Source organism: Nuphar pumila, chromosome 1 (genome assembly GCF_984573655.1).
Source record: "Nuphar pumila chromosome 1, dmNupPumi1.hap1.1, whole genome shotgun sequence".
In the NCBI taxonomy this organism is placed as follows: Eukaryota; Viridiplantae; Streptophyta; class Magnoliopsida; order Nymphaeales; family Nymphaeaceae; genus Nuphar; species Nuphar pumila.
In genome coordinates, this window is record NC_143249.1 from 170,920,488 (window position 1) to 170,988,714 (window position 68,227).

Sequence of the window (68,227 nt, forward strand, 5' to 3'; positions counted from 1 at the left end):
GTTGGCAAGGAGACCGTGCACAGCCCCACGCCATGTAGTTTGCTCCTTTGAGCCAACTCTTCTTGTTGGGTTAACTGCGGCTGGTCTGGGCTAGTTGATCGAGCCTAGGTGAAGTGTGCCATCAGATGTCACCATTTTCTTTTTGCTATTTCTGTTAGGCGTTGGGCCTTTGTCCTTGTTTTCTTGGCTGGACGGTCCAGACATGCTGGATGTGTCCAACAAGGTTTTTAACCAGACCTACCACAGTGTGGACGCCCCTTATTTTCTCCCTTTTTGGGTTCAACTTGAGCCATAGCCGAACCCACCAACTCGGGTTGGTGTGGGTTCAGATTCCCAGCTCTGGCCTGACATGGTCTGGACCGAATTCGGTCCAGACCTATCAAAGGCCTGCTCCAACTTGTTCAGTTGGGCGTCATGCCCTGCACGCCACCCATTTTCTGTTCGGTTTGGGCGTAAGCCCTTCTCGCCCTCCAGCTGGATTTCAGACTGCTGTGTCGGTTGCAGCGTATGGGCTGCAACCGGGTGCAGGCTGCAGGGCCTGCACCCTTTTCCTTGGCTGTTGGTTGGAGCCAACTTAGGTCTGGACCAGTCGGTCCAAACCTGGACCATGTTAATGAGCCTCCTGCAACCAAGTTGCAGCAGATGGGTCGCCTCCGGGTGCGGGCTGAAAGGCATGCGCACCTTTTGTTTGTTGATGGTCGAACCACATGGGGTCTGGACACGTGGTCCATACCTTGTCGATACTGAGCACAATCCTTTGGTGGGTCTGGACCAGTTGGTCCAGACCTGGGTCTTTTTGATGCCTGCAGCCGTGTGGGTAGTCTTCCATTGACCCATTCTGTTGGTTTTGGTGGTGCAGCACCAGCATCAAGCGTGTTGTTGTCATATCGCAGCCGTTGCCGCCTTTCTTCGTTTCAGCAGGACCGCTTTTTTGGGTCTGCTATGTACAGGTGTGTGCCCCATGGCACCGGTGTAAACACCCCAAAATTTCACTCACCTCCCTGACATTTTCACCAAGCATCAACATCCAGCCTCTGAAATCGCTGGAGGGCAAAATGGTCATTTTCTGAGCTAGACCTTGCAAAAGTCTAAATTTCATCTGCAACTCTCAAAATTTCTCTATTTTGTCTCAGATAGTCAAAATCTTACTCCTGACAGAAGACAGGAATCCTCAAGTCTTGGTTCAAGATTCCATTTCATAAGACATGACATTGCATATCATTGCATGAGCATTTCAAATCACTGCACTGCACAGCATGTCATTTCGAGGTCCAGAACTCTTGATTTCAAAATTTTCAATCCAGATTCGAATTTTAACTATTTTCAAAATTGATTTCAAAACCCTGGGTCTTCAAAATTATCAATTTTTCCCATTTTACCCCCAGGACTCTGAATTTCAAAATATTTCCTCAGGAAAACCATCTGGATAGTTTTCAATGTGGATTTCAGTCACTTCATCTTAGATTTTGCCCTTTTTGACAATTTCAAATATCTTTCTTTTACAAAATCGCCCTACAAGGGCCAACTCTTTCCAAAATTCCTGTTTTGCCCATTAGTCCAGATTTTATGAAAATTCCAAAAAGAAGTTGTTGTTTTATCCTTATTTCAATAAAGAAGCAATGTGGGACCCACATTGAGGTGGTGTCACACAAGCTTTTCTTTTGAAAATTTGAATTTTGAAAAACCCAAAAATATAGGAGCCTTGTCCCCTGGATTGGTGCCACTTGTCTTTTCTCTCTCCTCCCATTTACATGCCATGTGTCAGCATAGGGTTCACTTAGAGTTGGTGCCACATGTCACCTTCCCTCTTCTGCCAAGTGTCAGTGTGGGGCTACCCTAAGAAGCCGCCACATGTCATCCCATTTTATCCGCCATGTGCCACCCTATCCATCCTGCGCCATGTGTCATTTCAAAGACTACCAGGAGATGCCAAGTGTCATAGGTTGTCTTGTCTAGAAAAAGTGGAGCTTGTCTCCTCTGAGGTGGCGCCACTTGAAGTGTATCTCCTGCAGAGGACACGTGTCAACCCCTCCTTCCTTCTAGAAAAGTAGCCTGACACATGTCCTCTCCCTATTTTTCTCAAAAAAGTAGGAGACATGTGTCACTCCTAAATTTCTACAGAAAAAGTAGGCTTGTCTCCTCTGAGGTGGCGCCCTCTGGAGTGTCTCCTGCAGAGGACACATGGCAAACTCTCATTTCCTCAGAAAAAGCAAGTGCCATGTGTCATTTTCTGCTTTCTTCAGAAAAACTAGAATTCAAAAGTTCAAATCTCCTCATAGGTGGCGAAAATCAAGAACTCCTACCTTTTTCATCCTGTCTGAGATGGCGCCACATGGCTTGGCCCACCTTCTCTCTCCTCTGCCACGTGTCACCCTCTCCTTCTTTCAGAAAAAGTAGAGGACACATGTCTTATCCCTACCTCTTTCAGAAAAGTAGGAGACACATGTCACTCCTGGCCTTCTTCAGAAAAAGCAAACCATTTAAAATTCAAACAGGGCACTAGGTGGCGAAAATCCAGAACTCTGATTTCCCAGATGGCCTATGAGAGCGCCACATGTCCCTTTCCTCTTTTTCCTCCATCTTGCCACATGGCATTGTAGGAGCCACCCTGAGGTGGCGCCACATGTCCATCCTCCATTCCTCCAGGGCCAACCTCCATTTGAAATTCGAATTCTCCTCTGAGGTGGCGCCATCTGAAGAACCTCCTCCAGCAGGCTGACACTTGGAACCATCCTGGACTGCCACATGTCCAGATCTCCTTTCACCAGAAAAAGCAAAATTCAAATTCCTCTGAGGTGGCGCCTTCTGAGCCCACTGCTCTGTCCTTCTGACATGTGTCAAACACCTTTTGAGGTGGCACCATTCCAGGACTCCACTTGGCTCCATTTTTATTTATTTTTTTATTTTTAATAAAGGTAGCCCACCATGAGGTGGCGCCACCTGAGGACTCCCTACAAAAGGTGAGTTTGAATTTCAAACTCCAAGAGAACACCCTCTGAGGTGGCGCCTTCTGGGAGTTCCCTGTAGAGAGAATCAAGCTAACTTTTGAAAAATTCCAAATTCCCCCCGCTGAGGTGTCTCACCCACAAAATTTCCATTTTTTTATTTTTCTCAAAAATTAAAACACCTTTTGAGGTGGCGCCACCTGAGGGCTCCCTGCAGAAGACAAATTCGAATTTCAAACCCCTCAGATGACACCCCCTGAGATGGCGCCACATGGAGGGCTCAGATCCAGCCTGTTTGAAATTCAAAATTTTTTCAGAAAATCTATAAAAACAAGGCTCCATGTCCAGCATAGGGGATCATTTTTTTTTAGCTTTGGTGAACTTGGAAAATCCGACCTAGCCTTCCTAGAAGCAGATTTTGAACTGTGGAATTCGTGCCCCCTTTGGCCCATTGAAGAAAGGTGGAGTAGAGCTCGTGCTGTGGTGAATTCGATTCCAACAGAGGTCAATTTTTGTGAACCATCCGAAGCTTGGAGCGAAGGACGAAGGAAGCTCGTGATAGCTGCCCATTTCAAGAGCTCCTACGCTGCGTAACGAAACAAGGTGCACTTCTCTTCCCCTTGATGTGATTCTATAATCCGAATCGGGAGTCGTTTGAAGAAAAAGCTCATCCGAGGGATGGATTGAGCTATTCTCGTAAAACGACGTATATAAAAATGTTTCATTATGCTTCCTTGATGATTTTAACATTCATATAGCTAGCTAGGTTTAATTTGCATTTTATTTCATTCATTTAGTACATTTCATGAATTAATTAGGATTAATTTAGCCTTTATTTCAATTCTGCTTATTTTCAGTAGGTCTCTGTTTTTGTCAGTCAGTCCACACGTCATTTCATGCATTTGTTTTTTATTAAAAATCCCAAAAAAATCACGGAATGCGCCCTTATGTGTCCCTGAAATTTTGCCAAAAATTCGGAGGCATTTGAATTTGTTTACTGCGGTAAACATTCAAAATGGCAAGTCGGGTTTTTTTACCCGGGATACGTTTTGAAAATCATTTTCCGACTTGTAAAATCGAGATATCCCTCATGGGAGATCCGATTTCCGATCCGAAAGATGTTTTGAACTCGGGAAAATGTCTAGTTTTTAATGTGATTTTATCAGATTTTTATGATTTTTTTTTATGTCTGACAAAAATCCGAGATGTCGGTACACGTGTCAGAGCCTAATTTGGGCCTCTGAGATCTTGGATCGACTTAGGGCTATGGTTTCTCTTTGTGTGTTGCTCCAAATCCGAAACTGTAAAAAGTGAAAGTGGTGTCCGAGATGTCCTCTGTTTGAATCGGAAAGCCTGTAATTTTTAGAACAGTGTTGACCCCTGCTTCGGATTTTTTTTGTCAGCCCCTTGTTTTGCTACATTTGTCTGTTTTGTTAGTTTAGGCAGAAATAGTTATATTTTTATTTGTGTTTCCGTTGATCAAATGCCGAAGTCATAAACATGAAAGTTGTTCATGTAGGTGTCGTGCATAACTCTGATTAATTTCATAAATTTTCATGGCCGTTTTGTATTTGTTTAGCATTTTACATCAGATTAGTGTGATTTTTACCTCTGTCAGAACTAAATCCCTGTTATTGAACTCACCATGGCTCAAATTCCGAGGCTGTAAAAACCAAAAATGTTCCATTTCGGGTCTTTTAGCAGTCTGCAAAATATCAGAAGTTTCCATGGTGTAAATCTTGCATTATCATATTAGGCATTGCATTTGGTTCGGATCCATAGGCAAAATCCATCATTTTAGGACTTTCCTTGAATTTTAGCATTTAAATCATATCATTTCGTGATTTTTAGCATTCTAGGTTGTTTATCAGAGTGTTTAGATACTTCATACCGAATTTGGTGCAATTTGGAATCCATTTGAGGTTCGGATCATCCATAATACCAAAACAGGGTCCCGCAGGACCCAGATCCAAGCGAAAAACAAGCAAAAATCGCTAATTTTGATAAATTGCAAAATACCAAATTCTAATTTTACAGTCTTAATGTGTCTAGCAGCATGTCATCATATCTCTTACTGCATTTCATCATCATTTGATTCAATTTGAACTTCAAAATCTCAATTTTACCAAGTTTTCCTTCAAAAAACCCTGATTTTAAAGGTATAACTTTATAATTAGGGGTATTTTGGTCATTTTGACCCCAATTCCGAATTTCAAACTGTTTTCCACTGAATTCCCTGCATTTACATCATTTCAAAACATCAAGGAAGCATGAGAATAGGGTTTATATCCAATTAAGTCCAATAATTTCATAATATTATTGGAAAATCTTGGAAAAACCCACATATTTGAGCTAACTTTATTTCAAGCTTGGCAGGGACATTCCAAAGAAGGAGCTGAAGTCTGCAAATTTCTTTTATTTCCTTTATTTAATGATGTAATAATGTAAATTTTGGAATAAGAGATTTAATTTCCTGTTTAGACTAGGATGCATATCATATAGTTTGATTTTATGCAATATCCTGTTTCTATGATTCATGCATTTTATTTCAAAAGCACTATGGATGTTCACGAATGGCACGTGCACCAACTCTTAGGGAGTTGATGGACTCGGTGGGATCCATATTTACGGCCCTAGTCGGAATATGGACGAGACCCAGATCCATCATCTTTCTACTAGTCACATTGAGCCTACACTCTTAGGCTATCTTAAAATGCACATCATATTTCCAAAGTTTTCAAAATCATGTGCATCAAATCAACTAAATTCTGAACATATTCATGGCCACAGTCAGGATATGTGAAGGATTTATCTTGACTTACTGCACATTTTTCCAACAAATCTCTTAGAAAATCTTTTCAAAGTGCATTCATTCACTCATGACATTTACATCATAAAATCATTGATTTTCTCAAGATTTTCTCAAGAAAACTTCATTCTCAAGAAAACTTCATTCTCAAGAAATCGATTTCTCAAGAAATTCTAAGGATTTTTCAAAATCGGTTTTCCAAAGACAAGTTTTTTCCACAGTTTTCCCAGGAAAATGATATTTTCTTAAGATATTCAAAAGAGTTTTCCAATCTTTCTTCAAGATCCAAAATCGATTTCCAAGTATTTCAAAAGGTAAAATTCCCAGGATTTCGATTCCCCAAGTTTTGAATTTCCTTCTCCAATGAGTTTTCCTATAAATCTTCTATCATTTTCCCAAGAAAACTCTCAAAGTCCAAGTTTTCCTAAGAAGTGTTTCCCTTTTCAAAAGGTTCATCTTCTCTCAAGAATCACTTCCATTTTTCCAAGATTTTCAACTATTTCTGAATTTTCCACATCTTTATAAGCTTTCTCATGTTTTCAAAAACCCCTTTTTATCTGAGTTTCCTGAGAAATTGACCTCTTTCCTGAGAGATTCTTTCCAACTCCAAATGTTTTCTAAGCATACATCATGTTTTCCAACTGGCATTTTCCAAAATCTCATAGCACATGCCTGAATTCTCTGTGCATTTAGGGTAGAACATAACTTCCATAATTTAACCAAGTCAAGCATAGTTTTGGTCCTTGGTTCGATTACCCCTGTTAAAGGCGGCAGGAACGGTCGAACCTCGTACCGACAGGTCGAGCCCCATCCCATGGATTTTCCCGCAATTTTCAAAAACGGAGGCGAGTATTTCAAAACAATTTCCAAAATCCGGTCAAAGTTTGAGGCGCGAAAGCATTTCTCTCTTTTTCTCTTCCGCAAGGAAGGGAAGGCGGGGGAAAAATTTCGCGACGAGAACAACCGGGTGTCTAGATGCATGTTGTAGGGTCGTTTTGGACAGACACCAGTCGCAACTGGATTTCCTTCTTTTTGCCACACCTTTAGCGTTGTGAGTGAGGCTTCGGGCTGCAGCATAGGCGGTTGCATGTGTGTTTGCAACACAGTGTCCAATACCCCAATGATTTCCACCTTTTGGCTCGTTACGACTTAGACAAGAGTGCATGGTTGCCAAAGCTAATAATATATATATAGTTATATGTGCGCAAATAAATAATAATTTCATCGATATGATGTTGTATGGACTTAGCCCTTTCGCACTTGTGTCTGCTTTCGATATATAACGCGAAATGCTTACAAGTAATACCTTCTTCATGGCCCTTAAATAAACTACGGTTTTTACGAAATTGAAAGGGGTATGGCAGGCCCCTCGCCATACAATGCACGACACCAATTTGTGTAACTACACGAGTGGTGATTTGCAAGACTTCTTGACAAAGTGCGAAACGAAAGAATGGAAACCCATCGATATGGGTAATGTGTGTGCCTACCCTTGTGCATATTGTTGCTTTGTATAGAACGCGAAAGGTCGCAATGATACCTTGTTAATGCCTTTTTGTAAAATGAGATTTTACGAAGTTAAGAGGCTGATGGCACCACTCTCTTCATATGTATTTGACACCTTGGCACTTCATAACTTATTATTTAAACGTATCATGAGGGTGTTACGTAACGTAGTTGTGCACATTTTAGCACGAAGCTAGCACGCATAATGAATGCAAACACCTACTCGTATTTGTACGAAATGAATATAATCGCAAACTCATATTAGTGAATTTTGAGTGAATGTCATCGAATGAATGTAGTCATAGTCGTGCTTGTTGTAATTGTGGGTTGCACGAATCACTTTGGTAATTTCAATGTGTTTTTCCTAAGTATGAAGGGAGTTTGAGGCACACTTATGGATATCGCAGTCTTGTGAGACTTATGCAACCATTTGGAACTCCTTGGCGAGTGTTTGTGGGCAATGGCCCTACTTACCGAGGTGAGCTCGCTCATGGTTGTAATACGTGGTTTATGAACCTTGGCACAACTTGTGAGTCACGCTTTACCGTGACAAATGCTTCTAACTGTCTCATCATAACGTGCAATCTTTTGTACCGTCACTTAGCTAGTTCTCGCACTTATGGCACGTTGCACATACTTGCCACTTATATCTGTGCACAGTTCACATTTACACATCTATTTGCATGTTACAACTTTTATGTTGTTACATCAGTAATTTTATGTTCCTTGATGCATACTTTACAAATTGATATGAATTGTGAAATAGTTAGTCGTAGTTAATTTCTCATGCTTTGCCTAATTACACTGATTCATGCTAGTTATACTCTCTTATAGATCCATGTGTAGTTTAGTACACTTGCTTATAATGTAATTGTTCTATTACTGCAATTAAGCATGCTATGTATGTCTTGGATAGCTTACTTTCGATTTCCACATTTGGTATATCGTGATTGGTTTGTCTCATCAGTTCGAAAGAGTACTGACCCCATTTTATGGGGATACAGGTGCTTTACTTAGACGTGTGATGGAGCTCGGTGTGCTGCAGCGGACTCTGAACACACACTTCTGAACCTCGCTCGTTGGATCCTGGCAGTTGTCGTTTTGTATAAGGGAAAGATTTGTACATTTTGTTTAAATTGTAAAAGTATTTTAATAAAAAAGTTGTTTCATTTAAATTGTTGTTTCACCCCTGCGGCCCCGCCCAGAGTTTCGCCGCTTGTTGTCCTCCTTTTTGGTTTCTTCCGCACTTTCGTACTCATTTAAAAAAAAAAGTTTATTAAAAAATCCAAAGGATTTTACAAGTCGGGAAATCTGGGGGCGTCGCATGGGCTGCTTTTCAAACCCAAGCCCATTAAGAACCAGGCTAAAACCTGGCCCGTTAGTAAACAGACTGGACCATCTTCAGGCCAGACCGCACTTAAAGCTGCACAAGCTGAGCTCTAAATGGGCCTAGGCCTGGGCCGGTCTGATTTCAAGTCCTACTTGTGGTCTAACCAACTATATAAAACTTTTTTTTATTGTAAATGTTGCACCTAAATTCTATATCTTATATTGTTAGGAGCTCACATGACCGAGCCAATAACCTTTTGTTTGAGCTAGACTCATTTTTTGTTAACGAGCTGCTCGTAGCATGGCTTTCCAGTTACATGAACCAACACAAACGACCTGTTTTCCAGCCCTAGCTGCTGCATAAAAAATGACCTCTAAATAAATTACTAAAGTGCGACTATTGGTACAATAAAATAGGCAACACACTTTTTCAAACCAAAGGTAAAAAAATGATATTTTATATGGATGTTAACCATGAAAATAACTTCAAGCTTTTTATTTAACAACTTTATATAAAATTGAGCTAAAAAAGCAATATGCAGAACCCATCAAATAACGATGATTATTTTATAGGAAAAAACATGAAATTCATGAAAATATACCTATAAATTCTCGAGTGTATATCAATAAGCACCCTTCTTTGTTTTGGTTTGCAACCAACTGAACAATGACATGTACTTCAGTGAAATTGCCCTACCTGTCTTTTTTTTTAAAGGCAAGCTGGGGTTAGACAGACCCCTACCATTTATACAACTATACCATTGGGTTTTGAACCTGCATTGTCCCAACACAAGGTGATGTGCAGCTCATACCAGACAACTGGAGCCCCCCACCCATCTTTTGCTACTACATTCATTCCAAAGTGAGCACCTTCATTCAACTCTAACAATCCACTCCTACCTTCAACCTTCAATTCTTCCCAGGTAGTACCAGATTCTTCAGTGTTGATTCAGTGGGTACCTAAAATCATCACCCATAATGTATCAACCAAGAAGATTTTCTTGTGCCTTTTTTTCTTGAGCCCTCGTCTACACTTTTTTTTTTTAATGGGGTTGGGCAGACCCCCACAGGTTTTTATTCAACGTACCACTGGGTTTTGAACCTACAATGTGATGCCTCAAAATTTTTGACCCAAAAAAAAAATAAAAAATTTTCTTTTTAACCATTATGCTGCAAAAGTTGATTATTTTAACCTTGGGATTAAGCAAACATTGGGGAGGTCATAGATGTGAATCATTCATGAAAATAAGATAAGTCAAAAAGTCCAAACTATTAAATTTACATCAGAGTTCGTTTTAAAAAATGTAGGATCAAAATAATATATGAACAAAAGGCACCCTAAACTTACTCGTGATCTTGTGGAAGTCTAGTTCAGAATGTTGCCGCTACCTCGCATCATCCACTGTCTATGAGTTAATTACCTAAAAATTCTCTTTAAAAGGTCAGACTCGTGAAAGTCTGGTAGGTCATTATACCAATCCTAGATAAAATGCATGTAATCTAAGATAAAACACGATTTTAGAGAAAGTATGAGTAGAGCTAAAGCATAAGTTCAGTAAAGCATGAGTATAGTTAAAGCATGCAAGTCAGGAATCACATTTCACCAAGCAGTTATTACAATAATAATCACTATGAGCATGAAAGTATTTGTTTCGATATTTAACCCCTTGTGGTAAGTTCGTACGAAGGTTTATTATTCTATATATTTTAGTAACTCATACGACTAGCCTACCACAAAAGTCACAAGAGACGGTATTGACCAAGAGAGATTTCTCCAAGACGTGTTTTAATAAGGATACACCCTAACCTTATGCAAAAGTGTGAAAACTACCAACCTAGGATTATACTTATAGTAGATCTTATCCCCTACCTCCAATGACCAGGGATGTCGAGTTATTGCCACTCAAAAAGCATGTTCTTATTGACAATAATGTTGATCAGAGTTGTACCACTTACCCTCTCCAAGGTAAGTATAAAGTTGAATGGGTAACAAGGCTTTCTCTTCAATATAGAACTTTTCATTACATATGCCTCTTGTAAGCATTACAAGGCTTAATAGCTTGCATACCCCCTTCTAAGTAGCCAGATGTTTAGGATATGTATCCACCCATTCAGTAATTGTTTTGGTAATTATGAGCACTTCGGCTATAAAGGCGGATCACTTTAAGTGTGTGTGTATATGCATGTCTTATTTATCATTTAGAATTGTTCTGGTGTCATTAGCCTCTTTTCGAGCATTTTGCCTATGAAGGTGGATACATATGTCATGCATATGAGTGAACAAAATACAGATCATATGTCATACACACAATATGGTATTCAATTGACATTGTTGTGGTTCCTTTGAACCTTGTCTTTGCCTTAAGCTGAACACATATTTGCATATCAGAATTCTCAGGCTTTACATATATACGTATTCATATGGCTCTTAGGGTTTCGCAAACACTAGCTTGATGGTTAATTTCATCGTTTATGCAAGCATGGAATGATAAGTGTGAAAACCGGTAATGCAAGCACAAAATATGATATGGGAATCCATGATTTTTTGTAAACTATTGCAGATGAAGTAAGACATACGAGTCATTACACTTAATTTTTCAAAAGAGGACATGTTATATGAACATTTTATGGAGCAGAGGTCAATTCATCTTTTAGGAGTTGACCCTCCACCAGAAGGTTAAAATTTCAGAGGTTGACTCCTGCGAAGCAGGGTCGAACCTTTCCAAAAGGTGAAGATTTGCAGGGGTCAACTCCTACAGAGCACGGGTCAACATTGTCAGTAGGTCAATGCCTATAGGTGTCGACTCCTACAGAGCAAGGGTCGACACTGCCAAAAGATCCAAACCTGCAGGTGTCAACCCTATGATAAGGTCAGAGAGACTGCAGGTGTCGATTCCTACAGAGCAAGGGTCAACAGTGCCAAAAAGTCTGCAAGTGTTGACTTCTAGAGAGCAGGGGTCAACATTGTCCAAAGTTTAGAAAATTTATAGGTGTTGACTCCTGTAGAGCAGGGGTTGACACTGCCAGAAGGTCAGACAAACTACAGGTGTCGACTCCTGCAGAGTAGGCAATTGCCAGTGAGTCAGAAAAACTACAGGTGTCGACTCCTGCAGAGCAGGGGTCAACAATGCCAGAAGATCAGAACTTTCAGGTGTCGACTCCTGCATAGCAGGGGTTAACCCCTACAGAGCAGGTGCCAACTCTTGCAGTGAGTCTGAGTTGCAAGAAGGAGGGGTCTGAACTGCAAGGGTTGACTCTTGTAGAGCAAAGATCGACCCTACTAGCTTCAAAAGGGACAGAAACATGGGTTGACTCCCTATTACAGGTGTCAACCCTTGCTGTAAACAAGGAATCGACCCATTGTGAGGTACAAGTCGATTTTTGAGAGATGCAATTCCAACTAATTTTGCAGAAACAAGAATTTTAATCTAGTTTATGAAATAACATGCATAATTACAAGCCTTTGGTACAAAAATCTGCCTTATTTGTGTGTGTTTGCATATAAAAAGGTTGTGTGTGTGCAGATGCTTCAACGTTTGTGCAAAAACTTGGATTTTGTGCATAAATGTGGCTGCAATGGTGAAAATAGTAAGGTGGCTAGGGCTTGGTAATGGTGCAACTAAATAGAGGTGTGCTGCTCGTAGTGAGGGGGGTGAGAAAGGGATAGATAATTAGAGAGGGAGAGGGAGATTTAGAGAGAAAGTGAGAAAGAGAATTAGAGAGGGGGAGTGGGAGAGCTCGTATGAGCCGATGAGGGTTAAAAAGAAGGGACTTAATGCTATTTATAGAGGGAGAGTAGGAGAGTGACGTGGGAAGGGGTACCATGTGTTGATTTTTATTCAACACATGGTGACTTGCTTTGTTAATTAAGTCAACACTTGGTGAAAGGGGTAATATGTATATAAGGCTTATGTATTGTGAGCTTGGGTCTGGGTTGGGTCCTATGTGACCCAATTCAAATCATCTTTAAGTTTAGTTAGTTTACTTGATTAGAATTTATTCTAGTTAATGTAACTAAGTCTTAACTAGTTACAATTAGTTTAGTTATTTTCTAACAAAAAAGAAGATTTACCAATATTTTCTTAGGTCAAATGTAATGACCTGTATGCCCCTAAGCCAGTCAATATTGAACTGGACAAATATGACCCTTAGGTATGACCTTAAAACTTTTTTGAAATTACCATTTTACCCCTAAAACTTGTTAGGCAAAATTTTAATTTGTTTCAAGTCCGCTTTTATCGAAATAAAGACCATCTTTCTCAATTTTTTGATATGAATGCAACCACGGTTTCAAAACTTATAAAATAAGCTTTTAAATTGTGATTTTTCCCTTAACCCTCTTGTATTCCTTGGAATTGAACATAGTTTTCAAAAAATTTATCGTAAACCTATTTTATAAAATTTTAACTAAGAAACATTTCTTTATTTAATATATCACAAAAAGAGTATAGAAATTGTGATTGTTATAGCCTACTCCTCTTAAAAGAATTTTATCCACAAAATTCTGATCTTAGGTCTTATAAAAACAACTCGAGGTATTTCTCTCTCATGCTTGACTCAGGTTTTCAAGTATGGTCCTCAATCTCATGATGTTGCCATCTCATTTTAACAAGAGAAATGGTCTTTGTTTTAAGTACCTAATATCTTCTATCCATGATTTCTACAAGTTTCTCTTTCATTGACAAGTCTTCTCGAATATCAATATCCCCATATTTGATAATATGTGATGGGCCATAGACATATTTTCTCAATATGAATACGTAAAATACATTATGTATGTATGCATACTAAGGAGGTAGCACCACACGATGAGTTGTTTCCTCCACCCGATCTAGTATCTCAAAGGGCCCGACAAATCTAAGACTCAATTTTCTTTTCTTTTCAAAATGAAAAACACTCTTTGTCCGAGAAACTTTGACAAAAACTTTATCATCTATTGCAAAAACAAGCTCCTTGCATCCCTAATCTGCATAACTCTTTTGTCTACTTTGTGTTGTACGTAGTTTTTCATGAATCATCTTTACTTGTTGAGTATAGTATTGAAGAACCATGGGTGACTTAACTACACGTTCTCCAATCTCATCCCAATATAGTGGGGATCGACAAGGCTTTTCGTATAGAGCTTCATATAGGGCCATCCCTATGCTGGTGTGAAAACTATTATTATATGTGAATTCAGTGAGCGCTATTTGAGTATCTCAAACTCATTTCTAGTCTAACATACAGGCTCGCAACATGTCTTCTAGAGTCGGTATGGTACGCTCAAATTGTCTATCTATTTGGGGGTAAAAAGTCATATTTAATTTTAACTCCGTCCCCAAAGCTCGCTATAGTTGATTTCAAAATTGAGATGTGAATATGGGGTCATGATCAGAAATGAGCGATATCGAAATCCTATGCAATCTGACAATTTCTCAGATATGCAAATCTGCTAAACTTTTCAGTGATTGGTTGGTACGAATGGGTAGAAAATGCATTGATTTGGTCTAGTGATCATTAATTACCCAAATTATATCATGTTGCTTTCTCATCCTAGGTAGACCTATGACAAAATTCATAGTAATCTCTTACCACTTTCATTGTGAAATCTCTATATATTGCATCATACCACCAAGCTTCTGGTGTTTTAGCTTAATTTGATGGCAGGTTAAACATTTTGAGACCAAAATTGCTATATCATTTTTTATACCGTTCCACCAATATCTTCTTTGCAAATCCTTAAACATTTTCATGCCTCCCGGGTGGATGGTATATCGGCTCTTATAGGCTTGTTCTAGTATTTTCTTTCTCAAATCGAGATCATTAGGTAACCAAATTTTGTCTTTCATCTAAATACTTTCATTTTCTTTCATACATAAGAAAGCATCTTTCTATTGAGTTCTCATCTTCAACTTTTCATATTGGGAAACCTTTCTTTATACAACAATAATTTGTGGAAGGATCTTAGGTTGTACCACCAAGGTGGATAATGAAACTTTCCCAGGTTCTAATACAAATGGCTGCCAGTTGATGAACTCTTCTATGAGCTTCCATCTTTTTACTAAAAGGCTAGCTAGTGTACAATCGACCTTGTGGCTAAGGGCATAGACTATAATATTTGCCTTTTTTGGGTGATAGAAAAGGGAAAAATCATAGTCTTTAATGAATTTCAATCAGCGACGTTGTCTTATATTCAACTCTTTTTTATGAGAATAGATATTTGAGGCTCTTATGATCAGTTAATACCTCACACTTTTCTTTATACAAATGGTGTCACCAGATTTTTAGTGTGAATACCATTGTAGTTAACTCAAAATCATAGGTCAAATGACTTTTCTCATGAATCTTTAGTCGTCTTGATGCATATGCAATAACCTTCCCATTCTACATCAGTAGATAACCTATATCAGTTTATGAGACATCAGTATACACTACAAATCCTCCTTGTTCTGAGGGCAAGGTTAGCACAGATGCACTGGTCAACTTTTTCTTCAAGGTTCAAAAACTTTTCTTGAATTTGATATCTCACTCGAACTTGACTTCTTTTTATTAAAAGCTTGGTCATGGGTAACACTATACAAGAGAAGTCTTGTATAAATCTTCGATAATATCCTGCGAGTCCTAGGATGTTGCGAATGTCCAAAATATTCTTTGGTTGCTTCAACTCTATAACTGCTTCTACCTAGTATGATATCTAAAATCTATTTATAATGATGTACAGCAAATTTAAATTGCAAATTTCAAATCTCAACTATTCGTAGATTAATAAAGAAATAATTACCTTAGCGAGATCCACGACTATGACATCCTTTTAAATTACATGTCCTAAAAACATAACTTTCCTGAGCTAGAATTCACACTTGGATAATTTAGCATATAATCATTATTCTCTTAGAATTCTCATAACGATTCTCAGGTGTTCCCAATGTTTTTTCATGCATTTAGAGTATACTAAAATATCATTAATGAATATGATTATGAACATGTCCAAATAGGGTTTGAATATTCTATTCATCAGATCCATGAAAATTTTTGTCACATTAGTGAGTCCAAACGGCATTACTACGAACTCATAATACCCGTACCTTGTCTTGAAGGTTGTCTTCTAGATGTCTTTCTCCTTGATCCTTAGTTAGTGATATTTGGATTTAAGATCAATATTTGAAAATACTTTTTCCCTTTGTAATTTATCAAACAAATCTTCAATTCGTGGCAATGGATATTTGTTCTTATTTGTGGCCTGGTTAAGCATTCTATAATCAATGCATAATCTCAATGATCTGTCATTCTTCTTTACAGACAATGCAGGTGCTCCCCAGGGTGACACACTTGGCTTGATGAATCCCTTGTCTAATAATTCTTGTAAATACTTTTCAATTCTTCAAGTTCTGCTGGAGTCGTCCTATAGTGTGCTTTGGAGTTTAGCGTCATACTAGGTAGTAGTTCAATGTCGAATTCTATATATCTATGTTGAGGAAGTCTTGGCAAATCTTCTGAGAAAAACATCTAGAAATTCTTGAACTATCTCCAAATTTTCTATAGCCTCAGTCTTTGGTTCTGTCAGGGTGAGATTAACCAAGAAGGTTGCATGCCCTTTTCTTATATACTTCTGAGCCTTTAACAAAGATATTATCCGATTCTCCACAATGGGTCTAGTCAGCTTAAACTCTACCTTGGGTGTTCTAGGTTAAGATAAAATCATCTTTACTTCATGACATAGTATCTGAGCATGGTATTGATGTAACCAATCTATACTCAAAATAATATCGTACTCTACCATATCAAGTACGATTCTATCTGATGGTAGGCTATGTTCTTTAATTTTTACTTTTAAGTTTGGTATGTATGTTACACAAAATGAATTATATCCTATTGGATTATCTACCTCTAAAGTATGATTTAGTGGTTTGATGGGTGCATGCAAAAGTTTAGTAAAGTTGACTGAAATAAACGAATAAGTCACACCACAATTAAACAAAACTAATGCAGTGTGTTCAACGACTAGTATGGTACCTTGCACCAAGTCACCCTTGGTGATTTGTTCGGTAGTGGTAGTGTAGACACGTCTTGTCGTTGTCTGCTGTCATGTCTGCCTTTGAGGCCACAACTACTAGGATTGTTGTGGTTGCAAGGGTTGTCCTCCTCCTAAGGTCCTCTTTTGTTCATCGATTGCCCTCTTGGGCAACCACGAATGTAGTTGCCCATTTTACCACAATACATATAACCTCTAGTCTCTTAGGGGCAAGGTTGTCCGAGATGAGGGTGACTGCATCTTGAGCAAGCCATATTAGACTGTGGGCGGGGTTGTGCTTGCACTTGCTGACGTGTCCTTTAGGATGGAGGAGTAGAGTTCTTTCTTTTGAAATTCTTCTTAGGGTATGGTAGTCATGATGTTTGACCACTAGGGAATGACATCCTGTTGTTCTCCCTATTTTATGTGGTTCTCTTGTTTGATTTTGCTTTTGAACGCTCCCATTCTTCAATCAGCATGGTGGTCGTGGTTATGACAACAAAAAAAGTTTGTAGCATATTCGTCATCACTCAGTATCATATCCTTCTTTGAGCCCTTGAATAAATTTGTTCGTTCTCTCACAATTTTTGATTAACAGATTCAGACAGCAACGTTCCAAATTCTAGAATTTGGTGGTGTAATCCACCAAACTCAGACATTCCTGGCTCAATTTCAGGAACTCAAACTTCTTCTTATCTCACGTATAAAGCAGAAAATAATTCTCTAAAAATGCCTCTCAATTTTTTTTTCAGGGAATCACTGCATTCTTATGAAAATGTACTCTCTTGGTGGTATCCCACCATTTGCGAGCATTATCTTTCAATCTGTAGGTGCCAAAATATGTCTTCTTGTCTTCTAGTACTGATAACACCTAAAAGGCTCTTTCAATCTCTTCGACCCAACTATCTGCTATTTTTAGGTTAGCTTTTTCAATGAATGTTGAGGGATCTACCTTAAGAAATTTCTCATAGGTAATCCTTTCTGGGTTACCATTTGGATTTTCAGGTGCTGTTGGGCTTGGTCTATCTCTGGCCTGTTCTCTAATAACCATGGCTAGAGTGTTGAGAGTTTCTATAATGAATCCTCGTTGCTTCATCCATTCATTGTGAGGCTCTTACCTTGTTTGGTGAGACATCTTGGGTTAGAAGATTTATAATTAAAAATATACCCATGTCATAACTCATTTTGTAAGAAAAGTAAGCATATATTAACAAAAGTGGCATATGTACAATTCACATATGCACAAAACTTCAATATAGAAGTTAATTAAAATAGAAAAACACATAAGTATTTTTAGAGAATTGTCTCACATATCCTCTCATGTTTCATATGTGACTTGGCTTGCGTGGAGGGTAGGAGGATGAAGTTGGATCAGAAACTGAAGATGCTAGTGTGTAGATTGGTGTGTTTGAAGGGTATTCAAATGAAAATGGATCATAGATCAACAAAGTGATGTTGAAAGGAGGTGATGTTGGTGTACATACAAGCAATTTTGGTGTATATACGGGCGATGCCAGAGTGTATTCAGGCAATGCCGGAGGGTTGGTGAGTTCTCTTGAGTTTGTCATACCCATTGATACTTTTAAATAAAAGTTTTTTTATTGGTGTTGCTTTCAGACCATTAACATGTGATTGTATGTCAATCAAATATTGAACTACTTCTTGTCTTCGCTTATACTCTTTTAGGTGGCACTCATGGAGAGTATGTCCTTCCTCTCAACAATATCGGCAGTCCAATTGCTCTAGTGGGCAAATATGCTCTTAATGCATGATTTTGCATCGCTGGCACCCACCCAACCGCTCGTGGTTGGTGTCCCTACAAAATAATTCTTGGACATGGTGTTTCATGTTGTTTATAGCTATTTGTTATTATTCTACAGTTGTTTGTTGCTGCTCTATAGCACCATTTCAGACATTGATAGCCTCAATCATGTCATTATAAGACATCTACTTATCATAAATTCTTAGTATGTCTAGCTTATAATAAGTTAAATAATATTAATATAAACAATACTAATTAAAGAAATACTTAAAATGTGATGTCAGAGACAAAGCAAATCTTGAACAAAAACTTCCAAAATTATGCATTGATATAAACTCTGCGACACCCCAAAATTTTTAACCCAAAAAAAATTACCCAAAAAAATGAAAATTTTCTTTTTAACCTTTATGCAACAGAAAAATGATTATTTTAACCTTGGGGTTAAGCAAACTCTAGGTAGGTCACATATGAGAATCATTCACGAAAACCAGATAAGTCAAAAAGTTTAAACTATTATCTTTATATAAGAGTTCATTTTACAAAAATGTGGGTCAAAACAATATAAAAACAAAAGACACCCTTAGCTGACATGTGATCCTCTAGAAGTCTGGTTCAAGATGTTGCCCCTGTCTCGTATCATCCACTGTCCATAAGCTAATCACCTAAAAATTTCCTTTAAAGGGTCAGACTGGTGAAAGCCTGGTAGGTCATTATACTAATTCCAGATAAAATGCATGTAATATAAGATAAAACATGATTTTATAGAACGTATAAGTAAAACTAAGGCATAAGTTTAGTAAAGCATTAGTAAAGTTAAAACATGCAAGTCAGGAATCATATTTCATCAAGCAGCTATTCACAATAATAATAAGTGTGAGTATTAAAGTATTTGTTTTGGTATTTAATCTCTTGTGAGTACTCACAAGGGTGGCTCCGAGTCAGAACCGAGACCATACAAGGATTTTATTCTATGTATTTTAGTAACCTATATGACTAGCATGCCACAAAAGTCATAGGGGATAGTATAATGATCGAGAGTGATTTCTATGGGGCATGTTTTAATAAGCATGCACCCTAACCTTCTGCAGAAGTGTGAAAACTATCAACCTAGGATTATACTTGGGATATATCATGTCTCTTACTTCCGATGACTAGGGATAACAAGTTATTGTCACTCAAAAAGCATGTTTTCATTGACAATAATGTCGATCGGAGTTGTACCACTTACCCTCTTCAAGGTAAGTATAAGGTTGAATGGGTAACAAGGCTTTGTCTTTAATATACATTTTTTTATTACATATGCCTCTCGTAGGCATTCGAGGGCTTAATAGCCCTTATACTCCTTCTAAATAGTCGGATGTTTAGGATATGTACCCACTCATTCAATAATTGCTTTGGTAATTACAAGCACTTCGCCTATGAAGGCGGATCACTTTAACTGTGTGTATGCATGTTTTATTTATCATTCAAAATTGCTCTAGTGTCATTAGCCCCCTTTTTTAGCATTTTCCTATGAAGGCGGATACATATATCATGTATACGAGTGAACAAAACAAAGATCATATGTCATACACACAATATGATATTCAATTAACATTATTGCGGTTCCTTTGAACCTTGTCCTTGTCTTAAGTTGAACACATATTTAAATATCAGAATTCTCGGGCTTCACACGCACACACACACACGTATGTATATATATATATATATATATATATATATATATATATATATATATATATATATATATATATATATATATATATATAACCTCTTCGTTGAAAATAGTCCTAAACCTATCAAATGAAAAAAAATTTGTGTTTTTAAAAAATTTTTTTATCCATGATTGATTTACTCTCATGGACACTTGGATCATGAATTTTGGATAGAAAAAATGGTATTTGAAACCTCAAAATTTTATAAAAATTGTATGTCGTTGATTTTTGTAACTTATAATAACCTATCTATGCATCAGAATCAAATGATCAAAGAACTGATTCTTATAAAAACAAGGATATATATTACATATGTACCGTCAAAATTTTGAAAAAAACGACAAAAATCTAATAAAATGTCCATTTGAATGGTTGTTTTGAGGGAGGTTTTAAAAATCACACACACACACACACACACACATATATATATATATATATATATATATATATATATATATATATATATATATATATATATATATATATATACTCGAACTGAACATATTAGGCCCCATTCTAGTTATGCCCCATGGTTTTGAAGTGTCTTATGATAGATCTAAACCGTTATGTTTTTTCAACAAAAAAATGTGTTTTTATGAGTAAATAAAAACTGACAGCCATTGATTTTGGATCACCAGAAAAACCTTTCGATGATCCAACAACCGGTTCTTACTAAACAAAACCTATAGATCACATCTATGGTGTTAGATGTGAGAAAAATACCAAAAAAACCATGATTTTGAGGGGGCAAAATGAAAAACTGCAGAACCAGGCATTACTATATATATATATATATGTATATATGTGTGTGTAAAATATATTTATTATTAATAAACAGGCCTACACTAGCCGAGCCAAAACGAATATTCATGCTCGAGCTTGTCGAGCCTATTTCACAAGACCGAGTGAGCTCTTTATGAGCTGAACACGAGCCAGCTCATCTCGTTTCTTAGACCCAACTAAACAGAATCCAATTCGGTTGGATATCGGATAAACTCCGATTCATTGACATCCCTAACTTTGTGACAAATATTGTGATATTTATAAAAATATTGTTGATCTATCACGAGAACGACAATTTCTTGTGAGATTTTCAAACTGTGACAAATATTTCGATATTTATATTTTTAAAAGATATTTATCATGAAAACTCCCTAGATTTTTATTTTTAAACATATTTTATTTATATTTTTTTATAAATTTTTTTGTATATTTTTAATTTATTTTTTATTCCCAAGATTTTGTCAAAAAAATGCAAGATTTATAAAAAATTTCAAAATCTCCGAAGCTTTTAGCCTTCCGAGATTTTACAGTTTTTTACTTTTGTCACTAAGATCCCTAATAGCATTAGAAGTTGGATCCGGGTTGGTATCAGTTGGATCAGGCTCAGGTCGACACACGCTCCGGGTCCAAGGTCAGCATTCCTTAAAACTTCTGCCCCTGCTGGGGTACTTACGAGACTCTCCGGGTTGGTATCAGTTGGATCAGGCTCAGGTGTCACACGCTCCGGGTCCAAGGTCAGCATTCCTTAAAACTTCTGCCCCTGGACTCTCAGATCTCTCTCTCTCTCTCTCTCTCTCTCTCTCTCTCTCTCTCTCTCTCCTCTCTTCCCTCCGTGACAGAACAGAGATTTCGACTATTGACGCGTAGATCTCTGCAGATCGTGAGTCCGAGGGTCTCCCAATGGCGCAGCCTCTCGTGAAGAAGGACGATGACAGGGACGATGAAGGTGCGGATCTCAAAACCCTAATTCTCTATTCCCCTCCCGGTCTTTTGCGTTCTTCTGCGGTTTTTTCCCTTCCGATCCGCAGTAATTTTTACCAGAATTGCTTAGATCTGCTTTTCTAGACGTCGTCCCATGGATTTCGGGGGTCGATCCGGTGTGGTTTTATCCGTTTTATCGTTGTGTTGATAGATTTGGTGAAAACAATGCGTTGCCGTTTGTTTCTTGTCGTCAACGCGGCTTGCAATTTTGGTTGATTTGGATCTGTATTATCTTATAATTTATCATTTTTTCCCGTTCTGCTTGTGTAATTACGCTTTCTTTGATGCTAAGTCGAACGGTGATGCTTTATGTTGTTGTCTAGCGGAATACTCTCCCTTTCTCGGGATCGAGAAGGGGGCGGTCCTTCAAGAGGCTAGGGTTTTCAATGATCCGCAACTTGATTCCCGGAGATGCTCTCAGGTTCTGTTTGATTACATTTCTATAAGATATGATTTGCAATTTGCGGGTATGCAATTGAGTATTCAACAGTCTCTGCTTCTCTTCCATTTGTTGTCCTCAGGTGATCACAAAGCTCCTCTACCTACTCAATCAAGGAGAGACCTTCACAAAGGCGAGTTTGTTATCTATTATTTCTTTTCATTTGTTTTGGCCTTTCTTTGATGAAGTTTTACTGATAATTTGAAATTTTCTCTCGATTCAGGTTGAAGCCACCGAAGTTTTTTTCGCTGTTACTAAGCTTTTTCAGTCCAAGGATACTGGGCTGCGGAGAATGGTCTATCTGATGATCAAAGAGATTTCTCCATCTGCAGACGAGGTGACGAAGATCTACTTATAGCAGTGACTTTTATAGTATTTCTAAATTTGTCTTCCTCATCCCTAGGTATTGATTTCTGTTGTTTTTCGTGCCAGGTTATCATAGTTACCAGTTCATTGATGAAGGATATGAATAGCAAAACGGATATGTACAGGGCAAATGCCATAAGGGTTTTGTGTAGAATTACCGACGGAACTCTTCTCGGCCAAATTGAGAGGTACTTGAAGCAGGCAATTGTTGACAAAAATCCTGTTGTTGCCAGTGCAGCTCTTGTTAGTGGCGTTCACCTTCTCCAGGTATTATAGATAGCTTCTACTTTCATCATCATCTTCTTCTTTTCTCAATTGATCACATTCCGGTGAGCAAAATCTAAGGCTTACTGCTTTTGATCAGACAAATCCAGACATTGTCAAGAGGTGGAGCAATGAGGTACAAGAAGCAGTTCAATCAAGGGCTGCCCTTGTACAATTCCATGCATTAGCTTTACTTCATCAGGTATGATGTTTCTCATCTTTGGCAATATCTGTTGTAAATTTCAGTTTCCTTCCTTGCCCTGAATACTTACTGCATGACATGCTGCTTCATAGTGAAGTGAAAATAATCACCAGCATATGAAGGGGTGGGCACGGGGAAGAAAAAGAAACACAATGTATAAAGGGGGTGATGTAGAAATTTTGATGAACTACGAATTCTCACAAGGAAATAGTAAGAAGCTGGAAGTCTTTCCTGCATTCTCATAGAATAGGCTATGTGTAGCTGCTCTTGACTGACTGCCAAAAGAAAGGAAAACTGTCAACGTGAAATACAGTGGGCAAGATAGGCTTCTGTTAGAATGTGTGGTATCCATTTAGTCAACCTTGTAATTGTTGTGACCTTGTATTGGCTGGCTGGATTCAACTGTTAGATAAGTGGCTAATGATCTAAACTGTTAGATAAGTGGCTAATGATCTAATGATGATTACTAAATTCACCATCATGATTTATTTGACTTGAAAAGAATCATAGAAATGTTGCACAGAGCCACAGACTGCAATCCCTTATGTGATGCATATACACATTGAAAATGACAGATGCATCTCATGGCCCCACATTGGAAGATTGCACTTGGATATTACCATACTACATGAAATTGGTAGTCGTTTGCCTTTGTGAATCCTTACATCTATTCACGTGTTCTTTCTAGATTAAAACTTGTCGCCTGCCTTCTTTTTTTCTTTTTTCCTCCTTTTTTTCTATTGCAATGGGTTTTCCCTTTCTTTTATTTATAAACAAAAAACATTTCATAGTATGGTAGTCACACTGTGTCAGGTTCAGGGGAGAAAGAAACCATACAACATGCTTTCCTCTTGAAAATCAAGGCATCTTTTGTTGGCTAGCCCTGCTTCCATGATATTTTGGTGTTCACATCCCTTCCTATTATTATATGATACTTTTAGGAATGGAAACTAATAAAATGCTAAATCACATTCCAGAAACTTATTCACAGCTTTGTTTGGAATGGGGACTTCTTGTTCTCATCATTGGTGAGGTCAGATGAATTCATTTTCATGTAAGGCTGGCATAATGAAAAATAAAAATACTGGGAGTTTTCTCTCAAGCATCATTTGTAAATGTTGTTGGAGACCAGCTAATGTAGGGAATACTCGGAGTGATAGGAAGACAGGAAAACAGTGTAGAGTAGGGGCTTGGGCTTGGTCTTGGCAGAAAATATAGAATTGAAAAACTTTTGAGGGCTATGAAAATCTTGGACTGCCGAGCAAAATTGTTTTTCTGGTAGGTGATTTTAGCTAAAGTGGGATTCAGCTATGAAAATCTACGATCCACTTTTTTGGTTGAACAAGTGACTAGGAGAAGATGTCCTTCTGAACGCTTTCAAATGCTGATTCATCAAAAATAAAGCATCATGAGTTCTTAACTTCCTGTGTCTAGTGCTTAGGAGGATCTGGATCAGCTTAAGAAGAGCACCTATTGATATAGGGTTTTTAGGTTCTTACTGAAATCTTGTTATAGGACCTCACTTGAAACTTGTGAGGATGACAACCTTTGTAAAGATTCTGGGCATGGGGCAAAACCCAATAGAGGATCTTTGCATAGATATGATCAAGGGAAAACTTTTTACTGGAAAATTTGCAAAGACAAGGTGTTTCTTTGGCACTCATTTGCAGAAAAGATATTGAATTGTGGTTGAATCCCTTTTGCTGTGTGTTGGGACCGACTTAAACTTTATAGAATTCTGAAAAGGGAGGTGGCTCCAGTGAAGCAAACATGTAGAGGAGCAAGAGTTTCATGTTGTTTCCTCTTCATTTTAGTAATGCTTCATAAAGGGCCCTGATGGAAGGTGGTCTGAAATGTCGAAGGTTAGCATGGTCTTAGCAAGGTCATGGCTTGTATAATGAAAGTCCTGTTTGATATAAATAATCTTGGGGAGCCACATAGGACAAGATGAAAACAAAGCAACTGGTCTAGATGGATTTTTTTATTTATTTTTTAAATGATTTTGAGGCGCTTGTAAAGATATTATGTTCTGGGAACCTACTAACAGCCTATGTTGCTTAAGGAATTGAAAAGCTCCTAGCTTTGTGTTGATGCCAAAGAGCTGCTATGTGGATATCTAGGTTTTTGTTTTGATGCTCAAAGAGGCTTTTAGTGAGGATATCTTTATATTCAAGCTTAAAATATATAAGATCACTAAAATGCCTGTTGAAGGAACTCAAGGTGTGTGTGTGTGTGTGTGTGTGTGTGTGTGTGTGTGTGTAAAGAATGCTACTAGCTATTCTCCATTAATGTTCTGGCATAGGTACTAGCTTCTCTACCATGAGTTACTACTTGCTACCCATGACCCAAGGTCCCAAGCACACTAAGGGCACGTTTGGAAGCATGAAATTTTTTTACAGGGAATGAAAATTTTGCCAATGAGAAGTTTTGATATGATAACTTTTCTAAATGATTTTTTTTTGCTTGTTTGTTTAGCATGAGAATAACGGAGTGAAAATGAGAGAGAGAGAGAGAGAGAGAGAGAGAGAGAGAGAGAGAGAGAGAGAGAGAGAGAGAGAGAGAGAGAGAGTTGAAAATGGTGGTGGTTGGGAGGAAGATGAAGGTGGAGGAAGCTCTTCTTGTGGCTATAATGAAGTGGATTGAATCCGATACACATGCAAGAACATGTAAGAACACACTTTCAATCAAGTGGAATGCTTGATTGAATCACCCAACCACCCTCATAAGAGTCTAGCAAAATTAATATTGCATATAATCTCTCAAGAGAGTGATACAAAAATACAAGGCCTTCAAGGCCAATTTATAGAACAAGAGGGGCCTGTTGGGGCAGCCCAATGTGACGGTTGGGCTGCTCCCAACAGTCAGAATTCTGAATGTTGGGAGCAGCTCCAACAGTCATATTGGAGCTGCTCCCAATGACGCAAAAAGTAACTTTAAAAAATACAAAAAAGATTGAAAGAAAATAAAAAGGGGATAAAAAAGGGTTGTCAGACCCTATTGGGATGACGCCTATTACAGTGAAAGTACCAAAATACCCTTAATGGGTATTTCGGTTTACAATATATATATATATATATATATATATATATATATATATATATATATATATATATATATATATATATATATATATCAAAACAACATAATTTAACACCCCCCCTTAAACTCATGGTACAACCACCGAGAGTTTGCCAAGTAGGAAGTGGAATCTGGAAGATGGTAGCGCTTTGGTGAAGAAGTCTGCGAGTTGGAATTCTGATGGAACATAAGGTAGTGTGATAGTCTTTCGCAGGAACTCTTCACGAACGTAGTGACAATCCATCTCAATGTGTTTCGTTCTTTCATGAAATGTATGATTGCTTGCAATGTAAACAACGCTCTTGTTGTCACAACATAATTTTGAAGGTTTTGCAGTATGAACCCCCAAAGCTTTGAGAAGTTGTCTCAGCCAAACTAACTCCGATGTAGTGGTTGCCATGGCCCTATACTCAGCTTCAGTCGAGGAGAGCGACACCTTCTGTTGTTTTTTGCATCGCCATGAGATTAAAGAATCACCTAAAAAAATACATAGACCAGTTGTTGAGCATCTATCATTGACATCCCCTCCCCAATCAGAGTCAGAATATACAATGACTTCTAGTGAAGAAGCAGATGATAAAAACAAGCCAAGGTTAATAAATTTTTTAATATATCTAGCAATTCTCATTACAACACTCATATGTACTGTAGTGGAAGCATGCTGAAATTGACTAGCAGAATGAATAACATGAAATATATCAGGACGAGTAATGAAAAGATAAGACAAAGCCCCAATCATTTGTCTGTAAGGCGTTGGATCTTGCAAGGGCTCTTCATCATCTATCTTCATTTTGACATTTATGACTTTCGGAGTATCAACCAATTTTTCATCCGAGAGTCCTGATCTTTCAATGATCTCCGCTGCATATTTGGTCTGTGACAAAAAGTAACCACGATTTGAGTAAGCAACTTCTATTCCAAGAAAATATCATAAAAACCCAAGATCTGTCATATCAAAGTTGGCTTTAAGCACATCTTTGATATAGTTAACTCCCTGCTTATCATCTCCAGTGATTATCATATCGTCTACGTATAGTTGTAGAATCACCTTTTCTATGTTAGAAGACTTACCAAACAATGTAGTATCAGTAAAACAAGATTTAAAATGAAGTTGTGTCATCACATCACTGAACCTATCATACCAAGCCTTTGGAGCTTGCTTTAGACCATACAAGGCCTGACGTAATTGGAGAGTTTTTTCATGTGCTAAAGACAAACCAGGAGGAGGATCTATGTATACTTCTTCATCTAGGTTGTCATTTAAAAAAAGCATTCTTAACGTCCATTTGAAATATGGGTCATTTCCTAATATGCTATAGCAATGAGAGTTCTAACAGTAGTCATGCGAGTAACTGTGGCAAATGTCTCATTATAGTCAATCCCATATTCTTGACTGTATCCCTTGGCTACTAACCTAGTCTTATATCTTTCTAATGTTCTGTCGTATTTGGTTTTTACCTTGTAAACCCATCGGCATCCTATAGTTTTTCTTTCTTTGGGTAATGTTTGGATCTCCCAAGTTTTTGCCTTTTCTAATGCTTCCAACTCGTCATTCATGGCCTTAATCCATTCATGCAGGTGTTTAGCCTCACTATATGATTGAGGTTCAGAATACGAGTGAATGGCCATTAGGCAGAATCTAAACTTAGGTTCAAAGGAATCATATGATACAAATCTACTAGGAGCTTTCAAAATTCTTATGGATTTTCTAAGGTTGGAAGAATCTTCTTCTTGGCATTGAGAGTATCTTTCTAAAGCACTTTGTTGGTGATCTTCAGTACGACGAGCATAGGTTTGTAAATTATCGTGAGGTGGGTCCACATTATCAAGACTCCTCATATTCTCATTTACCTCATAAATGTTTTGACTCTCATGAATACATTCACTCTTGTCATTAACTAGGTCAAATAGGAACGAATAATCACAACTCTCTTGGATATTATCTTTGGTAAACCCGCTTTCATTTTCAAGAAACGTAACATTTCTAGAAACATATAACTTGTTTCTTTCAATGTCATAACACCTATATCCTTTTTGGTTTTCGACATAGCCCCAAAACACACAAGGAATGACTTTTGAGAAAAGTTTATCATTTTTGTTGGTAAGAACAAAGCATTTACTCCCGAAAACCCTCAATCTTTTATAATATGGAGACATTTTACAAAGTTTTTCAATAGGAGAAATGTTTTCAATATTTTTTGAAGGCATTCTATTTATCAAATAGACTGCTGTAAGGGCAGCTTCAGCCCAAAATTTTTTTGGAACATTTCTAGATACTAGAAGAGTTCTAGTGGTTTCAATAATGTGTCTATGCTTTCTTTCGGCAAGACCATTTTGTTGAGGGGTATAGGGACATGATTTTTGATGAACAATCCCATTTGTGTCAAGATAATTTTTAAATTCTCTTGACACAAATTCTCCCCCAGATTCAGTTCTAAAAATTTGGATATTGGTTTTAAATTGATTTTGTATATAACTATGATTTTTTTTAAAACAATCAAATACTTCTGATTTGTGTTTTAAAAATAATATCCAAGAGTGTCTGCTAAAATCGTCCACAAACACAACATAGTAAGAAACACCTCATTTGGATATGACTGGTGCAGGTCCCTATACATCCGAATGCACAAGTTCAAATGGATTCTTAGTTATAAGATGTCTTGTTTCAAAAGGTAAAGACTTCATTTTTTCAAGAATGCAATCTTCACATACAAAATTTTCCCTTTTACAATTTGAAAGAAATGAAAATAATTGTAATTTGGTCACACTAGGATGTCCTAGTCTTTTGTGCCAAATTCCTACATCTTTCTTTTTTACAAAATTACAAAAAGATTGTTTTGACAATTCAAGATTGTCCATAACATAAAGATCTCCTCTTCTATGGCCTTGCTCAATCGGCTTTCCGGACTGGGCAATCATTCGATGATAAGACAATTTTGCAACCATAGTCCGTAATTTGAGAAACCGATTTGAGGTTTAAATTTAATTTTGTTACTACTCTAATATTTGGTATGTGAAATATAGGTGTTTTTCGATAAATGCCAAAACTTTTGATTTTTAAATATGTGTCATCGGTAGTAGAAACACAAGAATCATTTGAGTTAAACTTGCATTCGGACAATATAGACTCGTTAGGAGTCATATAAAATGAATCACCAGAATCTAAGATGTAAGAGGTCTTACCATGGTTGTCACTTATCGATACAGCTGCTCCCGAATAAGAGGGAGATTGAGCTTTAAACATAGGTTGCAATGCTTCCATCAATTGTGCCAAGGATAGCGAACCAATGCATTTGGAGTCGTCTACTTCACTCATTTTCACCGAAGCCACTCTTTTGTCTTCTTTATAATCCTCCTCCTTTCTTTTGGGACAAAAATGTTTGATGTGCCCCGATTCATAGCAATGATAGCAAATAATTTTTTCACCTTTCTTTGACTCATGATCACCCCTCTTTTCATAGTTGTTGGGGTTCCTTCCATTCTCATTTCTTACAAAATGAGGTGGTTTATAACTCTTCGTATGGTTTCCGGGCTTTGACATAGCAAGCACGGATTCTTCATCCTCAAAAGTGGATGGTCTTTTTAACCTATTCTCTTCCATAGTTAATTCTTCAAGTGTCTCAACTATGGAATGGACCCCTCCTCTATGAAGAAGAGCGGACTTAGTTCCTTCAAATTCGGGCCTAAGCCTATTTATGAATTGATAAAAATACCCCGCTTTGATTTGATTTTCATGGAGCTCAATATCTTGTGGGCAATGCCACTTTGGCTCAAGAAGAGCCAATTCATCCTAAAGGAGAGAGATAACATTGTAGTACTCTCTTATGCTCATCTCTCCTTGAATCATGGTTCTTACTTTATTTTGAACATTACATATATGCGCAATATCCTTAAGACTATACATGTCTTTAAGGTATTTTCAAGCATCACTAGCAATGCCACTTCGCCAAACTAGAACATTTGTGAATATCCCCACTATTGATGAGCCATCCAATAATTTTGGAGTGACCCATCCTCCATTCATTCCATTTTTTCTCATATTTGAAAACGACTTTAGCCATTTCCTCTCCTTGAAGCACAATTTCTTTTCCATTCTCCAACTTTGTAAGGATGAGTTTAGGCTCCTTGTCGGTGCCGTCAACTAACCCCCAAAGCGTTTTATCCCATATCTTATGTTTAACTATGGATGCCCACATGATATAGTTGGTGTCATTTAGGCGTATGAGAATGAAGACAATCACTTCCCTTTCATTCTCCATATACAACAAGCGAGAATAAAAAACAAAAGAATATGGGGAAGAGTGGAAGAGAGAAGAAGAAAGTGATACAAGGCCTTTTTAGAGATGGTCCGTTTCCCGATGCGACTCTCAAAATTTTCCCAAGTCCAAGATCCTCCTTTTGATCACGACCTTCTTTCTAACAAGCATCTTTTGGAACACCAAAGCTTTGATACCATGTAATGAAATAGATTGAATCCGATACACATGCAAGAACACACTTTCAATCAAGTGAAATGCTTGATTGAATCACCGAACCACTCACACAAGGGTCTAGCAAAATTAATATTGCATATAATCTCTCAAGCGAGTGATACAAAAATACAAGGCCTTCATGGCCAATATATAGAACAAGAGGGGGCTGTTGGGGCAACCCAATGTGACTGTTGGGCTGCTCCCAACAGTCATATTGGAGCTGCTCCCAATGACCCAAAAAGTAACTTAAAAAATACAAAAAAGAATGAAAGAAAATAAAAAGGGGATAAAAAAGGGTTGTCAGCCCCTATCGGGCTGACACCTATTACAATGAAAGTACCGAAATACCCTTGATGAGTATTTCGGTATATATATATATATATATATATATATCAAAACAACATAATTTAACAGTGGCAACCCATGGACTGAAATGAGTTGTCGGTGAATGGCTGCCCTAATGCAAAAAGAAATTTTCCTATAAAAAATCACACTTTTTCGAAAAAATTTTCTTCCAAAATTTTTCTTTCATTTGGAACGGTTAGAAAAGTTGTCATTTTTTCTTTCCTACTTGCATTTTCTTGTTCTATTCTTAGTTGTCATAGGCACTAGGCGGAGCCTAGGCGGTGAGTCCCTAAAAAGGCCTAGGCGGGGCCTAGGCAGTACCCAAAATAAAAAAAAAATATTTAAAACATAATAAGAAATATGTATACAACATAAAATCAATCAATAATAAGCAATAGACAAATAATATATCGTTGAACACTATAAAACAATTATATTACATAACCTTAACCTTCTCAAACAAATTAAGAATAAATTAACAATTGAATAAACAAACCATACAACTAACAATGCGAATGAACAATACACAAAAAATAAAATCATGTATACAAAAAGTTAACAACAACAATAGACATAATACAAACAATAGACAAATAATGTATTCTTCTTATTCTTCTCAATAATAGACATAATACAAGCAATAAACAAATAACATGTCTTCTCTTTTTTTCTTCTTCTTCTCCTCCTCGAAGAAGAAAACAAATGATGTCTTCGAAAAAAAAATCTTCAAAAAAAAAAAAGCCTAGGCGGCAAAATAGGCCCCCACCACCCAGACCTGGTTGCCCAGGCGGTGGGGCTGCACCTAGGTTGTCTAGGCGCCGCCTTTGCCAACTAAGGTTCTATTTAATTCAGATTATTTTTTCCCAACATATGTGGGTCATTGGGTGGTTGAAACTTGAAAACCTACAAGCTGCAACTGGCAACCCAAGACATAAGCATGTGCGTAAGACTAAAGTGGATACAACAATTACTTAATTGCACAATGACCTATCATGGATCAATTTTTGTTGTATTGGACAAACTCTTCTTGTATGGTGCCACTATGATATGCTGTGCTGCTTTCTTTGTTTGCTGATCACCTACTACGAGGATCCTGTATCTCGTACATCGTCTTTCTCCTGGGTCCCGTGGTTCGTATGCCACCACGTTTCCCTGTCCTTTTCTTTTAGTGCTTCATCATGTTTACTTTGCACCATATCTGCTTTTATTAATGCGGTTTTCTCTACCAACTTTAGAAGTTCTCCTGCCCTGGGAAAAAATAGTTGTTCTGTTAGTAGCGTTATTTCATTCATGACTGTAATATTACTATATTCGAGTTCATTTTGGATTACTTTATCTATTAGATAGGATTATGAAGAAATGCTTCTATTTGGCAATCAGAAGAAATGAGGAAAAGATGCTTGTAGAAGTACATTTCTTTCTGCAAGCATATTTTACTTGATCGCCTTAGATATCAAACGCTGAGGCCTTGTAGTGAGATTATTGATCATTGGAAAGAATTTAAAGTTTTTTATGTGCACAAATAAACTGTTCATGGTTCCAAAAAATTAGCAGCTTTTTGAGAAGTCCAAATAAACTCTGCATGCCTTTCAGTAGTTCTGTGACATTTTTTAGAATAGTGCAGTAGCCATGTGGCACAATGTTGAACTGGTAAACATTAGTTTAGTGGAGGTGATCATGTTGGACATTAATGACAAATATTGGTTTTAGAACTTTTTTTTTGTCATTACAGGTTCAAATAAATATTGGACTATTAACTCTGTACTAAACTTGCAGATTCGTCAAAATGACCGGTTAGCTGTTAGTAAACTTGTCACCAGTCTGACAAGAGGAACAGTCCGCTCACCTTTGGCACAGTGCCTTTTGATCCGTTATACTGCTCAGGTTCTTACTGCTTCTCTTTCATTGTTCAAAAAAGTTTTTATGCATTTTATGTGGATAGCTTTGAGTAGGCTTCAAATATGTGTGGTTGTTCACAGGTGATACGTGAATCAAGTTTAAATACACAAACAGGAGATCGCCCATTCTATGATTACCTTGAAGGCTGTCTACGTCACAAAGCAGAAATGGTTATATTTGAAGCTGCCCGAGCAATAACTGAGCTCACTGGTGTTACAAGCCGAGAATTGACTCCAGCTATTACAGTGCTGCAGCTATTTTTGAGTTCTTCAAAGCCAGTTCTTAGATTTGCTGCTGTTCGTACTCTAAATAAGGCAGGTTTTCTCTTGTAAACATGTTTTGTGCCCTTTATTTACTTATTTATCCTGCATTGATTTTGCTTGATATACATGTTTTTAGAGGATGTTTTTTATCACATAGATAAGTGAAGCAAATTTCATCCCCTTTAGAGGGTTTAAAGATCAAGCCTATTCTGTATTTGTTTGTTTGGAAACTTGACTCTCACTTTTTCCCCCCTTTTTGGCTACCGTGACTGAAGAACATGAGTAATCTAACTGGATCTTTGTATCACTTCATTTAATGGCGATTTAAAGTTGGCCAGAGTTTGTATGTTGCACATTATATCTGGGAATGTCATTGAGGCAACTTCCTTTGCTCCTTAATTGTAGTCTTATGTTTTGCTGTTAAATAATGATTATATTTTTGAGGATGCCTCCCTTTGTTAATCTTTTGTCTCATAAACTTCCTGCAGGTTGCCATGACACACCCTCTGGCAGTTACAAATTGCAATATAGACATGGAAAGTTTAATATCAGATCAAAACAGGAGCATTGCTACTCTTGCTATTACTACCCTCTTGAAAACAGGCAATGAATCGAGTGTAGATCGACTGATGAAGCAAATTACCAATTTTATGTCTGATATTGCAGACGAGTTCAAGATTGTTGTGGTCGAAGCTATTCGATCTTTGTGTCTTAAGTTTCCACTCAAATACCGAACACTGTGAGTCATGCCAATTTCATGATCATTTTCTTATTCATTCTGGGTATGCTTCTTGCTTGTATTGAAGGTGACATGTTAGGCTGCTTCTGCTTATTTTCCAGAATGAACTTCTTAAGCAACATTCTCAGAGAAGAAGGAGGTTTTGAGTACAAGAAGGCTATTGTTGACTCAATTCTTATTCTTATTAGAGAAATTCCAGACACTAAAGAAAGCGGGTTGTCTCACCTTTGTGAATTCATTGAGGACTGTGAATTTACTTATCTTTCAACCCAGGTAAATTTTACTGTTAGCAGTCAACCCTGTTGTCTTGATATATAACTGATGATTTGGAATTGCTAGCATTCTCTTAGTTTCTTTCCTGCTTATTTGGTTTTATATGTCATCTTGATTAGAGGCATGTTCATGAGAATAGAAAGATCCAGATTGAAGTACTCTTTTAAGGCCCAGGGATATACTTCCTTATTTTGCATTTTCTGACATGTGAATGTCAATGCAGAGGCTTGCTTTGGTTAATGAAATATCCTTATTCTTTGGTAGATAATGGAGTTTGGATTTGATCAATCACAAGAATCCAAATTCTTGGGATTTTTCTTTCCACTTATTATTATGATTATGACCTCATTGATTTTGTTTCTTTGTTTCCTTTTAGTTATGGATCATCTTTGGATCCCTTAATTTGCCCTACGTCAATTCACTGAAACATATGTTTCAAGCTATGTCACATGGGTGCGGGTGCGGGGGTGCGGCACTTTCAAAAACCTTGGGTGCGGGGGTGCAGCAAAAAAAAACAATAATTTATATATATATATATATATATATATATATATATATATATATATATATATATATATATATATATATATATATATATATATATATATATAAGGGGGGTCGGGGGTTCCCCCGGCGCGGGTTCCGGGTGCGTTGACCACACCCAGGGTCGGGTTGACCGCACCGGGTGCTGCACCCGCACCTGCGTCGCGTCGACGCAGGTGCGGCACCTGTCTGGCCAAATCCCTGTGACATAGGTTTCAAGTCATTAGGTCTAAAAACCTGGGGACCATTTACAAGGGTAATACCTAAATGTTTGCATATTTGTTAGCTTAATAGCAAATAGAGTCTGCTTAGGCTGTGTATAATTTTTTTGGCGCTGTTATAGATTCTTCATTTCTTGGGGAATGAAGGGCCAAAGACTTCGGATCCTAGTAAATATATTCGCTACATATATAATCGGGTTATCCTTGAAAATGCGACTGTAAGGGCAAGTGCTGTAAGTACCTTGGCAAAGTTTGGTGCAATGGTTGAATCATTGAAGGTACGCATTGTCTGATTGAATTTCTCATGTAGTTGTTACTTAATGGTTGGTTATTAACATAGATTGTAATGTATTTGTAACTTGATGCAGCCTCGAATTTTTGTTCTGTTGAGGCGTTGCCTGTATGATAATGATGATGAGGTGAGTTTGTTTGAATATGCATTTCATATCATAAAAATATATCCTTGTGATTTCTCTTTGAAGGTTAATCATATAACAAGGAAAGATCAACTTTTTTCTTTTTCTTTTGTTTATTTGGTTATTATTTATTGTGCCTCCATAGGGTGCATCTACATGGCTTAGATCTATTCTTTCTCCTCTATTCTTTATATTTTAATTTGAAGTTCTTTGGGCATGCTTCTAGGTGTTCTTCCTTTTAGATTGATGGTTTAAATGTTTCAGTTTTTCTAACTAATGCCTTTATATTATTGTAGTGTTGATACAAGTAAACTTCTGTAATTAGGTCATCTTTTTGAAGTCCTTGCTTCCCTCACTACATATCCATCTCCATTCCTCCCTCGAAAGTCTGTGGATGACTTTTGACTTTCCTTTCTAAATGGATGAGATTCCTAAATAGGTCTGGTAAATGACAAGCTCCTTGTAACTCGTCTCATTTTGTCTCAATAATCAGCTTGTTCAGGCTTGTTGTGAATACCCTCATATTCAGCTTCCCAAGTCTATTTTGCAACCTTGTCATGCTTAAGTAGCTGAGCCTGAGCAAAGGCTCTCAGATGGCAGGCTCATATTCCATATGCTAAATAAAGTGATTACCACTGAATGAGTTCCGTTATGTATGGCTTATGTTCAAGAGGTTGGGAGTAATTCTTCTCTTTGTTTCTTTGAATATATTCAAAGAAGCATGGGAGTTCAATTCTCCTCCTTGTATTTCTTTTTAAAATATTCTTTTATTCAGATAAGCTGGCTTGAACCCATGATGAGGCATGTTTCATGTCATATTGAACCAAAACAAGCCAAGTTTGATCAATGTAATCTTGACTTTTCAGCTTGTTTACTAGCCCTACTCCTAAATAATGCTTTGCTCTTTATAAACATCTGGGTTTCTCTGATGAAGATTTTGTGGCATTTTAAAAAATATTGGATAACATAAAAACATTTTGATACTCAATGTTGCAAAAAGTATATCATAAGGTTTAGCAGAAGGGTCTAAGTTGTTGTATTGTGTTGCTTGGTAAGATACATGGAAAAAAGATTTACAACTTGAACAAAAAAAAGAAATTTATTTGACAAGTGTTTGATTTCAAAGAAAAAGAAATGCTTGTTTGAGCAAAGAAGAGTAAATAGAACACGAATGAATATGCAAAATTGCCAAATAATGGAATACATGACCAATAAAGGAAACCATAATTCTCAAATATCGTGCAATAGGCTGATAGCACTTGTTTAAGCCATGGTTGCCAGAAAGGGAAACAGAAACGGGAAACGTGTTGGGAAACGGAAACGGTAAACGAGACTTTCTAAAGTTCATGTGAAACGGGAAACGTGATATATACATTGTGTAGCAAAACTGCAAATGTCAACAATATGGAAGAAGTTTACATAAACTTTACTTTTTTACTAATATTATGATAAATATTAAGGTTTAATATTTTTTATAAAATATATGATTGCATTGATTACAACCTATGTCACACGGACTCTTCTAACAGGGCACCTCACCCGCACCCAGGCGGGTGCGACACTTGGACACATCTTCTTTTGTATTAGGTGAAGTCAACCACAATGAGGTCCATTTCTATCCAACAGTAGATTCAGTTAACCCTAATCAAGTCCATTTTTATCTATATTATATATATAAATACATAAATGCACACACATACACATAGTGTTAACTTAAAACTGTTAAACATTATATATATACCCTCCCCGCACCCAAGTTTTTTTAAAGTGCAGCATCTGCACCCATACCCGCACCTATGTGACATCGATTACAACTAAATTAAGTAATTAAAATTTTGAATAACACATATTTCTCAACTTTTCATTGAAAAAATTTTCTTATTTAAGAAAAACTTGTAGAAAAAATGCGGAAACATGTTTCCCAAGGAAACAAGTTTCCCATATTATGTAAGTAGGATTCTATGTCACATGGGTGCGGGTGCGGCACTTTCAAAAAACTTGGGTGCGGGGGTGCGGCAAACATATATATAAAGTCCAAAAGTTGGACATAAATGACCCTGGGTGTGGTCAACGCACCCAGGGTCAGGTTGACTGCACCAGGTGCCGCACGTGCACCCGCGTCGCGTCGACGCGGGTGCGGCACCCAGTTTGCCGAGTCCCTGTGACATAGGTAGGATTCTTATGTGATGTCAAATGGGTTTTGCATGCTTTTTTAGAAGTTTTCCACAAGTTTCAGAAATGCACGGTTTCCGGTTTCGGAAACAGTTTCACAGGAAATGAGTTTCCCACATGTAAGTGGAGTTTCCATTAATATTGATATAGATTGAAAGGTTTAAAGAAATTGACAAATCATATCATAATTACACCACATCTGTTATTAGAATCTAGAATCACATGCAACCATCAGATGACAGGCAAAATTAGCTCTCTCTCTCTCTCTCTCTATATATATATATATGTATATATATAACCATTTTTTAGTTTTCATGGCCAGATGCTATGATATATGTATTTGAATTTATGATGTAATGAAATATTTACAACTAGGGCTGGTAAATGAGCTGAGCAAACTGAACACAGGCTGTTTGGGCTTGGCTTGTTTACAACCAGGATTTGTTCGTGCTTGCCGTCTAGCTCGTGCATGCCGAACTGAGCTCAAGCTCATACATGCTCGAGCCAGACAAACTGAACATGAGCTGGCTTGTTTTAGAAAAGAACCTCTCTTTTAACTAGCACATAGTGAAAATCAAACTCATGACTTTATGTTTGGGTGCATGGGCTGCATGCCCATTCAACCAGCTGAGCTTCCTTATTTTTTGGCAAGTCTGAATGAGCTTTAGGCGATCCAAACAGAACCGAGCTACGAGCAGCTTGGTTCATTTACCAGCCCTATATATTTTTAATTAGGTAAACCACTTCTTATTCCAATTAGGTTACTTACAAATTTTTATCCTTCTATTTGTTCTTCTTTCATCTGTTTGTTTGGATGAACTTGGATTTCCGACTTGTACTTGCTATCCTCAATGTTTCCAGAGATTGTTAAGCCAACGTATCATTGTCATCTAGTGATTGTTGCTGCATCAATAATGTTGTGTTCTGTCAATGCTACCATGTTCTGTATAATACTTTTCTTATCTGGTAACAGGTTCGAGATCGAGCAACTCTTTATTTGAACTGCCTTGTGGGTGATGGCTCATTTGGCGAAACTGACAAAGATGTGAAAGAATTCCTTTTTGGTTCACTAGACTTGCCTCTTTCTAACTTGGAGACAAGTCTGCAGAATTATGTATGTTCTTGGGAATGCCTAACTTGCATGCCTGGAAACATATTCCATCCCTCACTTTTATTCATTTTTGTTACAGGAGCCTTCTGAAGAACCTTTTGATATCAATTCGGTTCCAAAAGAGGTCAAATCTCAACCTCTTGCTGAAAAGAAAGCTCCAGGCAAAAAGCCAACTGGCATTAGTGCTCCTCCAGCTCCAACATCTGCTGTCGACACCTATGAGAGATTGCTTTCCTCCATTCCCGAGTTTTCCAACTTTGGAAAACTTTTCAAGGTTTTCTACTTTTTGCTATTTTTGTTTAGCTTAGATTCAAGGTTTGAATGATTATTCATACTGTTTTTTTTTTCAGTCTTCAGCTCCTGTAGAGCTGACAGAGGCAGAAACGGAGTATGCAATCAATGTTGTCAAACATGTCTATGATAGTCATGTTGTATTTCAATACAATTGTACAAACACAGTACCTGAATTACTGTTGGAGAATGTAAGTTTAGATGTTAATGAGCAATTTTGATATGCTACTACATTGTTTTTGACAGAGGAAGACTTAAAGTGATGTTGCCTCACCTATATTTGTCTTTTCTTGTTTTCAGGTTACTGTTTTTGTAGATGCTTCTGAGGCTGAAGAGTTTGAAGAAGTTGCATCCAAATCTTTGAATTCCCTGCCTTATGACTCACCAGGGCAGACATTTGTTGCCTTTGAAAAGCCTGAAGGCCAACCTACGGTTGGGAAGTTCTCAAACATGTTAAAGTTCATCCAAAGAGAGGTACAGTCTTTGAAGTTACAATTGGTTTACTCAACGTTTCCCTCTATGGTCCCTTTACCTCGTCAGCATTCTCTCTCTCTCTCTCTCTCTTTTTAACCTTTCTTTGCCTGACCAAAATTGAATTCAAAGATGAATCCACTTGGAACTTCACCTTGTTCGAATGAGGACACTTACAGGCTTCTATCAAGTTACTGTTATGAAGTTTGAGCGTACTCATAACTTGGATTAATTTCCAAACTTATCAAGTTGAGCTGAACTGTTGATGTGATGCCTCATGAATTCTGAGAGAGAGTTTTCCGGTGGGGGGGGGGGGGTTGGAGATCTGTATAGGGGTAAGTATATCCTGATTGGCTGAGCAAAAGGTTGGTGAGGGTAGGTGGTTACCATCATACTTATTGGCTGGTTGATGACTTTCAGTTTCAAACGCCATTACACACATGCCTTTCACGCATACATGCACGTGCGTGCACAAACACACAGCATAGTTATTTTAACTTGCATGACTGATTTAGAAGCATGTTATCTAAATATTTGCATGATTGGGAACTTTTTGTTCATTTATCTGACTGGTCTGAGGTGGTTCAGGTTGATCCAGCTACAGGGGAACCAGGGGAGGAATCTGTTGAAGATGAGTATCAGTTGGAAGATCTGGAGGTTGTTCCAGCTGATTACATTTTGAAGGTTGGAGTTTCCAACTTCAGAAACGCATGGGAAGGCATGGGTACAGATTTTGAGCGTGTAGATGAGTATGGACTTGGTGTGAGAGAGAGCTTGGCGGAGGCTGTGAGTGCTGTCATCAATATTCTTGGCATGCAACCTTGTGAGGTACATTCATCTCATGAAATGCTTACAGCTTTTTTTTTGTTTTCTTTTTAAAGATGGGAAAAAAACTTCATGTTTGCGAGAAAAAAAAAAAAAAGCAATACATGAGATAAACTGGTTGCTCCATAATGCATTAATCCTAGTTACCTCTTTCATGGTGCATCAAATCACCCTTAAAGAAAACCTTTAAACAATGAATGCAGAAAACTGTTTTTTTTTTCGGAATTATAATGCTTTCTGTAGCATTTCTCGGGATATTGACTAATAAGTTTGCGGGTAAAGTTTAAGTGCTCATTAACAAGTTTAGTAATGAATATGGATGGTTATGTTTAGGAACATTTAGGATTTGTTCATTTTGTATAAAGGCTGTTGAATCTGATTGTGTGGTTTGTCTCGTCATATGGCTTTCTGTTTTTATTTGGCAGGGTACGGAGGTTGTCCCCAGCAATTCAAGGTCCCATACGTGTCTACTGTCTGGTTTGTTCATAGGCAATGTCAAAGTCTTGGTCAGGTTATCCTTTGGCATGGATGGACCAAAGCAAATTGCCATGAAGCTTGCAGTCAGATCTGAAAGTCAAGAGGTTAGCGATGCCATTCACGAGATTGTGGCGAATGGCTAATATAAGCAAATCAAGCTCAGTTTTGAGTCTTATCAAGTTTGTAGTCGCGGTATAGAGGTGAGTTGAAGAAGATTACATTTTAGGACCTATTTTGAGAATTTGCTTGGGCAAAATCAAACCCCTTTTTCGAGTGTTTTGGGTTGGGTCTCCTGGTTGGTCTTCGAGGACCAGATTAATTCCTTTGGAGGTTTTAGGTTTTTTTCGGCTTTTTCTCATATGAACAGGTCACAGCTCATATTTGTTGCTTTTTTTTCTACATTATATTGTTCTCCTTCTGAGACGCTGGTCGGTATGGTGCATTTGTGAAATTGTTGCAAATGCATCAAGATTTGCAGACTAGAATGAGAAACGTAAGACATTATTGTTGTCTGAATTTGTGAAACGGTTGGATGCTACTTCATAGTTTTTTAATGGAATCTGAATTTGTTCACCTCAGTTGCTGCAATGGGCCTAGGTCAGATAAGCAGGACCTGATCATTTTTTTTCTTGATGGGCAACTTGTGGTTGGAGGCAAACCGCCACCAGTTATAGAACTGTTCCATTGGGTTTTGAACTTGCAACTCCCATCAAAAGATGGCGTGCACTACCTGCTCCTACCAGAGAAGGTAGGAGTTGATCTGATCACTTTTTTGAGCTATTCGTATCAAACTTTGATCCCACACAATAGACAGATTGATTCTCGTATGCAAATCAATGGAGTAAAAAACTACAATTCACAGGGTTTGACTTGAGTCCATGCAAATAGGCCTTGGGTCTAAGAATAATAGGATGGATGCAACATTGCAATTGTCCTTTGATGTTTGACCTATAGACCTATATTGCTGGTGCTTGGTGCTCTCCAGTTCATTACTGTCAGTGGCTTGAGAAACAGAACTGATGTTCACTTAGGCAGTTTTTTTTTTAATACTTTTGGAGATAAGGAAAAATACTCCTATCGCCAACTGCACATTGGCTGCCCTTCGGTTGGTAAAACCCTTGAGGGTCTCCTTTGCCTACCGAATGAAAAAAAGTCACACAAATGAGAGAAGTAATTGACGCACAAACAAACACTCACATGTTCAATACAACCTACGTCCACGCTGTTTTTCTCTCTATCTCTAACTTGACGTTACAGGAGAGGTTTCCTTCACATGAATAAGCATGTACATTAGATATAGTCTCAAACCTTTTACACTTATATCCATATGTGGTTGAGGTTTTACACTTTCATTTGTAGAGTTCACTACATTTGGTAGAGGCCATGCTTAATGTATAAGGAGTCTTGGAAAGATGTGTCTTCTTTAACAAGGATCACATTGGGAACGTTGGACTCTTCTAGGTGTCTATCAACTATTACTCTTGGATCTGGATCGGTAATCTTATCACACCCTCGAAAATCAAGCTCCACAAGATTGAGTTTGTCTCAGAATAAAATGAATTTGGGTCTAGCTAATGGTTTGGTGAGAATATCATCTGATTCTAGGAAAGAATGAATTTAATGTGTATTTCTCTTTTTGAGATTTTTTCCTGAGTGAAGGGATAATTGATTTCAATATGTTTGGTGTGGGGCATGAAAGACTGGATTTACAACAAGATAGGTAGCCCCTAGATCGTGGCACCATAGTGCGGGAGTTTCACTAGAAATGATGTTCAGCTCAATTAGAAGTCGTTTGAGCCAAACAAGTTAAGAGACGACACCTTCAACTACCTTGTTTTATGCTTTTGTGCTTGATGTCCCCTACTACCTTGTATTATGCTTTTGTGCTTGATGTCCCCTACTACCTTGTATTCTGCTTCTGTGCTTGACCTGACAACAATACGTTGGTTGAGCTTTATGATAATAAATTTGTTCCGATAAAAGTGAAATATCAACTTGTAGATTGACGATCATCTAGGCATTCTGCCCAATCTGCATCTGAGTAGGCCAACAATCCAAGAGAAGAGGACTTTTTGATATGTAGTCCCATATTTTATGGTGTCCTTAAGATACCTTAGGATCTTTTTCAGGTGAGCCCAGTCATCCTGATTCGGTTCTTGCATAAACTGACAGGTTTTATTGACTGAATAGGCTATGTCAGGTCTAGTAAAAGTAACATACTGCAACCCTCCAACAATGCTTCTGTATTGCATTGCATCTTCTAACAGGACTCCATGTCTGGATAACACGACATTTAGAGTTGTATGAGTTATCATAGGTTTGCAATCTGTCATATCATTTTTCACACGTAGATCTAATATATACTTTCTCTGACATATGATGATTCCTTCTGTGGACTCCAAGAAAATAATGTAATGAACAAAGGTCTTTGACAAAAATTCATATCCAAAGTCTTGAATAATATGCTTGACATCAATTTGTGATTTTTTTGTGATGATAATATCATCTACATACTCCAAAATGAATATATGCAACCCTTGTTTATGATAAATAAATAAAGATGGATTAGCCTTAGACTCAATAAAACCCAGTTTTTCTAAATAGATGTGAAGCCTTTCAAGCCAAGTATTGGGAGCCTGCTTTAACCCATACAATGCACGATTCAATTTGCACACAAAGTTAGGATAAGTAGTATCTTTGAAGCCTTGTGACTGATGCATATACACTTCTTTTAGGACTCCATGAAGAAAATCATTGTTGACTTTCAATTGGTAAATAGACAAACTGTTAACAAGACCATCCTTACGGACGTAGGTTTAATAATCGGGCTAAAGGTCTCAAAGTAGTCAACTCCCTCATGTTGGCTGTATCCTTTGGCAACAAGGCAAGCCTTATATCTAGTAACGATTCCATCAATATGCTTTTTTATTTTGTAAATCTACTTACACCCAACATGATTAGAGGCTTGATCTGGTGGGACAAGAGTCTAAGTATGGTTTTGGTGGAGAGCTCTAACTTCTTCCATAGCTTGACGCCATTTATGACTAGTGTTGGCTTAGTCAAATGAGTAGGGTTCATATTCTTCTTGACACATCTTGCTCAGAAGGGCAATGGGGTATTTGGACCTGAAGAAGAGTCTTAGCCGAGGGGTATCATCCTAAGATCTGGTAATCATATGGTGAGTTCTGAGAGGAGTTTGGTTTGATAGGTTGACTATGAGATTCAACCCTGAGTACCCGAATGTTGACTCTAACTCATTGGGTGGATTTTGATTACTGATTTGAATAGGTGAGTGAGGTCATGACTAGTTCAAAATTAGGTTCTTGCAAAGATAGCTCATATGAGTTAGGTGACTCAGGTGGATCGACATTAGGTGAGTCAATGGACTGGTTGGGAACATGTTCCAGGGTGATAATTGGATTAGTTAACGGGATAAGGTTGTTAGGTTGGGCTTGAGTTACTTTTTCACTAGGATTTAGACTCTTGGGTTTTTTTATTTTGGATCCATCACTCTACATCTTTGGACGTGATTGGTTGTTTGGTTCCAGTATAAAGAAAGTTGCGCTCATCAAAGATAATGTGCCTAGAGATGAAGGTTCTATGAGTCACAGGATCATAACATAGGTACCATTTGTGATTGAATCCATATCCAACAAAGACACATGGTTTGGACCTTGGTGTAAGTTTGGATTTTGTATAGGGAACAAGATACGATTAACACGTACACCCAAAAATTCTCAAGTGTTCATAGCCAGGCTTACGGTTAAGGAGAAGTTCATATAGAGATTTTTGGCCAAGGTTTGGAGTAGGTAATCGATTAATAAGATATATGGTTGTTCTAAAAGCATTAACCGACTTGTTATCAAGAGAAACATAAAATAAAAGAGCTAAATCAATTTCAATGACATGCCTATATTTTCTTTCAACAACTTTGTTTTGCTCTAGTGTATGAGGGCAAGATAACCATTGTTTAATATCGCAATCATTCAACAAATTTGTAAAGGCATCATTAACAGATTCTCTTCCACCATCACTATGAAATAACTTGTTTTGCCTTCTTAGTTGCTTTTCAACAATGTTCTTAAAATTGTAAAACATAAAAAAGTATCAGATTTCTTGACCAATGAAAATAACCAGGAGAATTTAGAAAAATCATCAACAATCAAAAAAATAAAATTTATAGCTTTCTTAGGAGGGTGTTGACACAGGGCTCCAAAGATCCAAGTGGATTAATTTAAGGGGTGCTTGAGCAAAAATTTCAGCTTTCTCAAAAGGAAACTAATGATTTTTACTAATGGCCCATGTTGAACAAAAAATTGCATCACTATTATTCATGAATAAAATAAGCATGGTTTCTCAAATTTTTTTTGAAACTTTGAGGTCAGAATGACCCAATCGATAATGGTGTACTTTAAAAAATATAAATTTATTTGGACTAACTTTAGCAAAACTAATTGAAGGAGATTTATTTTCTTTCCCAGAACGTTCGATCAGCCAAGCATAGAGTCCTCTTTTAATTGGTCCCCTTAGCAGGGTAGTCTCGCTCCATGGTTCCTTAATTCAAAATCTGTTAACATCAAACTAAAGAATTTATTGATTATCTTGTGTAAACCTAGCAACATACAAGAGATTTTTCTTAATAGAAGGGACATGTAATACATCTTTCAACTTAAAACTTTTATTTTTATGATATAAAGTGAGATTACCTGTGTTAATAATAGGCAATTGAGTACCACTTCCAACCATGATGCCATCTAGACCATGATATTCTTCTTTACTAGTCATACCTTGATCATCAATAGTCACATGGTGTATAGCTTCTGTATCTGGGTACCATGCGACTTCCTGTCTACTGTTAATAGCCATGACAACAAAAGCTTTTGGAATATCATAACAGATGCGTGCAGTATGGTTACGACGACCACAAAATTGATATATCATTGGACCTTCCTATGAGAACTTGCTCTGGAACCTGCAGAGAAAAGAGAATAGAGGAAGTAAAGGAGGTGCGACTGTCACGATTTCTGTAAAAAGAAATCGTGACCTAAAGTACATATTAATAGGGTTGAGTGTACATTGGGTCCGGGTCTGGTATAATATTCAGACCCGAAAAAAAAAAGATATACAAAGTTATACTATGAAAACTGTACATAAATGGACCCAGGTCTAGTATGAGATCCAGACCCTAAACACACTTTTTCACCCCCTCTCAAGTTGATCATGGTTCTGAACCATGAACAACTTGCCTTTAAGCATCCAAAAGCGATCTTTTGTCAAACCCTTGGTAAAAATGTCTGCAACTTGTCTTTCAGTGTTAACAAATTCAGGCTTAATATCTTTTTCGTCCACCTTTTGTCTCACAAAATGTTAGTCGATCTCAATATGCTTAGCACGACTGTGGTGTACGAAATTGAATGACATATTGAGAGCACTTTGATTGTCACACAGCAAGGTAGACGGAGAGATCACTTCTCCTACTTCAGTTAGTAAATGCCTGACCCATGTGACTTCAGCAGTAGCAGCAACCATGGATCTATACTCAGCATCAGTGCTCGATCTAGCAACAACCTTTTGTTTTCTACGACTCCAAGACACTAGGTTTCTCCCAATAAAAATACAATATCCTGACGTAGACCTTCGCTCATCAGGATCTCCTGCCCAGTCTGCATCGCAGTATACAGTAAGTTCACACACATTCTTACCAAACGACTGTGGAGAATATATCAACCCATCTCCAATGGTCCCTTTCAGATATCTGAGGATTCTATTAACCGCCTCCATATGTTCAATACGTGGTGCGTGCATAAATTGAGACACTTGATTGACTGAATAAACAATATCAAGTCGAGTAAATGTGAGATACTGCAACATTCCTATTAGGCTGCGGTACCTGGTGGGATCCTCATACATGTTCCATCATAAGCACTTAATTTTTTTTGGAGCACACTAGGAGTTGCTAAAGGTTTGCAGTTTTTCATACCTGACTTGCTGAGAACATCTATTGTATACTTGTACTGAGTGAGGGTCAGGGTCAAGCCATGAGCCTGGCTATCGACTTCTACGCCAAGAAAATAGCGCTAGGCTCTGAGATCTATCATTTTGAATCTCTATCCTAATAGGTTTTTAACTTCTCTGATATCATCCTCAGAGTTTCCTGTGATAACTATATCATCAACATAAATTAACAATAGAGTGATCACATTCTGACTTCTAAAAATAAATAATGAGTGATCCAGTAGGGAACGTGCGAACCCATGCCTCTGAATCTCAAGTGAGAAGCTGTCAAACCAAGAGCGAGATGCTTGTTTTAGGCCATAGATAGCTCTTTTTAGCCTGCACACATGTGTTTTACAGTTTTGCTCTTGATAATCAGGGGGGTGTTCCATGTAGACTTCCTCCTTCAAATCTCCATGCAAAAATGCATTCTTAACATCAAGTTGACTCAGCTTCCATCCATGTTCAACGGCCAGGGAAAGAATAATTCGAATCATTCTCATTCTCACTACAGGATTGAATGTCTCATCATAGTCTTGTCCTGCTTCTTGAGTGAACCCTTTTGCAACTAGTCTCGCCTTGTATCGTTCAATTGTTCCATCTGGTTTATACTTTATTTTGTAGACCCATTTACATCCAACAACATTTTTGTTAGGTGGTCTGGGGGAAATTTCTCAGGTACCACATTCATGTAATGCTTGCATTTTATCATTTATGGCTTCTACCCATTTAGTAGAAGTAGCTGCCTGATAATACATGATAGGTTCATCTTCCTTATTCAGAGTTGTTAAGAAGATCTGAAAGTCCAAGGAGAAGTTGTTATAACTGACCCACCTATCAATGGGGTGTCGCATGCGATTGAATCTTCTGGCCTCAAAAGTATGAGAGGAGGTAGGTGCAGCTGCTGAGATGTGATTTGAAAGATTTGGCGCTGTCGTTCTCTGTCTAGTATAGCAAATGCCCTTGTATCTGCCTGGTACGGGTGGTATTTCTTCCCCATTCTGTAATCCCAAAGTGCCAATGTTCTCAAACATTTCTTCTTCCTACTGCCCACAATCTAGAGAGAGCAGACTTTATTGGAACTAGCAAAAAGTTCTAAATTCATACAAGGATAATAAAATTTGGTGGTGGTAGAGAACATATCTGATGTGCTAGCTTTGTGATCAAAATTGTGTTCATTAAAGATAACATTTCTTGAGATTCTGATGTGTCTGTTGACAGGATCGTAATACCTATATCCTTTGTAGTTGTCGGCATATCCCACAAATGTGCACTTCTGAGCCTTGTCCTAAAACTTGTTTCTTAGAGATCGATCAATATGCACATAACAAACACATCCAAAGATACACAAATCATGATAACTAGGATGAGCTCCAAAAAGACAGTAATAGGGAGATTTATTTTCTAGAACAACCATAGGCAATCTATTGATCACATGCACGACAGAGTGAAAAACTTCTGTCCACAGATTAATGGGAAGGTTACTATCGTAGAGCATACTCATGGCGCTTTCAACGACATGTCTGTGTTTTCACTCAACAATCCCATTTTGTTGAGGGGTGTGAGGGCAAGACACCCTTCTTCCTATCCCATTATTTTGAAGAAAAGAGATAAAGTCACTAGATAAGAACTCCCCACCTCCATCACATTGGAAGAATTGGATGGACTTAGAGAATTGATTTCTTACTAAGGAAAGAAAGTTTTGAAACAAAAGGAAAACTTTCAATTTATTTTTTATGAAGTATATCCAGGTGTATCGAGAGTAGCTATCAACAAAGATTAGGTAGTATCTGCTCTCAGATCCAGAGACAACTAAGGCAGGTCCTCATACATCAGAACATATTACCTCAAAAGGCTTTGAAGCTCTCTTATTAATAGAATGAAAAGGCAATACATGACTTTTGCATAAAAAACAACTTGAACATTTCTGGATTTTCTCATTCACATTGAAACTTTCTTTTGGAATGAGATTATTAGAAACAAGTTTCTCAATAAAATGACTCCCACAATGTCCTAATCGACTATGCCATATGAAAGGCATATTACATTAAAAAATACTAAAAACATTTGCTAAAGAAAAGGAACACGACTCTAATAAAGACTTCGAATCTGGATGAATAGGGCAGACAAAATGACATGAAGCTTCTTCAAAGACATATATATTGCCTCGTCTCTTTCCTTCAATGAATGTTTTCCTCGTGCGAAGGTCCTTGACCTGCACAGAGAAGGGAGTAAATTCGACTGAAGCATAATTGTCATCAACAAGCTTAGAATCAAAGACAAGATTTTTCTTGATATTTGAAGCATGGAGGACATCAGTAAGTTCAAAAGTAGAATGTGACATGGGAATGACATATTTTTCAACATAAGAAGCAGAATGGGAGGATCCATCTCCAGTGACAATTTTACTTTTGCCAAAATAAGGGATAGGGTTAGAAAGTTTACCTGCATCGCTAGTCACGTGAGTTGCTGCCCCTGAGTTAACGAACCATGTGCCTTGATCATTCTGCTTTAATTTCAATTTCGACAGACCAGATATTAACAGATCTATAATCTCTCCATTGTCTCTGATATTAGTGGGTTTTCCTTTTTGTTCTGTCTGTGGAGCCTTTCCTTTATTTTCGGGGTTGTGCTAACAATTCACCTTGATATGTCCTCTTTTGTTGCAAAGGAAGCAAGTGGGGATGAACCTTTGCCCCTGAGTGATATTTGGAGTGGGAAGCAATCCACGTCCTCAGTGTCCATTTCGCCCTTGTCCTCCTCGCCCTCGTCCTTGACCATAAGTCACTCCTGTGACAAGAATTGCTTGGGAATTTGAATGAGCATGTGCTTCTTCATAAAATCCCTTCAAGGTCATTTTATACTAAATCAATTTAGCGCGCAACTCATCAAAAGTAGGAGTAGGCAGGCACAATAGTGAAGTGGCGATCATGTTGTAGTCGTGTCCCAATCCACTCAGAGTTTGTTGCACCATATCGCTGTCACTCACGGCACATCCTATAATCGCAAGTTGGTCTGTGATAGTTTTCATCATGTTGAGATATTTCATGATGGTCATGGAATCTTTTTTTAGGAGCTGAAATTCCCTCTTGAGAAAAACCATCCTTGCCTGTGAAACTTGTGAATATGTCTGAACCAATTTCTCCCAAAGTTGCAGGACTGTACAATTGTTGGGGATTGCAACAAGAACCTCCTGAGACAAGGTAGAAGTGATGTAAGCAACTACTGATTGATCTTTCCTTTCCTAGTTGAGATATTCTACATTTTTGACATACACAATTGAACTTGCCCCTTTATCATCTTTCTCTTCTCTCGTAACAAATTCTAATGGGACTGGAGTGGTTTCATCCAGGTGGCCTAAGAGACCCTGGCTCCTTATAAAATGTATGATTTGTCTCTTCTAAATCAAGAAGTTTGAGGTGTTTAATTTTTCAGAAACGAGTTGATTAAGAAAACTCGAAGAGAGACTCGATTGAGAAGAATAAGAATCCATGGGGGATTTTTTTTGACTAAGAAACCTTAAAGCTGACGATCAGGGGTTGTCAGATTAACAAAGTGAATCAGACCTAAGTTTTCCCTTACTCTTTTATAAGATTTGAGATTAATGTAATAAAAATGTTAATCTAAAAGCATTTTCAGTCAGAGCAATGTGAATATCGACTGTAACAGCAAGAGGACGGCAAGAGGAGACACTTAAAAGGATCAGAGAGATCGTGTCAGAATCAGATATCTCAGATCTGACGCTGTTACACAGCCAATACAAACAGCAAAAAAAAACTTGATATCTCAGATCTGACACAGAGAGGATGCGAAGCGAGATCGTGGGTCGTTTCAGTTTCACGTGAATCAGAACTTCCCTTTTTTTTGACACAGAGAGGATGCGATCCCGAGGAAAGAAGAATCAGGGTTTCACGTGAATGGGTGAATCGATTTCAGCGATTCACATGAAACAATTGTTTTTCCCTTTTTTTGAGGTGCACAGGATTTCGTGAAAAATGATTCACGTGAATATCAAACCCACGTGGATATAAATTCACCAGAGAAGAATTAGAAAGAAGATGGAGAAATTAGAGGTAGAAAGAAGTAAAGGAAACTAAGAAAGAGTAGAAGATAAGAGAAAGAGGAGACCTCAAACCTCTGATCGGTCGATCACACCTTTCGTAAGCCTTTTCAACCCTAGACGGATCTTCGCTCTGATACCATGTGAGAACCTGCTCTAGAACCTGTGGAAAAAAGAGAAAGGGAATAGAGGAAGTAAAGGAGGTGCGGCTGTCACGATTTCTGTAAAAAGAAATCATGACCTAAAGTACATATTAATAGGTTTGAGTGTACATTGGGTCCGGGTCTGGTATAATATCTAGACCCAAAATAAAAAAAAAGATATACAAAGTTATACTATAAAAACTGTACATAAATGGACCCGGGTCTTGTATGAGATCCAGATCCTAAACACACTTTTTCACTTCCTTCTGATTATAAGGGGGATGAGCAGGACCAAGTTGACCACTCTAACTTCTTTGAGAATGAACATTTTGATAATTACTAAAGAATTGTTCTGCCCCTCTAGATCGTGCATTGCCTCTTCCAGGTGGGCCTTCTCTACCATATCCTCTTCGAGAGAAGAACACGGTAGAGGAGGTTTCTCCTTAGTTTAGTTGCTTATTTATCACTTAAAACATATTTTCTTGATTTATTAGCATTTTATAAATTTGTACGAAGGTAGTCCATCCATCACAAGTGGTGATGAAAGTAATGAAGCTCCCATACTCTCGAGAGAGCCCATTCAATGTGTAATAAACCATATTTTCATCTAAAACAGATCCACAAACAACACATAAGAAATCCAAAAAATTTTTTTATGTGATCAAGATACTCTACCATGCTCTTTTCTTCTTTCTTGACATCCTAGAGCTCTTTCTTTAGTTAAAAGATCCAAACACTAGATTGAAAAGAATATGATCTCTCCAACGTGATCCACACTTCATGAGATATGAAGATTCTAACGATTTGGCCAATAATGGGTTTTATAACAGTTGCATGAATCCAACTTAAAGCTAACTGATCAGCTCTTTTCCATGTCATGAATTCTAGATTTGGTTTTGTCTCTTCTCCTTGATAAGTTGATTTGGAGTAGGACAAGATCCATCAACATATTTGATTAGATCCAGGGAGAACATAACTTATTCGATTTGTGATCTCCATAATAAGTAGTTGTGTCTATCAAGCTTGATAAACACTAGAGAAGAAAATGTGTTTTATTGAATTGCAGAATTCAACACGAGAGATGAAAATTTTGATGATGATGAGGATGAACTTGAAGCCATGCGAAACACCGCTAACCAATTGGGATCACAACACACACATTGTACAATCCACTTTGCTCTGATACCATGAAAAAGAGTCACACAAACATGAGAAGTAATTCACACACATAAAGCAATACTCACATGTTTACGTGGTTCGATCAACACGACCTACGTCCACGGTATCTTTCTCTCTCCAACTCACTATTAGAGAGGGGAGGTTTCCTTCATATAAATACACATGTATAGTAAATAGAGTCTTAAACCTCCCACATGTATATCCATATGTGAATAAAGTTTTACAACTTCCAATTATAGACTCCACACAATAACAACTTTTACATTTAGTAGAGTCCATGGTTAATGTATTCTCATCAATATTTGTATAAGAAGTCATATAAAAATGTGAGTCCTCTCTAATAAGGATCATATTGGGAATGTTGAACTCTTCTAGAAGTCTATCAACTTTTGCTCTTGGATTTGGATCAATAATCTTATCACCGAAGAGTACACCCGACTTCGACCTTGCAGCAAGAGACGCTACCCATAGGTTTTGAATTTGTGTCATCCCAACTTGGTGACATTCACAAGTCGCCCTTACCAAATGAGCATAGCCCTTATGGGATCCATTTAGGAATGTTTGCACTTTGTAAAAGTGAAAATGAATTGGTTTTGAATCTTTCTCTCTGAAATCAAAATCACTTCCTTGACCTCATGACTTCTTGTTTTGTCTAAGTTGGAAAACCATTTTTCTTTTTTTGATAAATTTCCTTCTGTGAAATAAAGAATTTTTTTTTCATGTTTGCAATCACGTGAGAAAATTGTTCACTTCAATAATTCTCTTAAAATTTGAGAGAATGATTCTCTTTTGGGCGTACAGATAACTTGCTTGGAGTCTCACATTTTCTGCTATTTCAAAAAGTGGCTTATATTTTCAAAAAAGAATTTTAAGACTTAACTTTTCACTAAAATTATACCTGAAATAAAAACTTCATTGTTGACATTTATATAAAATATCATTTTTAAATATTGGTTTTAAATTATTTCCTGCATAGCCAAATCTGAACCAATGGATACCTCAACACACCCCATCTATTACATCCTCACATAGAAGTAGTTAACTCCATTCCCATCACCCATTATTATTTCCACTTATATCACCCTCTTATCTCTGCTCTAACACAACCTCCTAAATAGAGCCTTAATTTATTAGAATTGCTGCAGTAATTTCGATGTGTAAGTTAGTTGTAAATTCAATAAATTAGTCATATAAGTAGTAAAATAGTCTTGTAAAGTCATGTAACCTCATCCTAATGAGGTTGTGTCATTATCTCCAAGGTTGGTATGACAATCAACATTTGTTCTACATTAGGTGGAAAAGATACGATTGTATCTTATCAAGTTGTACCATATTTATAAGGTCTAAGACCCAACGTGAATAGATAATTCAAATTTTCACCTTCTCTAAAATCATCTTCCATGTTTTTTACTATTGTTCACATCTAACATAGTATCAGAGCAGCTGTGATCCCTGCGCCTACGTTGCCCATAACAGAGCATTCAACAACAACTCTATTCCTTGTGAGTGCTCAACTCCATACAGTTGTGGTTGATCCTTCAGTTGGGATGTCCTCCCTGCTGCAGCTCCTCCAGTTGGAATATCCTCTCTGCTGCTCCACATCTCGATCATGCCCAAGTTCAATCTTGTTCTGAAGATATACCTAAAACAATGGCTGACAATAATGACAATCAATTAATTGTGTTGCACAATGACTCCTCCCATGAGTCGATGACAAATCCATATTAGTTGCATCATTCGGATAATCTTGGTATTTCTCTTGTCTCCCAACCTCTCATGGGAGACAACTATCGAATGTGGAAACATGCCATGAGCATGGGATTGAGTGTCAAAAACAAATTTGGGTTTTTTTATGAATCCATTTTAAAACCCAATGAACCCCCATCATTAGTAGCGTCCTGAGAGAGATGCAACAACATGGCCCTCTCTTGGGTACTTAACTCTCTCCATAAGGACCCCTTCTTCAGTGTCATATATGTTGAACCTGTGTTTGAACTTTGGAAAGAATTAAGTGATAAATTTTTTCAATCCAATGCCCCGAGGATTCATCAAATTCAACATAAAATAATAAATCATAAACAATTAACTATGGGATAAATTATCATCATATGCTACCAGCCTGTCTTGCTCTTATGGGGCAATGAAGGTGATTTAGGAGAACCAATAATGAGAAATGTTAATGCCATACCTTATGGGATTGAATAATAGCTATAATTTCATTATGAGCCAACTTCTACTTATGGATTTGATCCCTTCAGTTTTCAAAGCTTATGCTCTAATTGTTCAAGAAGAGAGACAACGTGAAATACATGTTTAAACAACAGTAGAGACTCTCATAGCCACAACAACCAACACTACGGTTGCATCTAAATTCTGCCAAGGCCATACCCAATGTAAGTGTGATCATTGTGGCAAGCTAGGCCACATCAAAGCCAAGTGCTTTCACCTACACGGTTTTCTAGCATGTTCAATGCATTCTCCTATGGGTTTTAATGACATCAAAGTCAATGGCAATGCCAATGTTGCCCAAAGTTCACAAGAACCAAACAAAAACCCATCATCTCCTTAGTTCTCTTCAAATCAATATCAAAGGATCATGAATATTATTTATTCAAATAACCAAGGACCTCAAGCCAATCTTACAGGTAATATGTCCAAATCCTCTACTTTTCTTTCAACATTCCAATCATGGATCATAGACACATGAGCTACTGATTACATGACCTTCTCTCTTTCATGTATGTCTTCACTCGAAAAGGCCCTATGTCATAGGGCCAACCACGCATCTCATATTAGAAATATTGTTATATCACCTCATTTGACTTTAAAAAATATTTTATGTGTTTTCAAATTTCAATTTAATCTTATATTTGTGATCAAAATCATTCAAGATTTGAAATGTCATATCATATTCAAAGGTGACTTTTGTTTATTTCAGGACCCTCTCTTGATGCAGTCGATTGGAGCGAGTAGGCTTTAGGATGAACTTTATATCTTATAGATGCATAATAGTGATTTTGTTTTGGTGCTACTTTATCTCCATAGCCTGCATCGTGCTATGCTTATAACATACATTATAGCTATAAATTTGACTCTAGAGACAAAATATGCATGTTTATCGGAGATCCTCATGGACAAATTGGATACAAAGTTTATGATCTTGAGAGTCAAAATGTTTTCACTATTAGAGATGTAAAATTTTATGAAAATGATTTTTCATTTCAAAACTTGAGCAAGTCAGACAAAGACTAACATTGGTGAACCCAACTCCCATAACAAGACTATAAACCCCAATCTAGACCCAAAATCTTAGTCAACCAATGTCCTCCAAGATACAACTCCAAATCCAACCCAAACCTCAACTTCCACGCCCCATGATCAAACTGAATTCTTAACCAAGTGCTCCACGAGGCATCAATATCACTACAAACCCCAATCTAGACCCAAAATCTCACTTAACCAATGTCCTCCAAGATACAACTCCAAATCCAACCCAAACTTCAACTTCCATGCCCCATGATCAAACTGAATTCCCAACCAATTGCTTCGCAAGGCATCAATCTCCACCTAGATATCTCAAAGATTATAAATGTTATATTATTGCTCTTGTTCTTCAATCAGACTCTACAAGCAAGAATCCTACATGTACCAAATATCTTTTTTCCTAATATCTTAGTTATGAACATTTTTCTACTCTCCATAAGGCTTCCTTGCCGCTATAACACAACACCCAGAACTCAAAAACTTTTCCCAAGCTATGAACCACCAGTATTGGCAGGACATTATGGTTGAAGAAATCAAAGCCTTAAAAGAAAACAACATTTGGATGTTGACCAAACTAGTATGGTAATTGAATAAGTCTATCTATGGGCTTAAACAATCATCACGAATTTGGTTTTTCAAATAATCTTCTACTCTAAAGGACATGGGAATGGTACAATCTAAGGCAGATTATTCCTTATTTTCAAAAATAATGAAACAAGAGCAAATATTTGTTTTTGTTTACGTAGATGACATCATCATTGCCGGATATAATATCTACCAAATACAGTTATTGAAATATCATATCAACAACAAGTTTTGTCTCAAAGATTTGGGACATCTCAAGTACTTTCTTGGAATTGAAGTTGCCAGATCTAAGAAAAAAAAATTCTTTCATAGCGAAAGTATACCTTAGATATCATACAGGATATATGATATCTTGGAGTCAAACCAACAAATTTACTTATGAAGTAGAATTTAAAACTTACCAATGAAGATGGAGATGAAATTTACGACCTTGAACAGTACTAGCACCTAATTGGAAGACTCATATATCTTATTATTACACGACTAGATATACTCTATGTCATGCATACTCTGAACCAATTTATGAGCAAACCTCCTAAGCTTCATTTGGAAGCGGCTCCATGGCTACTACGATATCTCAAAGCCACTGCCTGACAAGGTATTTTATTATCTTCAAGTAGTGAATTACAAATAATTAGATATTATGATTCAGATTGGGTGTCCTGCTCAATGACTATAAGATCAATAAGTCAAAGCCTTATATCATGAAAAAACAAGAAGCAAACTACAGTATCCAGATCTTTAGTAGAAGCAGAATATCGATTTATGGCCGCAACAAGTTGTAAACTCATATGGGTGAAGTACTTATTGAATGATCTAGGAATACATCATACTCAACCTGTGATCTTGTTTTATGACAATCAAGCAGCCCTTCACATTGCATCAAATCTTGTTTTTCATGAACCTACCAAACACATTGAAATCAATTGTCATATTCTTAGTGAGAAGATTCAAAGCAGATTGATTCAAACTAAGTTTGTGGCTACTTCATTGCAATATGCAGATATATTCACAAAGACATTGGTATGTGAGAAATTTACATGGTTGAAAAGCAAGTTAGGCATGATAGATACACATGCTCCAACTTGAGGGAGAGTGTTAGAATTACTGCAATAATTCAGATGTGTAAGTCAGTTGTAAATTCAGTAAATTAGTCAAGTAGGTAGTGAAATAATCATGTAAAGTTGTGTAACCTCATTCTAATGAGGTTGTGTTGTTATGTCCAAGGTTGGTATGGAAACCAACATTAGGTGGAAAAGATACCATTGTATCTTGTCAAATTGTATCATCTTTATAAGGTCTAAGACCCCAACGTGAATAGACAACTCTAATTTTCACCTTCTGCAAAATCGTCTTCCATATTTTTGACTGCTGTCCACTGCATATTCTTAGCCACAATTGTAGACATCAATTGAATGAAAACTCAATATGGTTTACGATTTTGATTTCTGAAAAGTGGCTTAAGAATTCAAAAGAACATGAAGGAGCTGTCAGTGAACTTCACCTTGTGGTGGGACGTTGCAGGTTCAAAACCCAGTCATACAGCTTGCCTTTCAAAAAAAAAAAATTTATAATTTGCCATATGGGCAAAACCTTTGTTATTATACAGGAACATGCTAAAGAAAAAGAGGTTATATTAGTTTGATGAGTTCTTTGCGGCTGATCTTGTGCATATCTAAAGTAGAATTGCAATTGAAATACAAGTCCCAAAAGCTATTGGTAAGCATGGCGCTTGCTCCACACAATGTTATCAGTATAGTATTGGACCTGAATTGATTTTCACAACGATTCAGAGAATGGATTCAGAAGCGAATCTAACGGAATCGGCCATTTTTAGTTTTTTAATAAAAAAAATCATTAAAAATCAAGAAAATTTTATTTAAATTTTAACATATTAAAAATACTAAAATATTAAAAATCGGCTGAGGGTCGAATTGGCCGCATCGAATCGATTTTAGGCTCATACAACACGAATCAATCTGAATCAGCCGATTCACAATGATACTGACTGGTCCCTCATTCCCAGGAGAGGAGTCGGGGGATCTTTACTTGTTTGGTTGGTTGGTTGGTCTGGTCTTAGGCATGGCAGGGGAAAAATGTGTGCACCTGGTGGTGGTGCCTGTTCTATGGTCTAAAAATCTGACCATGACCTGGTCCGATCAATGGACTCTACCTGCATCTCTTGTTATACTTGTTAGCCTAAGGATGACCTGAACTTCCTCTTCGGTTCTTCTTTCATTCAATTTTCCTGTGCAAAATTTTTAAAATTGCAAAGTTTTAGCGACAGCAAAAAGCATGGTTAATTTTCACTTATTGTTAAAAAATACACTTAAAATTTTTTCGTAGTTGAACTAAAAATACCCAGAGTTTACTGTTGTCAATACCATTTTGCCTCACAAAATGGATTCTCAATAAAAACACTTAAACTCTTTAGGATTTTTTTAAAAATACAACTAAATTATTAGCAATAATAAAAGCATACATAAGTGTCAGAAATGGTTAAAGTCAAGCCTAAACTTTTTCATGCTTAATTAAAAAAACCTATACTACGCCGAAATGGTCATATGGATCAATATTTGGTGCTATTGAAAGCAGGGAGCTATCGAGTATAAATCACCTTTTCATTTTTTTTTCAGGTCGGATTTATGAATGTGATCGTCAAAGTTTGTTTAGTAGAAAAATGAGCTTTAGATAATATATATTATTATGACAAATATGCAGATTTTAGAAGGACTTGAAAAATCAACTGCCAACTTAAAAATTCATATTTTTAGATCAAAATAACACTTTCCAAGGTTTGATCCTTAGCAAACAAACTATGTTAAACATATGAATGGATCATAAAGATAAACCACTCAAGTGTTTCCCCATGTTAATCAATTGCTAATTTGCTTTTAGGATGCAGCTTTAAACACGTCGGCATGTTTTGAGATATGATCAGGTTGGAGGCACCTCTGAGGCATCTCGGTTTCTGCTCCCACAGCCCGTCCTCCGGTTTCGAGACGGAGTTCATGCTCTCCTAGATGCTCTAGTCATCATCATAGCCGATCCCTTTTCTGCCGGGGCACAGGCGCGAACATTTCCCAACGTCCGTCGTCTTTGTCTTCTCCTGGTCATCGGAGAATTTCGCCACCGCCTTTGCAGTATCAGCCATCTTTGTCCTCACCTGGTAGTGGTAGATGAAGAGCATACACGCGAGACTGAGTGTGGTGAAGCCTTCCAATAACGATTCTGGCAATCGTTCTAAGCACCAGGTTGCCTCTCCTCTGGTGTGGATCTTCCTTCATCTGCGCTTCCGGCCGAGAGATACCGTCGCCCCTCGGCCATTAATGAGTTTTTTTCCTAATATGGAAGGGCAAAATTAAGAAGCATTCTCCTCATTTTCCCCACCCTCAATGCCTTTGCACTTGGCAATCAAGTATATGTTATGACATGAACACAAGTATAAAATCATATAAAATCAATATGTAAACTTGTTATACAAAAAATATTATTCTTTAATATGGAAAACATAGAAAGTTAAAAAAAATGAGTGAAAAGTGACAAGAAGCAAGAGAAAAACATTAAGTGAAAGGAAAATTGATTTTGAAAACAAGAAAGATGGACTTCCCACTAAAAAATGAAGTCAGGTTTCTCAAAGCTTTCATTTCTTTCAAAGAAACAAAGAGTTTTCCGCTTCCGAAAAAGCCAACTTCTCCGTATAACAAGACGCTTCCAGTAACTATGATTTGACTGGTTGAAGGCTGTATCAATCCCTTCCTTCCATTAAAATTCTACTGGTAGTAAGCGGAAGCAGATCAGGTCATGCTGAACATGAGCTTTTTTTTGTTCATGCCAACATCGTGGCCATCAGTTTTGTATTTTGACAAGTTAAAAAGCCAACAAAACAGTTATATGCTAGGTGGCATTTTCATCCAAAATGCGAACAGACGACCACGATGTTGGCATAAGCAAAAAGCTCATGTTCAGCATGACCTGATCTGCTTCCTTAGTAAGCTGGCTAGCTTAGCGCATGCAAGTGGTTTGAGTATAAACATGAAAAATGAGAAATGAGGTGGATAATGCCGAGCTGTGGCTTGATGTCGAAGGCAACAACTGGCCTTAGAGAGGGAAAAAAAAATGGAAGCAGATCAGGTCATGCTGAACATGAGTGTTTTTGTTCATGCCGACATCGTGGCCGTCTGTTTGCATTTTGGATGAATGCCGCGTGGTTTTGTCGACTTTTTAGCTTTTTAAAATACAAATCGAATGACCACGATGTCGGCATGAGCAAAAACACTCATGTTCAGCATGATCTGATCTGCCTTCGAAAAAAAATAGGCTAGTATTAGCAGAGGCCTACTCTTGATCTTTTGTGTGAGGTGGGGGAAAAAGAGTAAGGAAGAAGCGACGAGAGAAAGTAAAGATGAAAAAGAGGGGGAGAAAACAGGTTAACACAACGCTTTCAGTGCAACAGCCCCACCTCATGCCAATACACTCAACGATGTATAAACAGACAAACAACCGACCTAGCATCTCCACAATAAAATACAAATGAACAAAAGCAACGACGATCAGAAATTTTGGGTGAGACGACAAAGGAACATGGTCCAATTCCCTTTGTCTATCCAAAAGAACAAAAAAAAAATTTCTTGTTTTTCTAATAGAAAAATAAATTTGCAGTTATGGGGAACACATTTTTACTATGGCTTCTTGGTGTCTATTAGTAAGGTTTGGGTTGGACACCCAAGAACCGCGATTTGGCACCAAATCGCCATGGATCAGGTCTTTGGCCCCCACACCTGACAGTGTGAAAAGATCAGGTGCAATATGATCGAACAAATATTTGTGCATTAAGCAGCTGATCACCCTCTATCTCCGAGACAGCTTGTCAATTGTGAGGCCCAAGGCCTGATGGAGGGCAATCAAGTGCTTAATGCACAAATTTTGTGCAATGTGATTGCACCCGATCCTGACTCCACCTGATAGGCCCTGTCTCCAGGAAGCGGATCAGGTCATGCTGAACATGAGCGTTTTTGCTCATGCTGACATCGTGGCTGTCTGTTTGCATTTTGGATGAATGCCACGTGGTTTTGTTCATGTTCAGCATGACCTGATCTGCTTCCCTGTCTCCAAGATGGAGGGGTGATCAGATGCTTAATGTACAAATATTCAAGTTGATCCAACTTAAGATCATGCATGACAACCATCACCAACAACACTCAAATCGACATGTTTTACAATCATATTGTACCTGAGTTTTATTGGACTGGAATTAATAAGGTTACACTAAATCCTATTACATAGGATATACAAAGCCTAATGATCTGATAAAACTCATAAAAATCCAAACCCCAAGAGGTATCTGAATCCATCTAAGGTTGTCAATGCGTCAGATTTATATCAGGGGCTCGACCCCACCTCAACCTGAGTTTTTGGGTATGGACATAAAAAATACCAGCTTGAATGACATTCGGATTGACTCGAACCCAACTCCAACGATATGTCAGCCGGGTTCGAGTTATGATTTTTGCCGGGTACCTGACTTGATTCAGCTTTTTTGGCTGGGTGCCTGAACCAACTTTTTTAATAAAAGTAAACTTATGAAATTATAAGAATCTGAGTTTAGGCATTTATTCAAAACCAAAATCCAAACCCAAACTTGAACCCGACAATCTGCTATTTGGGCCGTACCGTTGACAACCTTAACTCCAAGGAGATTGATTCAGATTTAGTGAATAGCTTAGGCTCTTAAAGCTTGACGTTGGAGTAGAGATAACAGAGGTCACAAGAGTGGAGATGAAAGTGAGTGATTGGAGTGGAGTTGACAGAGGTCACGTTGGATGTACTTGAATTAGGTAGATAAAGAGCTCAATCTAATCCCATCTATGGTATGGATGGGGGCAAATTTTCAAAGTTGCAAGCCTTGTTTTAAATTTCAGACTTCACAAATGTGCTCAGCATTATGAACCTTAAAATTTATGAAAAATATTAACTACGAATTTTTAAGCCTCACAAAAATATGTTCACATGTCATCCCAAAATGAATTTTTACACAAAAAATCATGTTGAGTACATTTGTAAGTTTAAATTAAAAAAAAAATAAAAATAAAATTAAAATCATATTGTGGATCCCCAAAATTTGAAAACAAAAAAGAGGGTTTTATGTAAAAAAGAGTTTGGATTAAAAAACCGGACCCTAATATAAGATAAAAGAGTTGTGAAATTCGTTCTCCAAGTTGCGTTCATTTCCTCCTTCATCGAGAGGAATTAACTGCACCAAGAGCTCGAAATCTTCAACATCGAGCTTTAGTTTATGAGTGATTATACCTAATATAGAGATATTATCAAATAAACAAGCTTGATGGTGTGAACCACCACCAAGGCTTGAAAAAAATAAAAAAACAAGAACAAGTATTCATTAAGTTAAGAAAATCCATACTTATAAAAATAGAATAAATAAAATAAATATACAAAAATGGGTAGAATTTCACCTAGATCTTGGTAGCCATTTTCTATGATGATGACGAGCATGGTGGAACTTAGGCAATACTTTGGCTAAGCACATTCTTTAGGAGGCTAAGTGAGACAAGATATCTAGGTCTAGACCTAAACTAGGCTCGGGTTAGCTCAGTTGGGCTGGACTCACATGGACCGAGTATGGGTGTTGGTCTCTAAGAAGCTAGGTTGGATGGTAGGTGCAACAATGTTTCTTTACTTAGGTTCTAAATAGTTAAGATAGAGAAAATGACCTTTATTTATAGTTTTTGGAATGCATTTGGATCTTAATCCTATAAATCCAAAATCCTAATATTTATATTCAACTTCTAATGACATGGCATGACCCTATAAGTTGGAGGTTTAAAGGTACTTTCTATTGACCAGAGTTACCTTGATTGAGAACTAAGGTTTCTAGGATAAAAAGATTGATAATAAATATTCTAAGACTCCAAGTGTAGTCTAGGATCAATGAATACGGTTTTTTAGCCTTAGGGATAAGAGAAAAAGGCGTTTAGAAACTTATCTCCAATTTTTGTATGAATCATTGTATGAATCAGAACCAAATGAATTGCTAACAACATGTGGTTATAACAATACATGCTACTCACAGCACATGGTGCTAACAACACTTCAAAATGCTAATAATACATTAGGACTTGCTAACAACAATTTATCATTTTTAGATCTTCCAAACAATACATCAAAAAAATTGCTAATGATAACATTAAACCAATTGTCGTCAGTAGTTTTCTAACGACAAACCCTAATATTGTTAGAAACTGGCTAAAACAAACCCAATAAGTTAACTTGTTTTAGATATAACTTGCTATTCAGATGTCAAATCGAAGTTTGGTTTAATGTGTTAAAAAGATAATATCATCTACTTTAATTCATCTTTAAAATACAAAACCAAATTCAATAGTTTTAGTGGTCAAACATTTACTTAAAGTGGGATCTACCTGAAAAAATAGGATTTTTATTAAATAAGTCACCTTGTTTTGGTCATAATTTTTTAGTCCAATGTCATATTGGCTTGATTTTTATTTTGTTAGAAAGCTAAATCCTCTAGTTCAATATATATTTTGGATAAAAATCTTAAAAATATCGTTTTGAAGGCCAAAAATAAAGTTAAAGTCATAATAACTCAAAAATAGGCCAAAAACACTGAATTTGAGAATATGACATGAGATGACTTTGGCCAAAATTGTGGTGTCTACAGATGCCCCTCTTTGTTGTTAAGCATGTGAAACTTAGTCGATAACAAAAAAAGTAAACAAATCAATTTTAAGATGACAAAAAGATTTAGTCTAACATGTTTTTCGAAAAAATCCTATGAAAAGACAATGACATGATGATAGATCATGCATTCTATAGCTAAAGGCACGTATATAGTTCAACACGAGAGTTTCTCTATGATGCCTATCTATATAGGCAGAGAGGTTGAAACAACAAAGGTCGAACCAAAGACTAAGCTAATAACTTGTTTCACACAAGGGCTTTTCTTTAAACTCAATATGATGAGCAAAAAGTCTTTGTTGAGCGAGGTCAGATGAAAGACGAAGCAAGTGCCTTGTCACACAAGGTTACACAATAGATGACTAACAAGATTTTCAAAAGACAGACTTCTTAGAGAGATAAGGACAAAGAATTTTTTTTAGGTAAAGACATCAAGATAAGACAAAAACATTTTTTAATGTGACAGACACATTTGGTCCAGGCATTCTTGGAGAAAAAGATGGTTATGTGCTCGCAGATTGCTCCTTCAAATTGTATGAAAACCTATGGACCTAATGTCCATCTATCTACAAGATAATCCTAAGATAGAACTAGGTAGGCTTTTCCTAATGGGATAATTGAGTTCTTAAGAACAAAGTCAATTGCAAGAAAACTGGTTAGTAACATGAAAACATATGCATATGACATGGCATGATAATACATGATGAAATGCTTTGATTTAACCTATTCTGATCAAGGTGATTACAAAGCAAAATGTTTAAATGAATTTTTTGACTCATGGAAGATCAAAATTTTTTATAAAACAATGTAGGAGATACATGATATTAACTTGCTTGAAGTCATCTCTGATAAAAAAAATGACTTCTAATAAAATGAATTGTCAAATGTTCCTCACTCCCTAGCTTAATGATCAGTAGTTCATAGTAGTTCATTGCAGAAGGATCTTGCTGATGACCAACTATCAGTCTCAATACAAAGTATGAACCTTGTTTCATATGAGGGTCTCTCCAACGTAATGAGTAATCATTCAAGGTGGGAGGTCTTGACGATGACCAATCATCAATCTCAAGATGAAACAAGAAAGACAAAATGTAGTAAGACAAAGTCATATTTTTAAAATTGACTCAAAATGATACTTTTTGCAAAAGCTATAACAATGATTTACACATTGCGAAAAACCAAATTTGGATAAATTCAACAAAATATTTAAAAAAAAATTGACAAAACAAATCTTGTTATAGGTCTAACTTGTAGACCTTTGTGGGTCAAATAAAACAACCCTAATGATTGACTACAATGTAAATGCTATTGATGAGACAATCAAATCATGATGCTAAAGAACTTCATGACAAACAAATAACAAGACAAATATAATATTTATGACTGACAAGGGTGCATGACATAATGCTATGTGCCAACTCATAAAAGCGCATGTATAAGCTCATGTTTCAATAATTGCAAATCTAATAGACTCTAAAAACTTTCAAATCAACAAGACTCTTTAGCCATCTAGGCCTAAAAATGATAGCTTCAAGCGCATAAAAGCTTGAGACTTTTCATTTCAATGCACTTTAACCTCCTCACAATAAAGTTTGCATCAAACTTATCTATATTGAATATTTTCAAGTGGTTAATCATTTTATAAAGACATTGAAAGAACAATATGATACGGGTTGTTAGACTTAGGATAATGAGGATAAACATTAATGACAATGGTAAGAGATGGAATTATAATTTTTTTAGGTAAATAAACTCTTTTTTAACGTTGGGTATCACAATACTTAAAAGGGGTAACAAATAAGGTTGGATATTACATTCTTGAAAGTGAGGTTCAAAGAAAAGCAAGTAAAGGATCCTAGGCATCTCTTGCATGAAATCTTCAATTATAGAGGAAGCATTGCAACTTTTGGAGCTATACCTTTTTTTTCTTTCAATAATGTTTTTTTTTCATTTAAAAATGCCTTTTCTTTTTCTTTTGTCACTGCCACTAGAACCTAAGACTGGATGATGACTTTAAGGAAAACCACCAAGCTTAGGGGATGATATAACTTTTTTTGCCATTTTTTATAATATTTTTTTAATATTTTAGCATTTTTACCCTTTATGAGAGAACTTTTTCTTCTTCTTGATTATCCTTTTTATAAAATAAAAAATACCTTAGGATAAGGTCTTAATCGGTAGGTTTTGCTTTATACAATGAAATGTCCAACTTAATCATTTTCAAAGATGTTAAAAACAAGATTCAGTAAAAGATACCAGTACATAAGATGGATAAATCTATATGACCGACCAAAGAAGGAGATGAAAAGCAAAGACTAAATAAAAGGTAGTCGTGTCAGCCTTTAGCTTAAAGAGTTTTTTCTCTAAGTGGATCATCTTGGTCTTAAACCATAGAATATAAGAGTCAACATACCCTTGTATGATTAGTCCTTTACTATTTTAAGGCTTCATAAAAATATTTATCCTTCTATTTCACCACAAGCATCTTCATTTTATACTTTTGTATCATAAAAGACTACTTTCAAGTTTTCTCTTCACAATAATGGAAAAGAAACAGACAACTGTCAATGATGCAAGGAGTATTATAAAGTGCATGTAAACTTATAAAAGCAACAACTTTTGGAAAAAATTTATTCAAATGACAAACATTTTACAGCAAAAAGGGCAATCATGTTTTAAATTTTTTAAATTTTTCTAGATTTTTTAATTTTTTATATTTTTTATTTTTAGATTTTTAATTTTATATTTTTTAGACTTTTGAATAACTATTTACAAAAGAAGATCAGAATAAATCACTCACATTCCTAAAAGATGTGAGAATAATGAATGTGTGACTCTAGACTATAAGAGGTTGAAAGCAAAACCCGATTTTGGTGGTATAGTTTTACCTCCTGTGACTCTTTGACCTCTAATGTAGAGAACAAAGCATGTTTTGAATCTAACCTAGCAATAGATTGCAGGTGCTATAAGAGTAGGTCCACGGTATTTTTCTCTTGAGGTATAATATGACCTCATATTATGATTTTATCCACCTTTTTAACCTCATTCTTTTAAAAGATTAGGATTTGGACTTTTGCTCTATTGTTGCCCCAAATGTGACTCAATAAAATGAGAGATGATGTTGATCTTCTATATTTTTAAAAATTTCTATCGACCTTTTGGCTGTCTTGAACCGGAATAGATTCACTTTGGATACTGAAAATTATAGAGGACTCCTTCACCATATTGAACAAAAGAGGGTAAAGCTTGGATTGAACTTGTGGAGATGGTTCTTCCTTGGATGCTACTCATGGTTCAAGCAGAAATCACAAGATTGAGGACCACCAATAACATAAGAATGATGTTCTATCTTTCTTTAACAAATTTTGGGCTGACCTGAGGAATCTCATTAGTAAAACTTTCTTCTTCCTCAAAAGAGACATGATGAATTTCAGTTTTTGAATTCTCTATGACATAATCTAGACAATTCATTTAAGCATGATTGTTTGTATCTGTCAAATTAAATCTTCCATTACATTAGCAAATTCAAGATTTTCCTCTTTAATGGGATTCTGAGATGCCTCTTCTTTCTCTAGAATGAGAGTACTAGAGGGTCAACTCAAGTATAACTAAAACTTTCTTTTCTAGAGTCTTAGTAGGGCCTTCTTCTTTTGTAGTATTCACAGAACCTTCTTCTGAAGCCTTGGCAGAACTTTCTTCCCTTAAAGTCTTGGCAAGACCTTTTTTTTCCTTTATAATAACAACATCAATGGATGACTTAGGAACAATCACTTTTTTAGGACTTGACCAGAAACATTTTCTTCTTTCTTCTTGACTTGAGTCTCATATTATACCCGAGTGAAAACAAATTGTTGTGATTTAAACAATTGTGAGACTCTTTTCTTATCAACAAAGTTAACGTAAACACTAAGGATTATGACAAAAATTTTCAATAAATGTTCAACTTTGCTAATCATGTGGAGTTCCTCATTCTAAATGCAATTTGGATTTGATGTGGAGGTTTTGTCTTATATTTTTGTATCATGAGTCATTTTGATCTTTTCTCTGTACTGAATATGTGATTTTGACATTAGCAATAACCAAATCTATTGACATTGACATGCATCCTCATACTCACTTATATCGTTATAGGAAATTTCTCGACGAGGGTATTTCTCAGAGAGATTTTTAAAAGTTGATAAATCTTGAGAATATCTCAGGAATATATAAAAAATTAAAAATTCTAAAAAATAAGTAAAAATATAGGAAATAGAAAAATAAAAGAAAACTAAGATAAAAACCTTAAAATAGACTAGATAAATTGATAAATGAGCAACTAAGTTAGCAACCAACAAATAATAAATTAATAGCTACATAACTAACAACTAACAACATAACATACAATTATAGCATCCATCTAACAATAAGAAAAAGAAAACAATTTAGAACTTAGAAGTAAACATAAAATGACTAGCAAGTAACAACTAATAAGTAATATATAAACAACTCCAAAAAAAAGTCATCTATAACCCATAACTCCATAAGTCATAGCCCATAAAATGCCAAAATAAAGTTCAAGGTTCAACATCATAATTTCTCAAATAAATAAATAAAACAAAA

The 68,227-nt window shown here is 36.9% G+C and overlaps 1 protein-coding gene across 2 annotated transcripts; it reads left to right on the forward strand.

Moving 5' to 3' along the window:
• The first annotated feature begins 21,601 nt into the window (after positions 1–21,601).
• Positions 21,602–41,260, forward strand: LOC149851264 (coatomer subunit gamma-2). 2 transcript variants are annotated; one of them, XM_089999587.1, is made up of 18 exons: positions 21,602–21,785; positions 22,144–22,241; positions 22,342–22,392; positions 22,483–22,596; positions 22,692–22,892; positions 22,990–23,091; positions 32,763–32,870; positions 32,966–33,199; positions 33,637–33,887; positions 33,989–34,160; positions 35,047–35,202; positions 35,293–35,343; positions 38,486–38,626; positions 38,703–38,897; positions 38,974–39,105; positions 39,215–39,388; positions 39,974–40,213; positions 40,636–41,260. In XM_089999587.1, exons 1-18 carry the CDS (start codon positions 21,740–21,742, stop codon positions 40,828–40,830), a joined length of 2,661 nt encoding a protein of 886 aa, XP_089855713.1. In that variant the 5' UTR covers positions 21,602–21,739; the 3' UTR covers positions 40,831–41,260. The 2 variants fall into 2 exon arrangements, with proteins under 2 accessions (XP_089855713.1, XP_089855722.1); XM_089999596.1 differs by lacking the exon at positions 38,486–38,626.
• Positions 41,261–68,227: the final 26,967 nt, after the last annotated feature.

Coding starts and splice junctions, on each gene's coding strand:
- LOC149851264 (XM_089999587.1), top strand. CDS start 21,740: ATGGCGCAGCCTCTCGTGAAGAAGGACGATGACAGGGACGATGAAG. Junction 22,393..22,482: donor AAGGAGAGACCTTCACAAAG/GCGAGTTTGTTA, acceptor CTCTCGATTCAG/GTTGAAGCCACCGAAGTTTT. Junction 23,092..32,762: donor CATTAGCTTTACTTCATCAG/GTATGATGTTTC, acceptor CTAAACTTGCAG/ATTCGTCAAAATGACCGGTT.